We start from the raw sequence: 72,089 nt of genomic DNA on the forward strand, positions 1-72,089 counted from the left end.
GCTCTCAGGTGCACTGCAGTGAGTGTATTAGCCGAGTAGATTGCTGCTGGATGTGGTCTGCCTAGTGTGAATTGTGATTTAAAGCAGCTGGTGCTGAGAAGGTGGTGCTCTAGTTTTCTATAGTTTAACTTTAACTTGCTCATTTTGTCCTATTTAGGTTAAAGCAGACAAGGTTTATTTTATCTATTTTGCGTAAATTTATCAGAAAAAAAATGTTGCAATTATTTTGCTGCTGTGATTGTTTAGTTAGCCAGAGAGCAGTGTAGAGATTGGCGAGACACCACCGCAAAATCATGATGTAATTGGTAGATTGCTGACAGAGCCGCATTGGGATTGGTTGTTGTTTTCTAGTTCATTTCGTATGGTTCTAAACTATTTTTGAACCAATCTTAGCAAAAATAATGGGAGCTGAGTTGAAAAAGCCTAAAGTTTCTATTATATCTTCTACTGATGATCCAATATTATCTACCCAGGAAATGTTTGCATATGAAATGATGACGGACATTGGGTTTTACAAGTGTACCTGGATTTCTAAATTGTATGAATGTATAACTTCTGAAAAAGAATTAGGGGCAGATATATACTCCATTTGTGCCGAATGTGAGTCATTTTTTGGCAAAAATGCAGCGCAAAACTAACTCCATATGTATATGTTGATGTTAGACATGCCTATCGTCAAAATATTGGAGTTTGCACAATTTTTTAGATGTGTGAACCTACCTTGCATCAATGAGATGCAAGGTAAGCGTTCCCATCTAAAAAATGGTGCTAACTCCATAGTCCCAGATTTATTCTCCTGTGCTAAAATGACGCACGGGTTGGAGGAGGGGCTGAATAATGGTGCAAAGCTTACTTTGCACCATTATTTAAAACCTACGTAAGACCAGGCGTCAGGGGACCTGTGGACCCATCTCCATGGTTAAACACCATGGAATGGGCCCACAGCCACCCTCTCCAAGCCCCAGGAATACCCCCACCCACACCAGAGGGACCCCAGAGGGTAGGGGACCCCATCCGAGGTAAGTAGGTTACGTAGGTTGGTAAGTATTTGTTTTTTAAAATAAAGTGCCATCTGGGGCCCAACTTGGGCCCCCCGCATGCCACAGAGTACAGTAGCCATGCCCAGGGGACATGGTCCCCTGTGCTGACCATTGGGGAGGTGAGCATGGCTCCTGTCTTTTCTAAGACAGGAGTCATGTGGTATGGATGGTTTTGCATCTGAAAATGACGCTAGGCTGGTAAGAGGCATTGTTTTTGCCACTAACCAGCCAAACGTCATTTTTTTGGTGCAATTTTTTTTTTTTAAGCTAGCCCACCCTTTGCACTGGCTTGCACCATTCCAAAAATATGGCGCCCGGCTGGTGCTCAGGAATGGTGCAAGCCGGTGCTAAACTTTTTGATGCAAAACTGCGTCAGTGCAGTTTTGCATCAAAAAGTATAAATATGCTCCTTAGATTTTCTTTTAGAGGGTTGATTTAACTTTAGAAATTTGGAATTATTGAGACACATGAGGAATGACAGAGAGCCGTTATCTAGACCTACAGTTTGAGGCATAGAGGATATGGAAATGAATGGGAACAGAGAAAGGATGAAGAAAAAAGAAAGAAAATGTCAAAGCAAGTGAAGAGTTCCTTTAAACAATGGACTGGGAGTATTTGGTACCTACTGGAAAGAATTTGGAGGGAAGATATCATGAAAGGAGAATTGTCCTGAAATAGTTTAAGAAGCATCAAACAAAAAGGAAACTGATGACAGAAAGAAAAACAGAAATAAGATTCAGATTAGGAGGTTAATTTTTCAAGTGACCTTTCGAATTCTAGACCTCCTGCATATACTGATGGGGTGCACAGTGGTGTAACACCCGACCACACAGCCCCCATGGTGCAGGGGACCCTGAGCTCCAGGGGGGCCCCTCAACACAGTACACAGTGCATGGCGGGCAGGACCATGTCTGGGTTCATGGGAGAGAGGGCCCCCTACAGGTACTTTGCGGGGGGCTGAAGTTTTTTTGCACCACTGGGGGACAAGGATCTTGTCTTAATGCTGTTGTTGTACCAGATAATGGTGCAGCAAGAATTAGTGCAGAGGTTCAAATTGAAGGACTAACTATATGCATTGGTGGGAGCACAAAAGTGATTACCCCACCTGAGACTGCAATGACAGCATTGCCAAGTGCTACCAAAGATACAAATATCTCAAATTCCAATTGATCCACCTGGTACCACAGCTGTGGTGAAGAATTATTAATTTTGGTCTTTAAAGATTGAATTTAGATACATGTTGCAATGGACAATTTATTTGAATAGACTGTTGTCATACAGTGTTGATGAAATGCGATACTTGATCAAGGAATCAGCTAAATGTGGAAATGAGCACATAACAAACTAAAAGAATTGGCTGATGAGTATGAGATCAATATCAGTAAAATGAAGTCTGTGAGATAAAATTACAAAATGGATTTGACTCATGATGAAATAAAGGTCTTGGATTTGATGACTTTAAGGGCTCACAATAAAGAATGAAATAAAAAAAAACAAGAGAGTTCAGTGACTTAAAGAAATACAGAGAAAGATGGAAGACAGGGACATCAAGGAAAAAACATCTACAGACAAATTGAAGAAGGTGAAGGAGATCCAGGAATGAATCAGAAATAGGAACTGGTACAGAAATTCTATTAAGGGAAGTACACAGAGGAAACTATGTGCATGTGCCCTGGTCAACACGAGAGCTGATCTTTATGCATTCACAACCCATTTTCTAAGGTTGTAAGAGGAACCTGAGGAGTGCTACAAGGACGTTCATGGGTTGACAAGCATTTTTAAAAATGTTGTGAGCTGGTTTGAATTTGCGGTTTGAGATTTTATTTTCTAATGACTTTTGGGCTGAGTGTAAGGTTGCCTTTGCTTGGCTGACTGAAGAAACAGCTATGGATCTGCCTAATAATCTTCCTTCTGTTGAGGTAGCAGAAAATATAAGCAGATAATTGAGCTTTTGAAGCCAAAAAGCATGGAAGAGATATATTAATTGGGCTTAAATGTTGAGGACTTCACAAGAGCTGAAACAGTCAGTACCTGCATGAGAGACTTATTGTAAGAAGTTGAGTGGGTTGTGTGAGAACTGGCATTCTTGGCAGGGCTTCCCTCTAACTTTTTGTCTTCATTCCTCATGTTTTTGTTGACTCCACTTTTCTGGTCGTAGGTATATGCACATTGTAACACTGCTAACCAGTGCTTTTGCATATTTAATTTACTTATGATTCCCTAGTAAAGGGCACTGTATGTATCCAGGGCCTGTAAATGAAATGCTACTAGTAAGCATGTAGCACTAATTGTGCCACTCACTTAAGTAGCCCTTTAAGCCTACCTCAAGCCTGCCATTGCGGAGCCTGTGTGTGCTGTAATTTCAAACTGCCATTTCGACCTGGCAAAAGATTTATTTTGCCAGGATCAAATCTTCCTTTTTAACACATATGATTCACCCCTAGGGTAGGCCTTTGATATCCCAGAGGCCAGGGTGCAATGTATTTAGAAGGTTTGACATGTACTTTTAAGTCCTGTCCTGATAATGAAAAACTCTTAAATTCAGTCCTGTCCTGATAATGAAAAACTCTTAAATTCAGTTTTCAATACTTCAAGACCCATTTCTCACATAGGATAACATTAGAGTTACTGCATTACAGTTTATAAGTATAATTTCCAATTTCCCTGTTGGGCATCTCTGGAATCCGTATTTAAAATCATAACTAATAGCGAAGTCAGAATTTAAATTACTATCCTGAAAATGCCAATTTTAGAAAGTTGGCATTTCATGCCTTAGCCATTTGGTGCCTTCATCCTGTCTCTGATCACATGACCAGGTGAAGTTGGCAGTTGGGCTTTGCATGTTCCCCCTAGACAGCCACACACAATGGGAGCTTAAGTGTGGCTGGATGGGCCGTCGGTAGCAGGATAGGAGGGAGGAGCTGGGCTTAGTCTCACTTCCACCTGAATAGACTATGGCCCTCATTACAACCCTGGCGGTCGGTGATAAAGAGGTGGTAACACCGCCAACAGGCCAGCTGTAAAAAAATTGGTATCATGACCATGGCGGAAACCGCCAACACAAACAGCCACTTTAACACACTGACAACCATGGCGGTAGCAACAAACACTGCGACGGTAACCGCCAACAGCCAGGCGGAAGACAATGTACCGCCCACTGCATCACAACACGCCTATCCTCCACCTTTTCCGGGGCGGTTCCAACACCATCAAAAGCACGCTGGAAACAGTACTCTGACGGGAAACGACTCACCTCTCGACACTCAAGGAAGAACCACAATGCCATGGAGCCCGAGCTGCACTTTTTCCCAATGCTGGTGTACCTTCTCATGCACCAGGAACACGAACGCCAGCAAAGATGACCATGGTGAGTACTGCACCTAGCACACAAGGGAGGGGCGGAGGAAAACGAGAGTGACACACACACGCAACACGCAACACCCCCACCTCCAACACCATACATACAAACAGATGCAACAACATTACATATACACCCCGTAACCCTCAGGAATAACGCAAGGACAAAAGAAATGGATTAAAATGTGTGTAATTGTACAGTGTTAGAAAAATACGTACCTAAATCAAGAAACAGTATGTACAATATATACAATATATACAAAAGGAGGGAGAATGCCCACTCCAAAATGTACGTGGACCACTGGGCCAAAACACATAGGCCGAGGCCACACTTGACTCCTGCCTCAATACATAGAGAACACTGCAGGTGCATCAGGTCGAAAACACACAGGCACCTCAGGGGGACGTGGAATGGGGAGGCATCTCAGCTGGAAGATGGTACAACACCACTGGCCTGGAGGGGGCTCCATGCCCACTGCTTGGTCCTGGGGAGTGCAAGGCCACAGTCTCTCAAGTGGGTGGTTTGCCCACTGCTTGGTCTTGGGGAGTGCAAAGCCACAGTCTATCAAGTGGGTGGTTTGCCCACTGCTTGGTCCTGGGGAGTGCAAAGCCACAGTCTCTCAAGTGGGTGGTTTGCCCACTGCTTGGTCGTGGGGAGTGCAAAGCCACGGTCTCTCAAGTTGGTGGTTTGCTTACTGCTTGGTCCTGGAGAGTGCAAAGCCACGGTCTCTCTAGTGGGTGGTTTGCCCACTGCTTGGTCCTGAGGTGTGCAAAGCCACAGTCTCTCAAGTGGGTGGTTTACCCACTGATTGGTTCTGGAGAGTGCACAGCCACAGTCTCTCAAGTGGGTGATTTGCCCACTGCTTGGCCTTGGAGAGTGCAAAGCCACAGTCTCTCAAGTGGGTGGTTTGCCCACTGCTTGGTCCTGGAGAGTGCAAAGCCACAGTCTCTCTAGTAGGTGGTTTGCCCACTGCTTGGTCCTGGGGAGTGCAAAGCCATAGTCTCTCAAGTGGGTGGTTTGCCCACTACTTGGTCCTGGGGAGTGCAAGGCTACAGTCTCTCTAGTGGATGGCTTCTTCCACTGGTTCTGGAGGGGGCTTTGTGCCCAGTGTGCTTCATCCTGGCAAGGAGGGGCTCTAGTGGATGGCTTCTTCCACTGGATCTGGAGGGGGCCTTGTGCCCATTGTGCTTCATCCTGGCAAGGAGGGGCTAAGTGGATGGCTTCTTCCACTGGTTCTGGAGGGGGCCTTGTGCCCAGTGTGGTTCATCCTGGCAAGGAGGGGCTCCAGTGGATGGCTTCTTCCACTGGTTCTGGAGGGGGCCTTGTGCCCAGTGTGCTTCATCCTGGCAAGGAGGGGCTCCAGTGGATGGCTTCTTCCACTGGTTCTGGAGGGGGCCTTGTGCCCAGTGTGCTTCATCCTGGCAAGGAGGGGCTCCAGTGGATGGCTTCTTCCACTGGATCTGGAGGGGGCCTTGTGCCCATTGTGCTTCATCCTGGCAAGGAGGGGCTAAGTGGATGGCTTCTTCCACTGGTTCTGGAGGGGGCCTTGTGCCCAGTGTGCTTCATCCTGGCAAGGAGGGGCTCCAGTGGATGGCTTCTTCCACTGATTCTGGAGGGGGCCTTCTGCCCAGTGTGCTTCTTCCTGACAAGGAGGGGCTGAGTGGATGGCTTCTTCCACTGGTTCTGGAGGGGTCCTTGTCCCCAGTCTGCTTCATCCTGGATGGGGCAAGGTCACAGTCTCTCACCTGTGTGTCACACTAACAGGTGTTGCAGGGGTCAGGAAGCACCGCAGCCCATGTAGTCACCACAACACACTGCTCGCCGGCAGTGACAGCTGCTCAGTGGATGCCAGTTGCGCTGCAGGTGGCGGTGCTGGCAGTGGTGGTGGTAGCCTCCAGGCCTTCACCTGCAGCCTCGGACGGCTGCCCACTGGGGCTGCTGCAGCTGGCATTGGTGCTGCTGGTGGCGGTGCATGTGGCGGTGCTGGACGTGGTGCAGGTGGCGGTGCTGGCCGCAGTGCAGGTGGCGGTGCTGGCAGTGGTGGTGGTAGCCTCCAGGCCTTCACCTGCAGCCTTGGAAGGCTGCCCACTGGGGCTGCTGCTGCTGGCAGTGGTGCTGCTGGCGGCAGGGCATGTGGCGTTGCTGGACGCGGTGCAGGTAGCGGTGCTATCCGCGGTGCAGGTGGCGGTGCTGGCAGTGGTGCTGGTAGCCTCCAGGCCTTCACCAGCAACCTCAGATGGCTCAAGTGCCATGGCTGGTGTTTGTGCCCCTTCCTGCCCTTGGCAGATGGTGATGCAACCTTGCTTCTGCCAGCTGGTTTCTTTATCTTGCTGGCTGGTGGTGCCTGCTTCCCCTTGCTGGCTGGTGTCCCCTTCTTGCCTTTGCTAGGTTGTGGACCCTTCTTGGCCTTGGCAGGTGGTGCTGGCAAACTGGCTGGCCTGACGGGTGCCTCCTTGAAGCCTCTCACACCTGCAGTAGCTGCAGAAACCATAGTAGCCATGGACTGGGTGGCTGGGGTGCTGGGCTGGGTTCTGGCCACCCTGGTCCGAAGTGAAGGACGGGGGGAGGGGTAGGGAATAGGTCAAGGGTGGCGAGGAAAAGCTTCTTAGGGACACTGGGGCGGGAAGAGTGTGAAGATTTGGGAGTGGAGGAAGAGGGAGTGATTGTAGGAGGTGTCAGTCTGCTGTGTTTGGGTGCAGGTGCATGGGCTGGATGCTGTTGTGAGGTGGATGGCTGTTTCGTGTCTGTGTGCTTGAGTTTGTGTACTTTGGGAGGAGAGGTTACAGGCACAGTGGGAGAGGACACAGGGGATGTGTGCATGGATGTGGGGTTGGTGACTGCCAGTGAGGGACGTATAGTGATAGGCGTGCTGGTGATTCAGGTAGTGGATGAGGATGTAGTGCATGCAGGTGTGAGTGGAGACACTACTGGGAGGGAGGTGGACGATGAGGAGGAGGGGGACACAGTGGAGGCAGTGGATGTTGATGTGTCTGCATGTGGATGGTGCTTGTGTGAGTGCTAGTGAGATGAAATGTGGTGCTTGTGTTTGCCTGAGCCACTTCTGTGTGTTGATTTGGGTCATTGCTCGTCTGAAGGTGTGCTTGGGATAGGCTAGGTTTGAGGGGATTGGGACTGGGTAGAGGAAGTTGGAGGGGGAGGCTGGAGACAGGGACAATGGCTGCCATCAGTGCATTGGCCAGAGCCTGGATGGCTATCTGTTGGGCCGCCATGCCAGAGTGAATGCCCTCCAGGTATGCATTTGTTTGTTGCAAATGCCCTGCTACACCCTGGATGGCATTCAGTATGGTTGACTGCCCAACAGAGAGGGATCTCAGGAGGTCATTAGCCTCCTCGCTGAGGGCAGCAGGGCTGACTGGGGCAGGGCCTGAGGTGCCTGGGGCGAAGGAGATGCCCACCCTCCTGGGTGAGCGGGCACGGAAAACTTGCTGAGGGGCTGCTGGGAGGGGGGTGCTGGTACGGGGGGTGGCAGCTGTACCTGTGTAGAAGTGTCCACCACCGCCGGGGATGTGCTATCGAAGGAGGCGTCACTGTCAGTAGTGTCCCCTCCTGTCTCCGTCGTGGTGCTCCCCTCGCCCTCTGTCTCACTGGTGCTCTCACCGTCGGTGGAATTGGCCTCCAGGCCCATGTGGGATGCAGCTCCCTCCGTTGTTGATGCCTCTCCTCCTCCGCCAGATGATGCAAATGCACACAAGGACAAGGTGACAAAACAAAAAGGGGGGGGAGAGACAGAGTATACACTTAGTTAATGCCTGCAACAACACTACCATTGGCGTACACAACTCACAGGGAACATTCCTATGCACCAGGCCATGCACTACCAGTTACAATGGTAGTCACCAGCCCATGGGGTACAATGCCTAACCCCATCAGCTGCACACCTGAAAACCACAGGACCCTGTCCAGTAGTAGAGGGCCACTAACGTTATTGGGGTTGGAGTGCATCTGAGCTTGCCCATCATTGAACATACCCTGCCATGTTCACCCTGGCCTAGGGGCATCCACAGCCCACATCCACCACCCAGGTAATACTTTAATATGCGCAAAGTCATGATTCAGAATCTGTATGCACCCGCTTGTGGCTGCTGTGATGCCTTCAAGCGCCCATCCAACTTTGGATAGGCCACCGCCAGGATGTGGAACATCAGGGGGCTCAGGGTACGATGGGCACCCCTTCCTCGTTGGGAGGCCAGCCCCAGCTGGACCTCCGCCGTCTTCCTTGCCCAGCGGCGCAGGTCCTCCTACCGTTTGCGGCACTGGGTGCTCCATCTGTCAAAGACCCCCAGGGTCCGCACCTCATTGGCGATCGCACCCCAAATACCCTTTCTCGGATAGACGCTGACCTGCAGAAAAAATACAGCAGAAAAGGCATTAGTCATACCGTCCGGACTGTTATACTCATGGCTCAATATATCCCCCCATCCCCTTACGCACATACATTGACCACCATAAATGCAGCACTCTGCCCAGCACCCCTCAGACCCCACCCTACATGAGGCTTACACACACACAGCAATCCATACATTCATGGCCCACGCATCATGCTCACAGTATACTCACCTATTTGTCTGGAGGATCATAGAATAATCTAAGACCCCATCCTCCAGTCTCTCCAACTCCTCTGAATCGAAGGCAAGGGCCCTTTCCCGAGACACAGGTCACAGCAGCACTTGCAGTGTAGGTCCTCTCCTGTTGAAGGTCAGGTAGCAAGTGAGTGCACAGATAGAAAATGGCAGTCACGTCCGCGGCGATGAGTACCGTCACTGCAGGCGTACATCACCATTGGCTCCTGGAACCCATAGGGCCCAATGATAACCAATGCGGTGTTGCGCGGCAGTCGTCTGCAGCTGACTGCAACAACGCACAACGCCAGCGGATTTATCTAATTTCCACCTGTCCCTCCTCACAGGTCAGGCAGACGCGATTTCAGGGGGGCACAGGCCATGGCACCTAACTGTGGACATTGGCACATCAACTGACTTTTGAGTTCACATACTGTTTCTGTGAAGGAAAAAATGCATATTACGAATGAAATATGTGGGAATATGACCGTCTGCTCACCGTTTTTCACCCTAGAGTTCAACCACTGAGGATGAATACGAGATGGAGACATTCCCCTGTGTACAGACCCCTGGTGGACCTTGCGACAATGGAGGACAGGCACATTATCCTGACCTACAGAACTGTGTGCCCAATTAGAGCTAGACCTGATCTCAGCTATCCGCCACCCCACAGGTATCCTCCCTCTAGTGCAGGTCCTGTCAGTGTTCCTTCCAAGTGACAGTGGCCATGGCATCAGGGATATCACATCCTATGTTCTCAAACGTGCTGACCAGAATGTTGTCTGCCCTGCTGAAACAAATGCGCAGCTACATCGTATTCCCCCAGGTGGAGGATTTGGCCACAGTGAAGGCTGACTTCTATGCACTGGGACATATCCCCAACATTATTGGTGCCATTGATGGTACACATATTGCATTTGTCCCCCCCCCAAAGAAATGAACAAGTGTTCAGAAATAGAAAAAGCTTTCACTCTCTGAATGTGCAGATGGTGTGTTTGGCGGACCAGTACATCTCCCATGTCAATGCCAAGTATCCTGGCTCGGTGCATGATGCCTTTATCTTCAGGAATAGCATCATCCCATTTGTGATGTCTCAACTCCAGAGGCACCGGGTGTGGCTAGTAGGTGAGCCCATGGTCCCTACCCAGCTGATGTAGGTATATAGGTGTGGGGTTGGCCCTAAGGATGAGTGTGTGGCTAACAGGTATCCCTCGATATTTGCAGGTGACTCTGGTTACCCCAACCTGTCATGGCTACTGACCCCAGTGAAGAATGCCAGGACAAGGGGAGAGGAACATTACAATGAGGCACATGGGCGAACAAGGAGGATCATTGAGCGCACCTTTGGCCTCCTGAAGGCCATATTCCAGAGCCTCCATCTGAGTGATGGATCCCTGTACTTCTCACCCAAGAAGGTGTGCCAGATCATCGTTGCATGTTGATTGTTGCACAACCTGGCCTTGAGATGCCAGGTGCCTTTTCTTCAGGAAGATGAGCCAGGGGATGGTCGTGTGGCAGCGGTGGAGCCTGTGGACAGTGAGGAAGAGGAGGCAAAGGAAGAAGATGTGGGCAACAGAGCCCCACTAATTCAACAGTACTTCCAGTGACACACAGGTAAGACACTGTAACTTCACTTTCCATTGCAGTTTTGTGTTGGACATTGAACATGGCAGCCTGAATTCCCTATTTCTATGGCCACTTACTGTACCCTTGGCATCTCTGTTTTCAGATCTCTGTGCCCCACTCTGGCTCCTGGTGTGTTTACTGCTGCCCACTACATGTCATACCTATGTAAATATTACAGTACATTTGAATTGCAATGTTTACAGTTTGTGTAACTAATACATTTGTCAAACAATTGACAGACTTCATATTTGATTTTGTTCCGAATGTGTTTATTTAGGTGCTAAAAAGTGGAGGGGGTATTGCAATGGGCTAGGTTGATGATGGAGGAAAGTCCAGGGTAGAGTCAAGTCTATTTTTATCACAGGTGCATTGTCCAAGGGGGCGTAGGAAGGGGAGCAATGTCAGTTGAAGGTGGACAGGTTGACAGAGTGGGACACAAGCGTGACAATCAGGAGAGTCTTATTTCCTGGCGTGGTCTTGGCAATGTTCTCTGGCTTCTGCCTGGATCTCAGGGACCGTTTGCGTGGTGGTTCTCCTTCTGCAGGGGGTGGGGTGCTGGTGGCCTGTTGTTTATGTGGCGGGGCCTCCTGTCCACTAGAGTCGGTGGAGGGCTGTTCTTTGGTTTGGCTAGTGTCAGGGGCAAGTTGGTGTGCCACTGTCTCACTCATGGTGTTGGTCATGTCTGCCAGCACCCATGCAGTGGTGACCAGAGTGGTGTGGATGTTCCTCAGGTACTCCCTGATCCCCTGTTACTGTCCTTCCTGCAGCCGCTGGGTCTCCTGCAACTTGGCCAGTATCTGGCCCATGGTTTCCTGGGAATGGTGGTATGCTCCCAGAATGTTGGTGAGTGCCTCATGGAGAATAGGTTCTCTGGGCCTGTCCTCCCCCTGTCGCACAGCAGTCCTCCCAGCTTCCCTGTTGTCCTGTGCCTCTGTCCCCTGAACTGTGTGCCCACAGCCACTGACCCCAGCTCCCAGATTGTCCTGTGTTTGTGGGGTTGCCTGGGGTCCCTATAGTGGTGGACACACTGCTGATTGACATGTCTTGGGGACAGAGGGATGGGCCTGCTGGGTGGGTGCTGTGTTGGTGTTTCCTGAGGGGGAGGTTCTGTGGTGGTTTGGGACTGTGGCTGGGTTACTGACTGTCCAGAGGTCCCTGATGGGCCAGGTTGGTCATCGTGATCCAGGCGTGCAGAGCTGCTGTCATCACTGTGGGCCTCTTCGAGGGGGGGACTGGATGTGGCTGGCACCTCCTCTCCGGTGACGTTGAGTGGGGGTCCTGTGGGGATGTAAATGCAGTGTTGTTGTTTCTGCCTGTGCCATCTTGTGCATGGATATGTTTCCCTCTATGGTTGTTATTAGCAGGGCACCTTTGAGTTGTGTGAGTTGTGATTGGTTTGGCTAAGTGATTGTCACTAGTGTGCATGCTGTGGTGATGGGTGTTGATGAAGGTCTGTGATGGGGGTCCATGCATTGGTGTTGCATGCAGGGCTTGGTATTGGGATGGGTGGGTTGTGATGGTGGGGTATATGTGAGGTGTGGAGTGATGAGGGTGAGGGTATGGGTAGTAGTATGTGATGGCATGCAGGTGGTGGGGTGATAATAATAGAGAGTTGACTTACCAGAGTCCAGTTCTCCTGCTACTCCTGCCAGGCCCTCAGGATGCATGATCACCAAGACTTGCTCCTCCCATGTTGTTAGTTGTGGGAGAGGAGGTGGGGATCCACCACCAGTCCTCTGTACAGGTATCTGGTGTCTTGCAACCATGGAACGCACCTTCCCCCGAGGTCGTTCCACCTCTTCCTGATGTCATCCCTTGTTCTGGGGTGCTGTCCCACAGTGTTGACCCTGTCCACTACTCTCCGCCATAGCTCCATCTTCCTAGCAATGGACGTCTGCTGCACCTGTGATCCAAATAGCTGTGGCTCTACCCGGATGATTCCCTCCACCATGACCCTTAGCTCCTCCTCTGAGAACCTGGGGTGTCTTTGTGGTGCCATGGGTGTAGTGTGAATGGTATGTGTGAGGGTGTGTGGGTGATGTTTTGGGGTGTGTGCTGTGAGGTGCATGGATAGTCTATGGATGATGGTGTTTTGTGGCTCAGATTCAGTGGGTACTCCTGGCTTGTATCTCCCTCACTTGCCAAAATCTTTGGGTTGTAAAGGGTTGTGGGTAGTGTGTGTGTTTTATATTGGTGTGGGTGTGTGGGTGTGGTGTGTGTATGAGTGTCAGGTGTATGTATTTTGAATTGTCCAATGTGGTGTTGTTTTGTTAGTGTGTGTGTATTTTGATTGCGGCGGTGTGTACCGCCAATGGTTTACCACGGTTGAATGACCGTTGTGGTGATTCGTGGGTCATGATGCTGTGGGCGTATTTCTGTTGGCGTAATGATATGGGTTTTGGCACCGCCGGTGTATCACTGTCTTTTGGTGTGGCGGACTTGTGTGTGTGTCTGTATAGTGACGGATTTCTATGTGTTGGTCATAATATGGGTAGCGTTATACCACCGTGGTCGCAGTGTGTTGGCGGCAGTCAGCATGGCGGTAAGCGCCACTTACCGCCAATGTTGTAATGAGGGCCTATGTCTTGCCTTCACACATAGGGCTGCATATCCCCATGTAGTGAGTCTGGAGCCAGGCCCAGGAAGGCAGGGCATCTGTGTACTTCAAAGGTATTCCTCTAGAAGCTTCTCTCCACTTCAAAGGCACAACTGTGCATTATAAAAGGATCTCAGACACAATCACTTCAGTACCCTTCTGGACCTGTGGATACTCTGCCAGGAAGAGGGACTGCTGTGCTACTGAAAGGTCTGTCACTGTGCTGGACTGCTACTCGGGAGGTATGCAGCCTTGCTGTGCTGATCTGCTGCCTTCTGACCTCTTGCTGGGGAAAGAAGAACTGGATCTGCAACTTCATCTTGAACCCAGGACCCCAGAGTGACTCAAATGTTTTGTCTGCTGGTGTCCTGATCTTAGCCTCAGGGACATAAAGGCTCCCCAACAGCTCCTTGTAGGAGGCTGGCCTGGTTTGTAGTGGGTACCTACGGTACTTACACCTTATAACAGGTCCTGGTATCCCTTATTAGTGAAATGTAGGCAGTTTCTAGAAGCCAGGCTCTCTAGGGGTAGCTGTAGCTGAGTGGCCAAGGCTTATCTAGGAGACATGCAAAGCTAATGCAATGCCACTGTAGTCAGTACCCACTCACATGAAAGAAAATGCTCAGCGTTACAAAAATAAAGGTACTTTATTTTGGTGACACAAATGCCAATAATACCAGAGGCTATACTGCCTTAGGAGGTCAGTACAACCCAAAATATATACACTAGTATGCAGAAACAGATGTGAAAACAGTGAGAAAACAGTGCAAATAGTGAAAATCACAATAGTTAGAAATGGGCCTGGAGGAACACAAACCATATACTAGAAAGGGGAATGTGAATGTCTGTTTCCCACCTAGGCAAGTGTAGTGTGTAGAGGGGCACTGGGAGTATTAGAAAACACCAAAGATAAGTAATAGAACCCACCTAGAGCCCAGGAAAGCAGAAGTAAATCACAGTAACTTTCCTTCAACACACAGGAATATGAGAACAAAGACAATGCAAGAACCGGAAGAGACTGCAAGACACCAACAGTGGATTCCTGGACCTCAAGACCTGTGGAAGAAGGGGACCAAGTCCAAGAAGCACAGAAGAATCCAGGGAGAACAGGAGCCCCTGCTAATCCGAATGAAGGTGCAAAAGAAGAACCACCCGTGAAGAACAACAATCATCTGCGGGCACTGGCTGCTCAGATACTCCCAGAGTTCCCTGCCAACTTGGAATCCAAGATGGAAACACCCAGGGATCCTCTGGAGGAGCACTGAGCACCACCCCTGGGGTGGTGATGGACAGGGGAGTGGTCAATCCCCTTTCCTTCATCCAGTTTTGTGCCAGAGCAGGGACTGGGGGTTCCTCAACTGGTGTAGACTGGATTATGCAAGGAGGGCACCAAATGTGCCCTTCAAAGCACTTCCAGTGGCCTGGGAGGCTACCCCTCCCAAGCCTGTAACACCTATTTCCAAAGGGAGAGAGTGTAACACCCCTCTTCCAAAGGAAATCCTTTGTTCTGCCTTCCTGGGCTTGAGCTTCTCAAGCAACAGGAGGGCAGAAACCCGTCTGAGAGGTGGCAGCAGCTGGGGCTGCCTGGAAACCTCAGAAGGTTGAAATGGTAATACTGGGGGTCCTCTAAGGAGCCACCAGAGTGCATGGAATCATACAGCCAATGCTTGAAAAAGTCTTGGGGTATGATTCCAACATGTTAGATGCCAAACATGCCTATGTTTGGAGTTACCATTATGTAGCTGGACATAGCTGGTGACCCATGTCCAGTACACGTATAAAATGGCGTCCCCACACTCAAGAAGTCTGGGAAAATGGTCCTGGAGTTCGTTGGTCTCTATGGGTGGCAAAAGATATGCTGCAGCCCATAGGGATCCCCTAAAACCCCAATGCTCTGGGTACCTAGGTACTATATACTAGGAACTAATAAGGAGGCACCAGTATGCCAATCGTGGGTGAAAAACTGTGTTAAATGTATCCAGTGACCACTTTTAGAAGGAGAGAGCATAACTACTGGGGTCCGGATTAGCAGGATCCCATTAGACACAGTCAAACACACAGACAAAAAGGCAAAAAGTGGGGCAACCAAACTAGAAAGAGGCTACTTTCCTGCACAACCCCACCCCTAAACGAAGGACAATGCGGATAACCTTGACTAGTTGAGACTTTATTGTCTAAGTGGTGATAAGTGGAGAGTAGCTCTGCAATAGAGTGGTTACTCTGTTTATCATCCACTATGTGCTCCCTTCCCTGTGGGAGGTGAACCACCCTCTTTGGTTGTTTTTTAGCTAGAGAACAGTGAAACTGTGGACTCTGAGATTCCCTATATTTAAGGTTTTGAAAAAGTTCCAAAGTGGGGCAGGATGACTGTCCCTGGGAAGCTCTGTTAAGACAGGGATGGTGTCTTGACAATGCTAGAGCAGGGCAAAAATGTTGACCCCCTGGCTCTAAAAGAGGACATGGATGCTGTCCTATGACTTTAGAGGTGGTGCAGGAGTGCTGCACAAAAGTTTCTCTGGAAGGGCTGGAGGGTTGCTCCAACTTTTCTAAGGCAGGACAGGGATGCTTCTCTCCCTTAGGTTCCTCACAGAGAGGTGCTTTTGCCTCTGGGAGTCCAGCTGGGGTAGCTTTTGACTCCTTTGATACAGGCTCCACCCTAGGAGGGGTGTCTCCCACCACAAGAATGATATCCTTTGTGGTAGGTGAGTAGGGGATACTTTGAAACCCTTTTTACCTGTGGTTTGAGGAGGATCCTGAGGCTTCAGGACTCCTTCTCTCCTTTGCATTTTCATCTCACTTGAGATTAAAGGAAACAATTCCTTGGGTATACCCTGCATGGATGCATGGGCCATAAACTCTATGTTAGAAATGGGGTCTTTGGTTGGCAGTCAGGTTACCCCCTGTCCAAGCAAGGACCCTCACTCCAGTCAGGGTAAGTCACACACAATCCAAAATATCCCGTGCCCACCCTCTGGTAGCTTGGCACTGAGCAGTCAGGCTTAACTTAGAAGGCAATGTGTAAAGCATTTGTGCAAATAAATCATACAATAACACCATATAGCACCACAAAAACACACCACACAGTGTTTTAAAAAATATCTAATATTTATCTGGATAAATGCACATCAAAACGATTAAAATGCAATAAGTAGATGTTGAGATATCACTGTAAAAGTGATATAAAGGCCCTCATTCTGACCCTGGCGGTCTTTGACCGCCAGGGCGGAGGACCGCGGGAGCACCGCCGACAAGCCGGCGGTGCTTCAATGGGGATTCCGACCGCGGCGGTAAAGCCGCGGTCGGACCGGCACCACTGGCGGGGTCCCGCCAGTGTACCGCGGCCCCATTGAATCCTCCGCGGCGGCGCAGCTTGCTGCACCGCCGCGGGGATTCTGACCCCCCCTACCGCCATCCAGATCCCGGCGGTCGGACCGCCGAGATCCGGATGGCGGTAGGGGGGGTCGCGGGGCCCCTGGGGGCCCCTGCAGTGCCCATGCCACTGGCATGGGCATTGCAGGGGCCCCCGTAAGAGGGCCCCTAAATGTATTTCACTGTCTGCGGCGCAGACAGTGAAATACGCGACGGGTGCAACTGCACCCGTCGCACAGCTTCCACTCCGCCGGCTCGATTCCGAGCCGGCTTCATCGTGGAAGCCTCTTTCCCGCTGGGCTGGCTGGCGGTCTGAAGGAGACCGCCCGCCAGCCCAGCGGGAAAGTCAGAATTACTGCCGCGGTCTTTCGACCGCGGAACGGTAACCTGACGGCGGGACTTTGGCGGGCGGCCTCCGCCGCCCGCCAAGGTCAGAATGAGGGCCAAAGTGTCTTAAGTCTTTTAAAAACAAGCAAATGTCTCTTAAAAACAATAAAGGTCTCTTGCAAACACAAAGTACCTGGTTTGCGTTCAAAATCTCCACTAGGGACCGCAGAGGAGGCGATGCATGGAAAACGGGGAGGTGTATGTCGGTTTCACCCCTTTGCACACCGACTTCTGTTGTTATTTTAAACTCATGGGAAGGCTTTGTGTCGATTTCTCGCGCGTGGACTTGGTTCCTCTTCGGGTTGTGGGGCTTTCTGGTGCCCCGGGGACTGTGCGTGGAATCGTGTTCTTGGGGAGCAAAGTCACAAGCGCTGGTCGATCCAGTGGGCATTGCGTGGAATTTTCTCCCGCATGGCAGGAGCTGCGTCGATTCCTCTCCGGAAGTTGCAGTGCGTCGTCCCGGGTCGGCTGTGCGTCACTCTGGTGGGCCGTGTGTCGGAGTTCCAGTCACAACGCAGGCGTCGCTTCGATCTTCTCCTTGCGACGTCACACTGCGTCATTCCCGTTCGGCGTGCAGTGAATTTCTCACCGCGGGGCAGGCTGTGTGTCGTTTTTAGCAGGCTGTGCGTCAAATTTTCACCGCACAAGGAGTCCAGTGCAGGAGTGAAGTCTTTTTGGTCCTGAGACTTCAGGGAACAGGGGGCAAGCTCTATCCAAGCCCTTGGAGAGCACCTCTCAGCACAGCCAGAAGACAGCAAGGCAGCAGGGCAACAGCAAGGCAGCAGTACTTGTCATCAGTCCCAGTGAGTCCTTTGGGCAGCCAGGCAGTTCCTCTTGGCAGGTCTGGTTCAGGGATTCTTCACCAGCAAGTTTCTTGTCCAGAAGTGTCTGTGAGGAACAGTGTCTACCCCAAGAAGTGTCTAAAGTCTGTGGTTTTGGGTCCCCTTCTTATACCCATTTTGGCCTTTGAAGCAGGCTTACTTCAAAGAAAAAGTCTCACTTGTTTGTGAAATCCTGCCTTGCCCGTGCAAGGCCTCAGACACACACCAGGGGGTTGGAGTCTGCATTGTGTGAGGGCAGGCACAGCCCTTTCTGGTGACCACTCCTCTCCTCCCTCCTAGCACAGATGGCTCATCAGGATATGCAGACTACACCCCAGCCCCCTTTATTTCACTGTCTGGAGAGAGGTGCAAAAAGCCCAACTGTCAAACTAACCCAGACAGGGAATCCACAAACAGGCAGAGTCACACAAATGGTTCTAGCAAGAAAATGCCCACTTTCTAAAAGTGGCATTTTCAAACACACAATCTCAAAATCAACTTTATTAAAAGATTTTTTTTAAATTATAAGTTCAGAGGTCCCAAACTCCACATTTCTATCTGCTCCCAAGGGGAAGCTACGCGTTAATCAGGTTTAAAGGCAGCCCCCAGGTTAACCTATGAGAGAGATAGGCCTTGCAACAGTGAAAAACAAATTTGGCAGTATTTCACTGTCAGGACATATAAAACACATTACTATATGTCCTACCTTAACCATACACTGCACCCGGCCCATGGGGTTACCCCCTGTTCAAGCAAGGACACACACTCTAGTCAGAGTAAAAGAGAATCATCCTCAGCTAACCCCCGCTCACCCCATTGGTAGCTTGGCACGAGTGGAATCCAGCGACACAAACCAGACTGCAATCTTCCATTCGGTGTGGGATGCACCAACCAGGAACCCGACTCTGTCTTCTTGGGTGCAGTACTGACTGTTGTTATTCGCCAGTGGTTTTTCTTTGGCACATTTGTCCAGCTTAGCTTGGGCTCCTGTTCTCCCTGGACTCTTCTTTGCTTCTTGGACTTGGTCACCTTCTTCCACAGGTCTTCTGGTCCAGAAATCCACTGTTGGTGTCTTGCAGTCTCTCCTAGTTCTTGCATTATCTTCGTTCTTGTGTTCTTGTGTGCTCTAGGAAAGTTACTGTGATTTACTCCTGCTTTTCTTGGGTCTGTAGTGGGATCTATTACTTACCTTTGGTGTTTTCTAATACTCCCAGTGCCCCTCTACACACTACACTTGCCTAGGTGGGAAACCGACATTTGCATTCCACTTTCTTAGTATATGGTTTGTGTTCCCCAAAGCCCATTTCTAACTATTGTGATTTTCACTATTTGCACTGTTTTCTAACTGTTTTTACACCTGTTTCTGCATACTAGTGTATATATTTTGTGTATTACTTACCTCCTAAGGGAGTATAGTCTCTATGGTATTTTTGACATTCGTGTCACCAAAATAAAGTACCTTTGTAACACTGAGTATTTTCTTTCATGTGTGTGAGCACTGTGAGACCTCAGTGATATTGCATGAGCTTTACATGTCTCCTTGATAAGTCTTGGCTGCTCAGCTACAGCTAATCCTAGAGAGCCTCGCTTCTAGACACTGCCTACATTTCACTAATAAGGGATAATTGGACCTGGTATAATGTGTAAGTACCCACTACAAACCGGGCCAGCCTCCTGCTTTGGTGGTGCAGCAGTGGGATAAGTACTTGCAATTGCCTTATCACTCTGTCACCGGCTATACATATATACCTAGTACAGGGTTCTACTCTCCTACTTTCCTTTCCAAGAGACTAGAGGTTAGGTAGGTTAGGTTTTCCCTACACTTCTCTAACACACACATCATGTCTACTGCTGGGCCTACCTCTGAGGTAATGAGGTCACGCATACTCCCTATGAGGGCATGACCTTCAAGGAATTGAAGGGGCTTTGTACAAACAGAAAGCTAGATGTGGGGAAGAACCCCAACAAGAATTTCCTGTTGAGCTTCCTTCTCCAGGATGACCAGGAGCATGCTGGTAGCCAGGAGGAGGAGGAGGTGGAGGGAGATTCTGACCCCATAGAATCAAATAATGACCATTCAGATTCAGGGGAGGGCTCTTCCAAAGATTTAGTACCTAGCAGACCCACCTGTTTTTGTTGGCTTTAGAACTCTGAGCACTTTACCAATGCTAAAGGGCATCTGCTCTCTGTGTAAATTGTATTGTTGATTGGTGTCTCCATGACTGACATATTTGATTTACTAGTAAATCCCTAGTAAAGTGCACTAGAGGTGCCCAGGATCTGTAAATCAAATGCTACTAGTGGGCCTGCAGCACTGGTTGTGTCACCCATATTAGTAGCCCTGTAATCAAGTCTCAGACCTGCCACTTCAGTGTCTGTGTGTTCAGCTTTATACTGTAAATTCGACTTGGCAAGTGTACCCACTTGCCAGGCCCAAACCTTCCCTTTTCTTACATATCAGACACCTTACGGTAGCCCCAAGGGTAGGATGCGGTGTAAGGTTAAGCTATGACATATAGCAATGTGTTTTATGTATCCTGAGAGTGAAATACTGATAAATTACTTTTTTACTGTTGCAACGCCTGTCCCTCTCATAGGTTAACATAGGGGCTACCTTTAAATATGATTAAAGTGTAGATTCCTTTTTGGAGCGGATAGACAGAGTTTGGGGTCTCTGAGCTCAAAATTTTATAATACATCTTTTAGTATAGTTGATTTTAAGATTGTGTGTTTGAAAGTGTCACTTTTAGAAAGTGAGCATTTTCTTCCTCAAACCATTTCTGTGACTCTGCCTGTTTGTGGATTTCCTGTCTGGATCAGTTTGACAGTTGGGCTGTTGCACGTCTCTCTAGACAGTGACACAAAAGGAGCTGGGGTGTCGCCTGCATTTCCTGATGAGCCATCGATGCTAGGAGAGGAGGGAGGGGAGGAGTGGTCACTCGCACCTGAAAGGGCTGTGCCTGCCCTCACACAATGCAGTCTCCAACCCCCTGGTGTGTGTCTGGGGCCTTGCCTGGGCAAGGCAGGATTTCACAAACAAGAGAGACATTCCTTTGAAGTAAGCCTCCTTCAAAGGGCAAAATAGGTATAAGAAGAGCACCCAAAACCACAGACTTTAGAACACTTCTGGAAACCAAGAGGAACCTCTGCCTGGAGAAGAGCTGAAGAGCTGAAGAAGAAGAGCTGCCCTGCCTGTGACTGTGCTTTGTGGGGCCCTCCTGCAGTTGCTGCTTCTGCCTGTGCTAGAGGATAAAGACTGGACTTTGTGTTGCCTTCCTTCTTGTGAAGAACTCTCCAAGGACTTGATTTAGAGCTTGCCTCCTGTTGTTTGAAGTCTCAGGGACAGCAAAGACTTCTCTCTGCCAGCAGCTGGAGCCTCTGCTGAGACTCCTCCTCTGTAAAGTGGTGCCCATCAAGTTCCTGGGACCCTGAAAGGAGAAGCTGGCAGGCCAAGAGTGAGAAATCCATGCACCGACGCCGTGCAGGGAAAAGATCAACGCGACTCCAATCTGCGGCTGAAAAATCGACGAGCTGCCGGCTTTGAGGCTGAAAATCGACGCTCGCCTGCAACGCGACCGGAAGATCGACACACGCAGTTGGAGAAACAACGCGCAGCATCACTGATGGAGGCTGGTGAGATCGCAACCCGCTCTGCGCGGTTTTCGGATCACCGTGCGGCAAGATTTCTGACGCAAACATCGCTGGGGGGTGTAAAAACGACTCAAGACATGCCCGGATCCGAGAGTGAGGTTCAAATCGATTCATCGCTCTCCTGCGGAGAGAAGAAATGACACATGCCGACTCGACTGAAGCTGTGCATCACAGGATAGAGTGCTAGGGGCTGGAGCTGAACGGTGCATGAAGAACTTCGTGGAAGGATGCCAACACGCCTTGGCAACTGCAAAACATGTGGTGCATGGGGGTACTGTTTTGCATGGGGAGGCAAGCTCTTACCTCCACCAAAGTTGGACAGTAGGATGTCAGGACCGTTCGGAGCACTTCCGACCACCACCTGTAATGCAGGATCCACGCAACTCATCAGGAGAGGGGACCCACACAGCCGGTCACTGATGCAGAGAAGTGCATGCTGAAGTAGGTGAGTGACTTCTTCACTCCAAGGGAGATTCCTTTGTTCTTCTGGTGCAGGCTGGATACAGGCTGTCCTCTGAGGACGCACAACCGGAAAACAGTTGCAGTTGCTGGCAGGAGCTGAAGATACAATGTTGCAGAAGTCGTCTTTGCTTCTTTGTTGCAGTTTGTAGAGTTCCTGGAGGGTCCAGATGCAGTTTCTTCAGTGAGAAGGTGAAGTAAAGGATGCAGGGGATTCCTTCTGGGGTCTGGCAATCCGAATCTGAAGAACCACCCAAGAGAGAGACCCTAAATAGCCCTGAAAGGGGGATTGGTCAGCTAAACAGGTAAGCACCTAACAGGAGAGGGCTCTGACATCACCTGCTGGGACTGGCCACTCAGATGCTCCCAGAGTTCCCTGCCAACTTGGAATCCAAGATGGAAAAACCCAGGGACCCTATGGAGGAGCTCTGAGCACTACCCTTGGGGTGGTGATGGACAGGGGAGTAGTCATTCCCCTTTCCTTTGTTCAGTTTCGCGCCAGAGCAGGGACTGGTGGTTCCTCAACCAGTGTAGACTGGATTATGCAAGGAGGGGACCAAATGTGCCCTTCAAAGCACTTCCAGTGGCCTAGGAAGGCTACCCCTCCCAAGCCTGTAACACCTATTTCCAAAGGGAGAGGGTGTAACACCCCTCTCCCAAAGGAAATCCTTTGTTCTGCCTTCCGGGCTTGAGCTTCTCAAGCAACAGGCGGGTAGAAACCTGTCTGAGAGGTGGCAGCAGCTGGGGCTGCCCGGAAAACCTCAGAAGGGTGAAATGGTAATACTGGGGGTCCTCTAAGGAGCCACCAGAGTGCATGGAATCATACAGCCAATGCTTGGAAAAGCCTTGGGGTGTGATTCCAACATGTTGGATACCAAACATGCCTGTGTTTGGAGTTACCATTATGTAGCTGGACATAGGTGATGACCCATGTCCAGTACAAGCATAAAATGGCGTTCCTGCACTCACAAAGTCCGGGAAAATGGTCCTGGAGGTTGTGGGGGCACCTCTGCTTGTGCAGGGGTGCCCTCACATACAGGTACTCTGCACCCTGCCTTCAGGGCTTGAGGGCCTGCTATAGGAGTGACTCATAAGTGACCTGGTGCAGTGTAAATGACAGTGAACGGGTGCATGACCTTTTCACACAGGCTGCCAAGGCAGTACTGTCGAAGCCTTTGCATGGGCTCCCTATGGGTGGCAAAAGATATGCTGCAGCCCATAGGGATCCCCTGGAACCACAATGCCCTGGGTACCTAGGTCCCATATACTAGGAACTTATAAGGGGCACCAGGATGCCAATTGTGGGTGAAATACTGTGTTAACAGTATTCAGTGACCAAGTTTAGAAGGAGAGAGCATTACTACTGGAGTCCTGATTAGAAGGATCCCAATAGACACACTCAAACACACTGACAAACCTGCCAAAAGTGGGGGTAACCAAGCTAGAAAGAGGCTACTTTCCCACACTCCTTGACACATTTTCAGTGAGTTCCTGAAGTCAAGAGGTGCCTCTCAGGTCCTGAAGGTTTGGTGTGCCTCTTGACGTCTGAAAGTCAACCAGGACCATGCCACTTAATACCGAAGATCAGCACGAGCCGCCACAATTCCTTCTCTGTGCACAGCAAGCATGGTCCCCCTACATTGACTGCCACTGAAAAGCTCCAGTCCACTGATCTGCAATGACCGGCCTGCTGTACATGCTTCATTGACCACCGCCAGCAATGCTCTCCTCGCTCCCGGTGACATTCTTGGATAAGAACGGGACTCTTGGCACAAAACCTGAGAAGGTAAACCTTCAGCAGTACTAAGCTGGGACTGTATCTAAACCGCGATCCATTGTTGTTGACTTGAACATTTAACTTTAGCCCGGTCTAGCACAACCAGATAGCCACACTTGGCGATTTATGCTTTTAGGTGCTATGCTGCAGTTTATTCTTTAAAAATTCATAACTCTGATTCTACTGATTGGATTTTTGGCATTTTGGTCTTGTTTGATATGAAATTTCCCTCTGTTTTCTAACGTGGTTTGTTCTTTTTGTGTGGTGAGTTTGAGTAGTTACAAAAATACTTAGCAAGATTCTATGTAACTCTTTGAAAGGTTAGAAAAAACACTAGTTACCCTCTTTGCACTACTTTTTTCACACCAGTAACACACTTCACTCTGAAATTCAGCTTGAAATGGCACCACACGGTGTGCATGGGCGTGGCCATTTTGATTTACCTGATTTCTCTGCTGTTCTGGGCCTACTTTTATTTCTCTTTTAATCTGAGTCAATCCTCCTAAATCCCACTCATCCACTCCTCATTTGCTTATTTTTTATCAGTCTGTGGCCCATTTTATACTTTTTGTGCCGCATTTGTGTCATTTTTTGATGCAAAAACGGCACAAACTTGCAAAATATAATTGTATTTTGTAAGTTTGTGCCGCTTTTGTGTAAAACACTTACGCAAATGGGGCACTGAAAAAATTTAAATATGGGCCTGTGTCTTTCTGTATTTTATGTTTTTTTTAAAAACTTTTTTTGTGACTTTTGTACTGTTTTTTGTTTTTCCTTTCCTTGTGTTTCACTTCCTTCAGTTTTTCTTTTCTGCTTTGTGTTGTCCTTTTTTTCACCTGGCCCCATGGTAGAGCAGCAAGCAGCAGCAAGCAGCAACACCACTAGTCACACACAGGGGCGCAAAAAAATCTCACTTTTACTGAGACAGAGGTGGTGGCATTGGTTGTTGGGGTCCAGTGCCACCTCCCCTCCACGCTGGCAGCAGGGGACAGGCCTGGGATTGGGTACACACTGCAGGAGCATTGGCTGCTGTGGGGAAGAGTGCGACGGTGCATGCTCCACAGCACAGGGTTGCAGCACACCACACAGCAGCTGACACACTGCTGTGCAAACATCATTGACCCCAAACAGGACCTGTTAGAGCTGCTAGGTGTCTAGGTTGTGGGGCTCGGTAAGTAATTATGATTTTTTGTTTTCTAAAAGTATGAATATTTCTTCAAATATCACGCTGCTCACACTAAGTCAAGTTTATGTTATGTATAATATTTGATCCAGCTTCATCTAGCCAGGTGCTCAGTGCTACTTACTCGGTTCTCGCTTGTGTTGATTATTTAAGAACTTTGGGGCTTATTTACAAGGATCTTGCACCACCAATGCATCAAAATGTTTGACGCATTGGTGGGGCAGTCAGTACTCCATATTTACAAGGTGACACATCTAGGCCGATCCATCACTTTTAGTCATCCTGCATCAAATGTTTCCTGCACCTGTTCCTGCAGCGTCATGTAAGTATTAATGTATACAAATTAGACATTCCTGCGTAAGTTTTACCGCAAATCCAACACATGGATATTTACAAGGAAAATCAAAAGTGATGCATCACATTGAGGCTCACTGCAAGTGTACAAATGAGACAAAATTCCTGCTCATCAGTAAACCAGGTGTTGGAAATGATGCATTGGCATTGTAACATAAAGAGAACACAGACAGCACAGTCTGGTAAGCTCAACAACATCATGAAGCTCCTCATATTGCAGCTGGGAGTAGCACGGAGAAAGCCACAACTCCCCCGCCCCAGTCACATGCAACTCCAACCACCCCCTCATCCCAAAGGCAGTGTAGAAGAAAGGAGCACATATCTGCAGTGGGATAGCCTCCTTGACCTAAGACAGGATGAGGTCATTTCCCACTAATGGTTAAAGAGGCAGTCAATCATCCAACTGCTGCATCCAATGGCACCTAGGGCTGGAACAACAACTGGCTGGGTTACTAACATCCTGCCAAATGTAAACCTCATGGCTGTGCTCCACACGTTGGCATCGGGGTCCTTTTAGATCACCACAGCCAGAGTGGTTTGTGTGTCCCAGTCATCATTCTCAGCTTTCCTCAACAGTGTCCTGGACGCCATCATCTCCTCAGCACCGCAGTACCTCCTGTTTCCCAACACATAACAAATGTAGCTGGATACAAAACAAGGATTCTACATCATTGCTGGCTTCCCACATGTGGTGAGTGCCATTGACTGCACACATGTGCAACTTGTTCCTTCAGCAGTTACAGCACACATATACCAGAACAGGAAACACACGCATTCCATGAGCGTCCAAGCCATCTTGGATCATTGTGGCCTTTTTACAAAAATCTTGGCTAAATATCCTGGGAGCGTGTATGATGTATGCATCTTTTGCACTCCATCATCAATGAGAGCTTCCACAATGGCTAATATTGGAATGACCCACTGGTTGGTAAGTACAGATAAACTACTGGACCGACCCAACAACAGCACATTTGGAATGACCCAATGGACACATCTTAGTGTGCTAACTCACACAGGGCCTCATTTCTAACATTTTTTAGTAGGGCAGCACGGCAGGACCTTTTGCTGCACTACCCTGCATACAAAAAAGGGCAGGAATACGCTACATCAATGACATGGCGCATTCCTGTCCTTTCTGCATGTGTTGGTGCACAAATTGGTGCCCAGAGCCAACACAGGCACATGTGCCCCATGGTGCAAGGGTGCCTGTGTTGTTTTAATGATTGTCTTCTTGCAGGAAGGAACACCTTTCTGCACCAAAACATTTAATAGAGGTGTCCTCCTTCTTATGTGTACTGCAGAAACAGGAAAAAAGAGGAGAAATAAAGGTATTTCTCCCTTTAACGCCTCACTTACGCCTCCCCTGGGAGGCATAGGCCTTTGTCGCAGTCCCGGGTTTACAAAATTATGTAAATCAGGGAATGCGTCAAAATCCATGGGTCTTGCGTGGAAACACCTACCGCAAAAGTCATGGGATACCTCTAAGATGTAAAGTAAGGCAATGCATTGACTTGCACTGCATTACGTTACTCCACATCTGCAAGGCCAAGAAAAGCCACAAAAAGTGACTTTGCATGGCCTTGTAGACATGGGCCTGCAGCCTGCAATACTGGTGTGGCACAAAAAAGTGATGCACCTGTGACACAAGCCACTTGTAAATATTCCTCGGTTGCTGTAAACATTCCATACATCAATATCTCACTTTTGTGAAATTAGACAATCATAAATGTAGGAACTCATGTGTATGTCACACAGCAGATCAAAATTATGTGGTCACAAACGTGGGTATATCAACATGTGCCAAATGCATTTGTGTGGGAGAAACAAAGCAAACTAAGATGACAATGCACCATACTATGCATATGTCCTGAGTACATGTTCTGCAAATATGCACTGACTGCCAGAGCCCCATCACAATCCAGATGAAGTGGACATGGCAACAGTGTGTAAAAATGGTGGGGCTTATGTACAAGCCCCTGTGTGCCACCTGAATGTCACCTTTAGTGACAGTCTGGCGGCACACACTGCCGGGACATATCTACAAGGATATGTAAAGCCACCCTGTGTGCATAGCTTTATATGGCCTTGTAGCTATGGAGAAAGGCAACTCAACACCCATGTTTTTGGACACTGCCACAGGTTTACAAAATAGAGTAATTCTGGGGCAGCGTCAAAACCTAGGCCTCCTCAGAGCAGGAATGACCTCTTTCCACGTGTGCTGCATTCTGCAGCACACATAGAATGAGGAAATGCCTCTCCTGATTGTTGTTGTGCAAGAAAGTGCCATTCCTTGCACAAAAACAATTGTGGCAATGTTAGAAATGGGGTCTTTGGTTGGCAGTCAGGTTACCCCCTGTCCAAGCAAGGACCTTCACTCTAGTCAGGGTAAAGGAGAATCATACTCAGTTAACCCTCGCTCACCCCTTTGGTAGCTTGGCATGATCAGGCAGCAATGTGTAGAGTATTTGTACCAACACACACAGTAATACAGTGAAAACACTACAAAATGACACAACACAGATTTAGAAAAATAGATAATATTTATCTAAACAAAACAAGACCAAAATGACAAAAATCCAACATACACAAGTCAAGTTATGAATTTTCAAAAGAATAAAAAGTCTTGGGCCTTCATAATGAACACGGTGGTGTTTACCGCCGTGTTCAGGCTGGTGGTCATTTAATTGTCCGCCAGCCCCCCTGGGACCTCTCCGGCCGCATAAAGAACATTCTGCTAGGCCCGTGGGCAGAAACATTGTTTCCGCCTGCCGGCCCAGCAGAATGCATGGCCGGGACATTGCAGGTGGCTCCACATGGAGCCGCCGTCAATGCCTCTGTGCGGCGGGTGCAGCTGCACCTGTCACGCAGATCACTACCCGTAAATCGGGCAGTGACCTGCGCGATGGTGCACTGCACAGGGACCCCTGCACTGCCCCATGGGGGCCCCGGAGCACCCCTTCCACCAGCCTTTCCCTGGCTGGTGGCACTAGGGATCATTATCCGAGGGGCAGCAGCACTGCCCTGTTGGATAATGATTCCCTCCACCGTCAGGCTGCCTGTCGGAGGCAGCCTGGTGGTGGAGGAGGGCCGCCTATGGCACCCCTCCATCTGTTCATTATATGGTGGTTCAGCCTGCCACACCGGTGGCGGTCTTTTCACCTGCCGCCGGCATGGCGGGCTGAACCACCGGGGCTCATAATGACCCCCTTAATCCTTAGAAAACCGTGAGAATGCTGTTATTTCACAAAAGTACCTGGGTAACGTCAAAATCAAACCACACTGGGGAGTGTGCTTCAAAAAAGGCAAGCGATGCGTCGATTTCTCACTCGCAGGCGAGACCGTGCATTGTTCCTCCTCTGGTTGGGTCGATGTGCATCGTTTCTTCTCTCCTGCGAGAGAGCGATGCGTTGATCTGGACAGGCACCTCGGGTCCGGGCAAGCTTTATGTTGATTTTCTGCACCCAGTGATGTTGCCTTGAAAATCCGGTCGCATGGTATCACAAAATCGCGCTGTGTGGGGTTTATGTCATTATCAGCCCCCGTTAGCAGGTGTTGCATGTCGTTTCTCCAGCTGCGTTGCGTCGATCTTCCAGCCGCGATGGTGCAAGGGGCGCCTGCGTTGACGCTCGGCTACAATTTCTGTTCCAGATACGATGCATTCTTGCCCTTTCCATTTGGCATAGGGCAGCACAACTAAAAGGCTTGCTGTGCTGCCCTACACAAAATATTTGTAAATAATGCCCTATGAACGCAAGGAGTCACACATATGCCCAAAGTCAAAATATGCATACAACACAGGCCAGAAAAGTGTAATTAACAGATAGGCTTATTCCCAAGCAATGCATCAGAAAATCAACGCTTTTGTAGGAAAAGTGACGCATTTCGATCGGAAGTGACACTTTTGATGCCAGAGTATGAATTGTGAGGCTTTATCATTAAACATAGACGTGACGCTTCAGTAGAAAAAGTTACGCTTCTTCAAAAAAAAGTGATGCTTCAGTAGTAAAAAGTGACTCATCCATAGAAAACGTGACACATCTTCCCAGAAAGTGATGTACTGGCTCAGCCATACTACAAACTAGGAAGCATGAAGTATGAAGTCTCTTTAACTTTAGAGTCTTTGTCTCTATGCTGGCCATTGGAGGTGTTTGGTGCGTGCTCTGTGAAAGTGTTTTATTGGTCCTGTTGTGCTTTCTGCTGCCCTTGTTTAAGTCTACTGTCATTTGTGTCTTGTAATTGTATATTGCCCAATATTGTCCATTATATTGCTGGGTATCCGCCAATTTAGGAGTTTTGCAGTTGTTGGGTTAGGGGAAAGGGTAAGTTTGTTGCTTGTTGTGGGTTTAGGGTGGGTTTTTTATTTTTGAATATGTCGGGAAGGGTCAGAGCCAAAGACATGTCTGAGGAGTGGTTTGGGGGCATGCTCTGGTTGCTAGTCCACTACTTGTCTAACATGATGGGCCCTGGACCCAATCCAGCAAAGGATACCCAACTCAGGAGAGGCAGAAACGTTGAGCAATGGTCTAGTTCAAGATGGCCAGGATCTTCTACATACAGCAAAGCATCTATCAACTTAAACATCGTTGGGCAGACTTTGGCCCTCATTACGACCTTGGCGGGCTCTGACCGCCGGGCGGCCGCCAATGTGGCGCACTCCAGCCGCGGCCATCAGGATTCCAGGTTCCGCCCGCCGGCCCAGCGGGGATCTCGGCCGCAACACAGGAGCCGGCTCTAAATGAAGCCGGCAGTGTTGTGGCCGTGCGACGGGTGCAGTTGCACCCGTCGCGCTTTACACTGTCTGCATAGCCCACAACTCCCCGTACCGCCAGCCTTTTCCTGGCGGTTCAAACCGCCAGGAAACGGCTGGCGGTGGGGGGACTCGTAACCCCCTGGGCAGCGTGCCCTGGCGGATTAAAACCGCCGGGACCGGTGGTTTTGGTCCCGGCGGTGCGACCGCGGCGCTTATGCCGCGGTCATAATTCCCTGTGAAGCACCGCCAGCCTGTTGGCGGTGCTTCCTCCGAAACAGCCCTGGCGGTCTTGGAACGCCAGGGTTGTAATGACCCCCTTTGTCAGGCAAGATGGGGATCTCCTTGTTCACCTGGGAATCGAAGTTGGTAGACCTACCGGTAAGTTCATGAATCTCCTGATTTAGCAGCTGCGTGCTTCTATGAAACATGCATAGATTTAAGGAGTATATGTCCAGTTTCTGTTGCAGGCCACAGCAGCAAGCATACGTGCTGCACAGCCCTGCATCTAAAGAAAATACCAGGACTGTTCCTCATATGTTGGATTTGGCACTCTAGGGGTTTAGTAACAAGTGGCTTGTGCCGCCAGTGCGTCATTTTTTGTGACACGCCAGTGGCGCAGGCTGTAGACCCATATCTTCATGGCCTTGTAGATATGGCTCAGCAGTGTGCTTAACAGAACTGGTATTAAGAGTATAATTCCTGTGCCGCACAGGTGCTTACAAACAATCCACAAATTATGTACCAGGAAGGTTGAGATATAAATTTTGGTTAGGATGCCATGATACACTAATTGACTGATGAATAACGATAACATGCCACAGGGCTCTGTTCACAGTGGCATTACATTTGCAAAAACACATCATGCTGTGAGGGCTAGGCTCATAGGTGCTATGTGAGACATCCAGCATTATTTAGGGAGCATGGTCACCCACTCTCCTGCACCTGATATGTGAGGTGACAGGTACTGTCCCAATACCCTGCAACATGTGAAACATACGTCCATTATCTGGATCTTCAAAATTAATCCTATGCTACATCTACAATGTACTGGTAGTACCAGGCATTAGTGACGACAATGTAATGTGCAATACATGCACACCGTGTAGATGTTCAGCATTCACAGAGCATTGTACCTTGTCTTTCAGGCAGACCTGAACACTACACCTGTGGTGAGGTGGTCACCTTCCAGGTGCTTAATGCTACCAGTGAGTATCTCCTGATTGTTCGGGTACACTAAAGAACGTCTGAGTTCGTATATGTTGTTTTGCATGCGATGTGTAAGGTGTACCTCAGCTGCAACAAGCTTTTGCATACATGTTGATACCCAACAGTAGTAGGCCAAAGTGGCATGTACAATTAAAAATGTCACTTTGCATTGTAGTTCAACATCCTGTGTAGACAGGCACATATGCCAGAACCTGAGGTGCTACTGTTGTGCCAGCTATGTTGCAGATGCTTTGCGCACATTTACCACAACCTGCCCCAGATATCAACAGGTGTGCATTAGTTCAAAAGTATATCACACAAAATGTGGACAGGAGGTGACAACATGTTACCCAGTGTAGTGGGCTAGTCTGTTAAAAACCTCCCCTTTCTCTAAATTAGTCCATTCACAAGGTTTCATCGGTAAAGAATGTGGATCACAGTTTATACTTTGGCACTTCTCTTTATTAGTTTTAATTTTAGGTTACTGTCTTTCTGATACTCGGTTTAAAGAGTTCAAAAAATGTTTTTCTTTGTATCTCTGCTTTACTAGTCTCTTCTGTTTTTCTCGTTTTTCTTCTTTTTCTTCGTTCTCTTATTCTTTCTTCTTTTATGTACTGTCTCTTTTCCCTTGTCTTTCACTTTTAATGATCTCTAATTTGTTTTCTTCCAGGTATTTTTCGGGATCGTTGGGGTGTCACTCCGGAGCTTGAGGAGGAAAATACAGGATATAGAAACAGGAGGTAAGTCTGGGATTGTTATCATTTATATACATCTGGTAGGGTTAGGGTGTGTGAGGGGGAAGTGAAATAACTGTACACTCTCCGTGACATGCCCCTTCTCTCTATGGATGGTTCTTCCCCAGTGAATTGGTGTGCGTGCATATAAAAAAAAACAATTCCAAGAAGAAGTGTTTCAACATGCAGGTTTCGATTCACAGGCAAGGTTTTAGAATATTTCCCTTGCCTTTCACTAAACTTAATATCATACTTTCTCCCTGCCTTCTTGTCTTCGTTTGGCTCTTCCCCCGTCCCACTTGGATTTACCCAAAAAGTGCTCGAAGCCCGAATACGGACACGTACCTGCTCTAGCCACGTCTCTCCAGGGACATGGCAGGTTATCGGGTTCCAAAGGTGAACTCGGCCGCTGCCGTCCTTCCTCGATTCCGTCAGTGTGCGGCTTTCCCTGGTCTCTTCTCCATTTTCTCTTGCCGTCCTTGTCCTCCCTGTCACCTCCGTGCAGTCGTCTCCCTCCTTCTGGTTGTCTGCGTCCTCTTTTTCCCCGTGCTCTTCTTTGGGCCCCCGCGCATCCTCTTCAGATTGCCTTTCTACATCGCACCATATCAGCGCAACGCTCTCCGAAGTGCCCCGGGACACTTCCCCATCGGCCCCACTTGTGCAGGAGCATCCAGGGCTCCAAAAACTGTGTTACACTCAGAAACTGTGACATAAATGTTGTATGGCACAGTCTGATTGATTGAAGGCTTGTTAGACATTCATGCAACTCAAAATGCTATTTGTTCTGAGATCCTTACATGTACCAGAAATTTGGGGCCTGTAAGTAGCCTTTTGCGCCTCGCAAACGGCAAAAAACGTCGTTTGCGAGGCGCAAAAGGCCTAACGCGATGCAGAAACACATTTTGCGAGTCGGTACCGACTCGCAAAATGTGTTTCAGACTCGCAAATAGGAAGGGGTGTTCCCTTCCTATTTGCGAGTCGCACCGCGATGTAGAGTTGATTAGTGACCGCGAAAGCAGTCGCAAATCAACTTGCAGTTACCATCCACTTGAAGTGGATGGTAACTCATTCGCAAACGGGAAGGGGTCCCACTTTGTGAATGCTCATAAAAATATTTTTTCAGAGCAGGCAGTGACCCTATGGACCACTGCCTACTCTGAAAAAAAACCGAAACAAAAAGGTTTCGGTATTTTTTCTATTTGCAGCTCGTTTTCCTTTAAGGAAAACGGGCTGCAAAGAGAAAACAAAAAACTGCTTTATTGAAAAGCATCACGGACATGGTGGCCTGCTGTCTCCAGCAGGCCACCATCCGCGTGTATGCCTAGACTCGCCATGGGGTCGCAAACTGCGACCCACCTCATAAATATTTATGAGGTGGGTCTTAGCGACCCCATAGAGAGCCGCAGAAGGTGTCTGAGACACCTTTCTGCATCGCGAATTGCAAGTTGCAATTTGCGAGTCGCTCTGACTCGCAAATTGCAAGTCGCAATTTGGCACGTACCTACATCTGGCCCTTGGTGCCTAAATATCATTTGTGCTACAATGGACCTAGAAGACCATGTAAGCAGGCTCAGCATTCCTAAACATGACTCCATACTAGTGTAGATGCTGCTGAAGTACTTCGGGGCATATTTATACACCGTTTGCGCCGAATTTGCGTCGTTTTTTTCGACGCAAATTCGACACAAAACTAACTCCATATTTATACTTTGGCGTTAGATGCGTCTAGCGCCAAAGTTCATGGAGTTAGCGTCATTTTTTTGCGTGAACACCTTCCTTGCGTTAATGATATGCAAGGTAGGCGTTCCCGTCTTAAAAAATGACTCCGATGCATATGCGTCGTATTTATACTCCCGGGCAAAAATGACGCCCGGGAGTGGGCGGGTCTAAAAAACCTGCATTAGCGCCGGATTTTAGCGCCTGGGTCAGGGCAGGCGTTAAGGGACCTGTGGGCTCAGAATGAGCCCAGAGGTGCCCTCCCCTGCCCCCAGGGACACCCCCTGCCACCCTTGCCCACCCCAGGAGGACACCCAAGGATGGAGGGACCCACCCTAGGGACATTAAGGTAAGTCCAGGTAAGTATTTTTTTTTTTTTTTTTTTTGTGGCATAGGTGGGCCTGATATGTGCCCCCCTACATGCCACTATGCCCAATGACCATGCCCAGGGGACAGAAGTCCCCTGGGCATGGCCATTGGGCAAGGGGGCATGACTCCTGTCTTTGCTAAGACAGGAGTCATTTCAATGGGGGATGGGCGTCGTAAAAGAAATGGCGCAAATCGGGTTGTGGCGATTTTTTTGCCTCAGCCTGACTTGCACCATTTTCCCCCTACGCCGGCGCTGCCTGGTGTACGTCGTTTTTTTTAACGCACACCAAACAGCGCCGGCGGCTAACGCCGGATAACGTCATTGAATAAATACGGCACCCACATGGCGCTTTAGAATGGCGTTAGCCGGCGCTAATTTTTTTGGCGCAAAACTGCGTTAGCGCAGTTTTGCGTCAAAAAGTATAAATATGGCCCTTCATGTGCAATCATGATTGAAAAAACAATGTACACATCACATACCCAATTTGTTGCAGTGAATGGGTAAGTCCATTGTCCATAACAATAACAAACGTGGCTTCACCCCTTAGTACACAACTAATTAAATGTTGCAATTGCCCTCCCAACATATTGGGTACCTGTCCATCCCTTTAGGTACTGCATATCAGTGACATGTGAGATAGGGTGACTGAGAAGCAATATCCAAAATGGTATTTCTGAACAAAGGATGTTGTTATGGAATCTGAGGTGACCTTGAATTTTGTGGGATGAACTTCTATCGGCATGGTGCACATTGCTAGTGTTGTTGTCCACATGGCAATGTAAGATACATTTTGGGTGGCAGCTCTACACAGTCTGTGTTTATTAATCAACCACTGAAGACAGAATATAATTGAGCAAATGTTCCACATGTCAGCAGTTCACACATGCCAATGCAGTTAAATGCCTAACTCATGGCCACATATACACAATGCCCAATAACAGAAACATCTTCTTATCTATGTAGTGTTTTGAGAGGTATTAGGCCAATGTGTTCATTCCTATAGGCATTTATGAACATTGTGGTCTGCATGCAGGCCATTTCACATTCCACCTACTGCTGTAGTTCTACATACTAGGCCGGATTATGACCTTGGCGGAGGGGAATACTCATTAGCAACCATTATGTATATCCTGTCATCTTTCTTTCAATCCCATTTTATCTTCTTGGGATACATCCTTACATGGTCATGATATTAGCTGTTTAACTTCAGGAGATTAACATGCTTCTTCTGGCATGTATTCATTATTCCTTATAGGGAAATCCTTTTTTGAGATGGATATGCCACTTGTGCTGCCAATCTGTGTTTTTGCATGTAAATAATGACAACATGGACTACTTCATCTTGGTCTGATACATATGTCCGTTCTCAAAAACAGACAACACACCCAGAGCAGCAAAGAGCTTTTAAGAACCATTGGAGAGATCACGCCACATGTGTGAGCAAGGCCTAGACAGAGTCCAATGGGGGATACACTGCATTGTACATATGTGGGAGAAGATTCTTTCAGTAAGGAAGAGAATGATTGAATTGCCAATTGGGAAGTTCAGCCATATTGACCAAGCAAAAGTGGTTAATGTTAACAGGTGGGGAAGCAAAATGAGGGCCACAGCACTTATCAGGTACACTGGAATGGATCAGGAGTGGGCAAATTGGTACAGAGAGATGTACTGTGCAGTTTTAATTTGGAAATAGCTAAAGTCCACATCTTCCTCCTCTGATGTAGGTGCTGCATCCTGTGAGGGGGTGTTGTAGGTTCTGGAGGTGGCAGAGGCACAACTACACATCAGGAACAGAAAATGTGAATCCCCGGTCTGCAGCAGCATTTCTTTGTGCCAGCAAGTGAGGCAGCAGTGCACTGAGAAGGGCCTGCTGGTTTGCCAACACAGCACCCAGGTTGCGGTGGTAGGCACCCATAGTGGCGATATACGTATCCTGCTTCCACTCCATCAATTCCAGGATGTTGTGTATTTCCCCCAGCTTTCCCATGAACAACTGTCGCAGGGCAGTTGCTCATGCCTCTGCCTCATGACACCAGCGACACCAGCCAGGGACTATTGAAGTCCACAGAGCAGAGTGTAGGTACCTCGTATAGCGGCTGGGGTGTCCTTATTTGGACTGAGGCAACTATTGACTGCCTCTAAGGTACCCGCCCTGGTCTCCATCCCCATCTGTACTACAACTAGCATCTCCCACTGGACTCCTACCGCACAACTCTGAAAATGTAATTGTGGGTCCTCGGGGACCAGAGCTAGGGGTGCTGTAGCAGGTGTTGTTTGTTGTAGGCTGGGTGCATCTTCTGGAGACCCTGCTATGCTATTGGCCCTTCCTGCAGCCAGAGATGGCATGTAGAAGGAGCCCAGGATTTCCCAGTTGTTAGCTCAATCAAGGGTTGTCAGGCTGTCATCCTCATCCATACCGTCATCCTGGACAGGCAGCTGCTCAGGGGTTGTAGGTACATCCTCTGCAATGTGAGAGCACACTGTTAATGGAGTCTTAGATTAAATGTTGACATTAGTAAACTGTTTGTCATTTAGACTTGCTAATGTTTACATTTCTATACAACACCGAGGCATAGGATGTTCGTAACTCAGAGGTATAGAGTTGTAATTGCACAGGAGTTGCCTTTTAGATGGCATTATCTCTACATTCTTAATTTGATAACTTTGTGAGTGACAAGGCAGACGTTTTGTGTCATGACACATATTGAAACACAATTACAAAGGTCGCAAGGCCTACCATTCCTGCAGTTATGAGATGAAATATTGTCCACTTGAGCTAAGGTTATACGTATTCTTTGTCATGAAGCCTATGGTTATTGTGCCTTAACATGTTGACACTGTTAATGTTCTGATTACACCTAATCCCCAGCGTGGCTGCATTCCCCAGGGCCATTATTCTACCCACTGCTCCTACACAGGTAAAATAGCTTTTGTCCAAAATTTGTAAGAAGTCTGCCATCTGAGTTTTATAATGTCCACGGTGGCACTGTGCCTTGTTGTGCTGTCTTGCATGCACAATGTGCATTACTGTGTCCAAGGGTTGATTTGGGAACACTTATCTTGCCTAACTATACGCACCAAATAATCCTTGATAAACTGCAGGAATGTGTGAGGCCATGGACTTCCCATGTAATTACAATATCTGTCTCATTAGATTACATGATTGGATTCCATTTTGGCACCATCAATTAGGACAGTGGGCACTGTGTATCAGATCTGAGGCTTTGGTCTATGTCACACTAGGCAATTTGCTGGCACTGACACTCACCTAAGTTAATGATTGCCATATTTGGATGTCTGCATAGTATGACACATCCTTTGACTTAGGGCCACTCACTTGTACTTGTACATGTCTCCTCTGCCGCTCCTCATTTATGACCAGGGACTCAACTGACTGCCACACAGCGAGGTAACCCAGATCATACATTGAGTCTTGTGTGCCTACAGCATCCACAATATGTGTGACCATGTCCAGAGTACTGACGGGCCACATCCGTCTCAGTCTCCACACATTGCTGACTGCTGCCCTTTGTGGTAGTAGACTAGTTTTTCATGTCTCTTGACAGATCCATATTTCACATCCTCCAACTGAGACATATGTGGCATGGTAAGATATTTTCCCTTCAAACTCTCCTGCTAAATACCACATCTTCACCCATAACCACATCACATGTAGGATGTAGTACCCAAATTGGATGTTCTATGTCATCCCTTCAAAGTTGCAACACAAGTGCGACACTGTCAGACAAAGCAGTGTATTTGTACAGGTCTGGCTACCGTGCATGACACATATTCATTCAAACCTCCTTGCTATGTGATGTCTTTCCATTTAGACACAATGGTAGTTCCAAATACTCAGCCGCACTTACTATACACTGCGCACGCATGGGCCCACCAGGGCATCACACCATCTTTGCTTTCAACACATTTGGCCCTCTGATGTGCATCACTAGCATTGCCCCTGACCCAATCAAATTTAGTACATGACATGGGTTCTGGTGGTCCCTACCATACGATATTACACTTCTGTGGTCTCATCAGGTACATCAGGGCAGCTTAGTGCTATGTATTGGTATATCTAATATTCTACATGTGGCTTTTGGCATTTTTTATGTGTTGGTACTTCACATCCCCTACACCTGACCCCCCTACTCAGGTGAACTGTTTCTCATTTGACAGACACATTCCCTTGGCTTTCATAAGAGTGCATGTTTATGGGGCCTTGGTAGACACAGTGGTATCATGGTACAAGGGGGCCCGCATTGTTCCCATCAGCGTGTATAGGTTTCAGGTGTCCAGGCATGATGTGCTGTTGCAGTCCATGGGGCATATGGTCATGCAGCTTCTGCCACTGGGACTTCACTATTTGTGACACACAAGCAGGGCATGCTGCAGACCCATTTCAACAAGGCCACAATGGTCAATGTTGCTTGTTTTTTTCTGGTCTTGGAGATATCAAGAGAGGCAAGGTTGGACAAGTGGCTTCATTGGCTTACTCTGCATCAAGGGCCAATACAACATCCTTTACGTTGTGTTTAAGAGGCCAAAGCATGGTTTTTGTTGCATTCCCTGATTTACACAATTCAGTGAACTGGGGAATGTGACAATTTTTTACACCTCCACAGAGAAGCTGTAACAAGGAGTGTTGTCTTCTGCATTTTGCATCACACGTAGGAAGTGAACAAAGACAGACACCATTGTTTTTGTGCACTAGTGTGTCCTTTCCTGCACAGGGACAATTCTGTCTACCACGGAGGCATCCTTACTAAATGGTGCAAGGGTGCTGGCAAGTTGGCACTGTTCTGCCCAGTGTGCATCAGAGCAAGGGCATAGGACAGGATTGCACATAATCAAGGGCGAGATGGATCATGTGTTTTTGCGATCGCAAACGGTACAATCGGGCTGTTTATGATCGTAAAAATGCATTTTGGTATGTGTGAATTCCAATTTGCGATTTGGTAACTTGTTACCAAATCATAAATTGGAATTACAACTACATACCGATTCGGTATTAGGAAGGGGCGTGTCAGGACATCCCTTCCTAATTCCAAATCGCAGTGGTATGTAGGAGTGTTTTGTGACCGAAATATGGTCGCAAACATTAACATTTTACCACCTACTTGAAGTAGGTGGTAAGCTATTCTCAAACAGGAAGGTGTCCCCAAGGGACCCCTTCCCCTTTGTGAATGCATGCGAAAAAAAAATTTAAGATCAGGCAGTGGTCCAACGGACCACCTCCTACTCTTACAAAAATGAAAAGAAAACATTTCATTTTTCTTTTTGAAACGCATCTCATTTTCCTTTAAGGAAAAAGGGCTGCACTTAAAAAAAAAAGACTGCTTTAATTAAAAGCAATCACAGACATGGTGGCCTGCTGAGCTCAGCAGGTCACCATCCCTGTGATTATAGCCATTCACAATGGGTCCCAAATTGTGATCTACCTCATGAATATTAATGAGGTAACTCAATTAGCGAGCCATTGGGAATCTCTAAATGAGTTTCATAATTCAAATAGCGACTATGCAATTGTGATTCGCAGATAATCACAATTAGGTAATCAATATTTGGAAAAATGATACATCTGGCCCCTAGTCATTACAGGCCATTGTTCCCATTTCCATGTAGCACATGACAACACAGCAAGGTGTCTTGCATTGCTGCCTTGCGCGCTTTACTTGTGATTGTGCCTCCATGCTTTTGACTTATGGTTCTAGTGACCAGTGTTGTGTAGTGCGCTACACATGCCAGTACACAAAGGTTGAAATAAAATGGTGCTGCATCTCACACATGTAATGGACAAACGTGTTGAAGCCTGACTGAGCTGCGCAGTATATTACTGGGTAGTGTAGGTTCCATTTCAGTGCTATTTAATGGGACATGGTCCTCATTTGAGCCCTGTTAGACCTGACATGCCTTAGGGTGGTCACCCCTAACTTTTTGCCTGCCTCCCTCCACTTTTTGGACCCTGTTTTGCTGGCTTTTAGACTCTGCGCACTTTACCACTGCTAACCAGTGCTAAAGTGCATATGCTCTCTTCCTCTTTAAACATGGTAACTTTGGATCATACCTGATTAGACTATTTAATCTACTTATAAGTCCCTAGTAATGTGCACTACATGTGCCTAGGGCCTGTAGATTAAATGCTACTAGTGGACCTGCAGCACTGGTTGTGCCACCCACTTAAGTAGCCCCCTTAACCTTGTCTCAGGCTTGCCATTGCAAGGCCTGTGTGTGCAGTTTCACTGCCACCTCGACTTGGCATTTAAAAGTACTTGCCAAGCCTAGAACTCCCCTTTATCTACATATAAGTCACCCTTAATGTGTGCCCTAGGTAACCCCTAGAGCCGGGTGCTGTGTAGGTAAAAGGCAGGACATGTACCTGTGTAATTATATGTCCTGGTAGTGTAAAACTCCTAAATTCGTTTTTACACTACTGTGAGGCCTGCTCCCTTCATAGGCTAACATTGGGGCTGCCCTCCTACACTGTTGAAGTGGCAGCTGCTGATCTGAAAGGAGCAGGAAGGTCATATTTAGTATGGCCAGAATGGTAATACAAAATCCTGCTGACTGGTGAAGTCGGATTGAATATTACTATTCTAGAAATGCCACTTTTAGAAAGTGAGCATTTCTTTGCACTTAAATCTTTCTGTGCCTTACAATCCACGTCTGGCTGGGCTTGGTTGACAGCTCCTTGTGCATTCACTCAGACACACCCCAAACACAGGGTACTCAGCCTCACTTGCATACATCTGCATTTTGAATGGGCTGGGAGGGTGGAGGGCCTGCTCTCACACAAAGGACTGCCACACCCCCTACTGGGACCCTGGCAGACAGGATTGAACTGAAAGGGGACCTGGTGCACTTCTTAGCCACTCTTTGAAGTCTCCCCCACTTCAAAGGCACATTTGGGTATAAAACAGGGCCTCTGCCCTACCTCATCAGACACTTGCTGGAGAAGAAACCTGAACCAGAAACTACATCCTGCCAAGAAGAACTGCCTGGCTGCTCAAAGGACTCACCTGTCTGCTTTCTACAAAGGACTGCTGCCTTGCTGTTGGCCTGCTGCCTAGCTGAACTCTTGTCTGGCTGTGAAAGTGCTCTCCAAGGGCTTGGATAGAGCTTGCCTCCTGTTCCCTGAAGTCTCAGGACCAAAAAGACTTCCCTCCTTCACTTGGACGCTCCGTGCGTCGAAAATTTCGACGAACAGCTTGTTCTGCGGCGAGAAAAATGCCGCACACCGACGCTGATCGACGCAACGCTCTTGGGACGACCGAAAATCCGACACACGGCTTCGCAAGGACAACGCCGCCCGACCTCTAGAGGAGAAATCGACGCAACGCCTGCCGTGAGATCGTAATTTCGACACGCAGCCTCGCAGAACGACGCGCAGCCGGAGAACAAGCAGGAAAATCCACGCACAGACCCGGGACATCTGGTAATCCCCGCGATCCACGAAAAGAGACTGTCCGCGCGCCGGAAAACGACGCACGACTTCCCCGCGTGGAAAATAACGACGCAAGTCCGTGTGTGCTGGGGAGAAATCGACGCACACACCCTTTTTCCACGCACCTCTTCTTTTGTGGCCCTCTGAGGAGATTTTTCCACTCTAAACCAGGTACTTGTGCTTGAAAGAGACTTTGTTTATATTCTAAAGACTTAAGACACTTTGGCCCTGATTCTGACCTTGGCGGACTTACCGCCGCCAAATGGGCGGCCATTCAAACATTTCCTCTGGGCCGGCGGGCGCTCTCCAAAAGAGCGCCCGCCGGCCCAGAGGAAATGCCCCTGCAACGAGGACGCCGGCTCAGAATTGAGCCGGCGTAGTTGCAGGGGTGCGACGGGTGTAGTTGCACCCGTCGCGTATTTCAGTGTCTGCAAAGCAGACACTGAAATACTTTGCGGGGCCCTCTTATGGGGGCCCCTGCAGTGCCCATGCCATTGGCATGGGCACTGCAGGGGCCGCCAGGGGCCCCGCAGCACCCCCTACCGCCATCCTGTTCATGGCAGGTTTCCCGCCATGAACAGGATGGCGGTAGGGGGTGTCTGAATCCCCATGGCGGTAACCTGACTGACAAACAAAAACCCCATTTCTAACATGCCCTATTCCCTGCAGACAGAGCAGTGGAGTGCTGGGACATGGCTAGCTGCACTGCACAACATGACTTTGTTGCCCCCATTGCCATTTGTTGATATTTGCCCTGTCTCTGCTATTGATCCTCATGTGCTGCACTGCCGGGTTCAGGAACTCCAGCCACCAGCCCGTCTGGGAGGACAGCTGCCACCTGCTCCTCCAAGGCATTCAGCTCCTCCTGGGGAGCAGGGCTCCCTCCTGTGGTCTGCATTGCTGCCTTCAGTTTTTTGCCAGTTTCTAAATTGTTCGATGCTTTTAATCGTGCCACCACTTCTTGCAGTCAGTGACAGTCCTTTTTGATTGTTCCACTCCCTTGACTTTCTCCATGATGTCCTGCCAAATGGCCTCTTTCCTCCCTAGTGTCAATTTTGAGATGACACAAAGCTTGTGTTGGTGCTCTTTCACCTCAGAGATAAAGATATAATTATGCTCCTCACTAAACTTGGACTTCCTCTTCCTCTCCCCAGTGAGTCAGTCTGGACATCCTGGCTGATGCCAGGGTTGTTGTCCTTGTGTCTCCTGCCTGCTGTATGCTTCAGGGCTGTGTTCTGTGAAGTCTGCCATGTTTTTCTCTACAGATTATTTTTGTGTTTTTTTTTTATGCATTCTGCACACAAAAGTGACACAGGGCTGATTAGCTTCAATTTACGTGCCACACTTCAGCCCTGTGTCACGTTTGTGTAGTAGCATTGTGTCGTGCGTGTGGAGGGTAGGTTTTATTTGTAAAAAAAAGTAAATGCGTAGTTTGTTGATATGACGGCATGTGCTGCTTTTAGGGCAGCCTGTTTGTTTAATTGACTAAAAGCTTCACTCTGAAAACTGAAAAATCACATACTGTACATCACTTTTTCCCCTTAGTCTTTCCCTAGCTGAATCTGAATTCCGCTGATATATAGTTATGTGCTAGGTTACTTATTTTAGTTATACCCAAACAATGCCCTGCTGCCAAAGTGGGACCAGCAAAATGCAGACTAGGTCTGTCTTATTTCTTGAGGATGTTAACTTTTGCTACTTTAGCAGCATCCAGCCACGTATCAAGGTGTTTAGCAGTGAGTTATACCTCACTCAAGCTTCCTAAATCTAGTTGCAGGGTTTCTATAGGTGCCTTCTTAATGGTGATGGTAGTAGTAGCAGGCTAGCATGCTAATAGAGAAGACATAACAGATTAGGTCCCACTCCCACCTAGATGAACTCCAACTGTAGCATTATTTAGAAGGATTATCCATCACAGACAAACAGATTGAAAGAAAACACACAGTTAGTGGGTTATTTATATCATAACTTATCGAAGACTGAGTTAAGACTATGGCCATGACTTACAGAACTTATTCCAAAAACTAGAAGTAGTAACTTCTGAACAATTGGGAGCTAGCATTTAATTAATTTATTAAAACAATTAAAATAAACTTATGAAATCCTCGATTCAGGAGGAGTGGACTCAGGATAGGAGAATGTTAAGTGTTTGAACAACACAAGGCCTCAGTGACGAAGTTGACAAATGATGTTACATTATACATATCCCTTTTATGTGTGGGTTTGTAATTAGGACATCTATGGACCATCGCTCAGGTAAGAGGATATCCTGCAGTGAGTTGCTGTCACTTTCACCAAATCTGCCCCACCAAGTGTGTGATCCATTTATGGTGTCAATTCACTAGTCACACCTCAAATATATCACACAGCCTGGGGAAATAGGGTTAGGGGTTTGATGCATGTATGAGAACGAGTGTTTGGGGAATGGTTTGTCAAAACTAAACACAACAAAACAACAATATTTATCAAGTCGATGAGCAGCACATCATCATAATCAACTCTGTTGTGGCAGGAAATGAGGGAGTGACAGTTCAATTAAATGCATTGAAAAAACAGTCCTTCAGCCCCAAAAACCCAAATCATTACACATCTAAATGTTCTGTCATCTAGGTTTCAAAAATACAAATTATGGAGGAGTGAACCCACAGTTCTAAACATTATGATTGAGAAAAGAAAAATGATACTTTATATAAATGCCAAATTGAGCGGTGCATCTGCATTCTTCTTGAAATTCCCTTCTTGGGGGCCTGACTGAACCGGTCTGGTAAGGTAAGCAGGAGTGCTGTGGAGATTTCACATTTCATGCAGGAGACGGAAAGGCCAGTGGATTGTAGATCAGTAATGGTATTTTAGAGTCAAGAGGAAGGAAAGAAGATACACTTCATGATGGGTGGACCAAGAGGCAGTGCAAGAGCATAGGCTGCTGCAATCATTAATGATGATTCATGTGTGATTAGGTGAGAAGTGAGAGCAATTTTACAATCAATCCCAGACAAGTAGCGGCATGCATCTGGCTACTCAATTTTACAACTGTCATAACATTTAGCCAAGTCTACCCATCATGTGATGATATGACTGCATCACTGTTTCCAGTTACAGTTCCCCATGACCACAACCACATAATACAGAAGATTGACATTTATTTGAGCCAGAACACTACTTGGCATTTCCCAAATCAATGCACTTCTCCCCAGTCCACAGGGCTGAGTGGGCCTCTTCGAGTCATCATCATGTTGGTTTCCTTTGAAGTAAACCAAAGTAGTTCCACACTAAAGCCCTCATTATGACATTAGTGATAAATCTTACTCACCGCCACGCTGACTACCGCCAAAATACCGCCGCCGCAGCGGATATCCGTTCACCATATTATGACACACACACCAATCCTTCACTATTCAGCCACAAACACAAGTCTGCCAAAGGTCAGTGATAAACTGGCGGGATCCAAACCCAAACCGTTACGCCAACAGAACTACACCCACCACATTATGACCCACGAATCACCATAGCAGACATTCAATGGTGGTAAACCATTGGCAGTACACATCGCCACCCTCAAAATACACATACTCAAACAAAACAACACCTCATTGGACAAATAAAACTACACAAACCTGACACACATACAGACACCATACCCACACACCCACACCACTATAAAACACACACCCACATTACCCACAACCCCTTACAACTACAAACCATTGGCACGAGACAGACATCACGACCACAGTCAAGACCAGACCCACACGAACCACCCAGCACCTATACACCACCCACCCACCCTACATCACACACCCCAACATATCACCTTACACAACCTCACCCACACCACTCACACAACACCCCTGGCACCACAAAGACACCCCAGATTCTCTGAGGAGGAGCTAAGGGTCCTGGTGGAGGAAATCGTCAGGGTAGAACCACAGCTATTTGAAGCACAGGGGCAGCAGATATCCATTGCAAGGAAGATGGAGCTATGGCGGAGGATCGTGGACAGGGTCAATGCTGTGGGACAGCACCAAGAACCAGGGATGACATCAGGAAGAGGTTGAACGACCTACGGGGGAAGGTACGTTCCATTGCAGCAAGACACCAACTCACTGTGCAGAGGACTGGCGGTGACTCCCACCTCCTCCCCCACAACTAACAACATGGGAGGAGCAAGTCTTGGCAATCATGCATCCTGAGGGCCTGGCCAGTTTTGCAGGTGGACTAGACCCTGGTAAGTCAACTCTCTATTCCTGTCACCCATCTACCTGCATGCCATCACATACCCCCACCCTCACCCTCACTCCCATCACATCACCACGTCCCCCAACCCCCACCATCACATCTCACTCATCCCAATGCCAAACCATGCATGCCATACCAATGCATGGACACCACTCACAGACCTGCATGGACACCTATCACTAAAGCATGCACACCAGACAGAATCAGCCAGCCACCACATAACAACTCACACAAGTGAAAGCTGCCAGGGCAAATACAACCAAACAGGGCAAGCCAAACCATGCACCATATGTTACACACAGGAACAATAACACTGCATGGACATCCCCACAGGTGTCCCAGCCAATGTCAGTGGAGAAGAGGTGTCAGCAACTTCCAGCCCCGCCACTGAAGAGACCCACAGTGATGATAGCAACTTTGGTCGCCTGAATCTGGATGACCAACCTGGCGCATCAGGGACCTCTGGACAGTCGGTTACCCATCCACAGTCACACACCACCACAGAGCCTCCCCCATCTGGAAACACCACCACAGCACCCACCCAGCGTACCCATACCTCTGTCCCCAGGACACATCAATCAGCAGTGTGTCCACCACTACAGGGACCCCAGGGCACACCTCATACCCAAGCAAATCAGGGACCTGGGGTCAGTGGCAGTGGGCACACGGTTCAGGGGACAGAGGCACAGGACAACAGGGAAGCTGGGAGGAGTGCTGTGCGCCAGGGGGAGGACAGACCCAGGGAACCGACTCTCCAGGAGGCACTCACCGAGATCCTAGGAGCATCCCAACATTCCCAGGATACGCTGGGCCAGATCCTGGACAACGGCCAGGAGAACAGATCGGTGCAGGAGGGACAGTACCAGGGGATCAGGGAGGGTTTGCAGGCCATTACCACCACCCTGGTCTCCAGTGCAGGGGTACTGGCAGACATGGCCAACATTATGAGAGAGGCAGCCTCACAACAGCGGGCCCCTGCCACTAACCAGACATCTGAACTGCCTTCCACCTCTGCTGCCGCTAGTGTGCAGGAGGCCCTGCCACAGGACCAACAGGCCACCATCACCCCTCCCCTGCAGTAGGAGAACCACCCCGCAAATGTTCCCCGCGATCCAGGGAGAAGCCAGAGACTATTGCCAAGACCCCCGCCAGGAAATAAGACTTTCCTGATTGTCACCACTGTGTCCCACTCTGTCACCCTGTCCACCTTGGACTGCCATTGCTCCCCTTCCTATGTCCCCATGGACAGTGCACCTGTGATACAAATAGACTGGAACTATACCCTGGACTTTCCTCCATCATCACCGCAGCCCAATGCACTTGCCCCCCTACTCCTTAGCACTTAAATAAACACCCTTTGATGGAGTATGGAAAATGATTTCAGTATGTATTCATTTAACCAGATTCAAACATTGCATTTTAAATATACAATAATGTTTACATTGGAAAGACCTGTAGTTGGCTGCAGTGATCACACCAGGAGTGATAGTGGGGCACCAACATCTACAAAATGAGATTCCAAGGGGGAGAGTGAGTGGGCATGGAAGTGGGAAATAACAGCATGCCACTGCCAAAGATGATCTAAATAATGACAATGAAATGTGAAGTAACACTGTCCTACCTGTGTGTCATTGGAAGTATTGTCTGATCACTGCAGTTCTTTTGTCCTCATCTTCATCTTCATCCTCTGCCTCCTCATCCTCACTGTCTATAGGGTCCACTGCTGCCCGCCTGCCATCTCCAGCCTCCTCCTCCTGCAGAAAAGGAACATGGCATCTCAAGGCAAGGTTGTGCAACATAAAACATGCCACAATGATTTGGCAGACTTTCTTGGGTGAGTAGGACAGGGATCCACCTGTTAGATGGAGGCACTGAAACCTGGCCTTCAGGAGGCCAAAGGTATGTTCTATAATCCTTATTGTACGCCCATGTGCCTCATTGTAACGTTCTTCTGCCCTTGTCCTGGGATTTTCTCACAGGGGTCAGTAGCCATGATAGGTTGGAGTAACCTGAGTCACCTGCAAATATGGAGGGACAATATTTAGCCACACACCATCCCATATGGCCTACTCATCACTCACACTCACTCAATAATGTATCACACATTGGTGTAATAGTTATCTGTTCCAATCCAAGCACTGTGGTACAAAATTGTTGTATTGTATCTTCTCTTTTCCCATGGAAGCAGCACAGTGCCAGTCTTACAAAAAATTATCTGTAAAGGGGCTGCCTGCTAGGGAATAAAAAAAGAAGGATAGGCATGGGATTGTTTCCAATGTCCTTGAAGGGAATGTAGAGCTTCTTCACTGCACACTGGTCCAAAATCAATCCGGCCATGCATGTGAATAAAAGGTGAGGCTACATACGTCAGACCCAAAATAATGCTCCTCTAGCTTTATCCATTTTTTTGGTAAACTAGTTCAACACGATAATCTGAAAGTTCATGGTGACCTTCTCAGTCAGGGAAGTAGAATGTGTCCTCAAACTCAGGGAGCTCACCCAGATGTTGTTCAGCTAACGCACTTGAGTCTGACTCATCCTCCGCATGTGGTGATTCAGGAACAGTGTAATCATGTGGTATGTAGTGTTGGTTTATTTTTTATCATGGTAAATCTCTCCACGTTTTGAGGCAAGAGACTCATTCTTGTAACTGTGACAACGGCACCAGCTGCACCGAACACATGCTTAGCAGACACACTGGCTACTAGACAAGCCAGATGACAATTGGTGAATATTCCCATAACAATAGACTGATGGGTTGTGGACTACCTAGACCTTGTTTGAGCCATCTAGCTAGTCTTGGACCATCCTCTGAATGGTCATTGGTGCTTTTACTTGGTCGACCTCCATTGCACTCCGTGATTGTGGCCCTGTCAAGTCTGTAGGTGAGGATAATGTGCCTGTCCTCCATTGTTGCCAAGTCCACCAGGGGTCTGTACACTGGGGTATGTCTTCATCCCCTATTTATCCACAGCGGTTGCAGTCTAAGGGACAAAGGAGTGAGGAGCCAGTCAAAAACTGAACAATGTAGCCACAACAGTACAATGCATGATGTCAATTTTAAATGTATAAGTGGCATTTTTCCTCTATGTCCAATTGTGAGATGTGATACAGTTATGATCCAGGGCCTGCTGACCCACCCCCCCTGAAATGGCATCTGTCTGTCCTGTGTGGAGGGACAGGTGGAATTGAGGTAATTCCGCTAATGCCATGTAACTCCTCATTGGATAACATTGGGCCCTATGGGATACAGTGGCCAATGGTGATGTACGCCGGCCTTGACAGTATGCACTGCCGTGGACGTCACCACCATTTTCTATCTGTTCTCACACTTGCTACCTGACCTTCAACAGGAGAGGACCTACACTGCATGTGCTGTTGTGACCAGTGTCTGGGACCTACCATGACACGCGTAACTGGGAAAAGGGCCCCTGACTTCACCTAGGCAGAGTTGGAGCGACTGGTGGATGGGGTCCTATCCCAGCACGGACTGCTGTATGGGCCTCTAGACCAACAGGTGAGTACAGTGTGGCCACGATGCACGGGGCATGAATGAATGGAGTGGTGTTTGTGAAGGCCTCTTATGGGGGGGTTGGTGGATATCCCCTGGGTGGCGTGCTGCTTGTGTGCTGGGCCAGGTCTGTGCAAGTGGGGATGGGAAGGGGTGTGGTGGGCCATGAGTGAAACCGTCAGGATGATCTGACTAATACCTTTCCCTGTGTGTATTTCCTCTGCAGGTCAGCGCCCATCAAAAGAAGGGTAGATGACGTGCCATGGCCAAGGATGTGCGGACCGTGAGGGTCTACGGCAGGCGGAGCACCCACTGTCAGAAATGGTGGGAGGACCTGAGATGCTGGGCACGGAAGATGCCAGAGGCCCAGCGGGGGATGGCCTCCCAACAAGGAAGGGGTGCCCATTCAACCCTGACCCCCCGATGGCCTGCATACTGGCGGTGGCCTATCCGGAGCTGAATGGGCACTTCAGGGCATCACAGCAGCCACAAGGGGGTGAGTACAGTGCCCATCATTGCTACTTACGCCTGGTGGGGTGGTACCCAGGTAGGGGATGTGTGTTTGTGGGTGCCCCTAGGCAAGGCCTAACAGTGCAGCGTAGGTCCCCTGGTAGCTAGGGTTCTGATGTGATAGTCCTCCTACCTTGCTTGTAGGCATCGATTACTGGGCAGGGCTGTGTGGGTCCTAGATATACTGCAGTTGGCAGTATGTGTCCCTCCCCATGCCCTGGTGACTAGCAGTGTTACTGGTAGTGCATTGCATAGTGCGTAGGCCTGTTCCCTGTGTGTGAGGGTGCTGTGCACGTCAACGGTAGTTTTGGTGCAGCCATTTACCAAGTGTATCCTTTGTCTCCCCCCTTTTTGTTTTGTCATCCTTTCCTTATGTGCGTTAGCATCATCTGGCGGTGGAGCAGCAGCACCGGCGACGGAGGGAGCTGCATCCCACAGGACCCAGGAGGCAGAGTCCACCTACGCTGAGGGCACCAGCGAGACGGACGGCGAGGGGAGGACCATGGTGGAGACTGGGGTGGACAGTTCGGACGCAGGTACCTCCTCCGATGGAAGCTCCCTGGTGGTGGCAGACACCTCCGTGACCACCCCAGCTACAGGTACAACTGCCACCCCGGTGCCAGCACCACCCTCCCAGCAGCCCCTCATCAAGTTGCCCATGCCCGCTCACCCAGGAGGGTGGGCATCTCCTTCCCTCCAGACACCTCAGGCCCTGTCCCAGTTAGCCCTGCTGCCCTGAGTGAGGAGGCTATTGACCTCCTGTGATCCATCTCTGTTGGGTAGTCAACCAGTGTGAATGCCATCCAGGGACTGGCATCCTAAATGCAACAGACCAATACATTTCTGGAGGACATTCACACTGGCTTGGTGGCCCAACGGAGATCAATCCAAGCTCTGGCCTCCTCTCTGATGGCAGCCATTGTCCCTGTTTCCACCCTCCCCCCTCCAACTACCTCTTCCCAATCCCATTCCCCTCAAACCCAACCCATTCCAAGCACACAGGCAGACAAGCATGCACACAAGACAACACACAAGAGTGGCACAGGCAAACACAAGCACCACACATCATCCCTCAGGCACTCACACAAACATCATCCAGATGCAGAAATACCAACATCCACTGCCTCCACTGTTTCCCCGTCCTCCTCCTCCTCCACCTCCCTCCCAGTTGCATCTACACTCACACCTGCATGCACTACATCCACATCCACCATCACCATCACACCTATCAGAACAAACACCTCACTGGCAGACACCACCACAACAGCCATACACATGTCCCCTGTGTCCTCTCCCACTGTGTCTGTCCCAAGGTACACAAACTCAAGCACTCAGACACCCAACAGCCATCCACCTCACAACAGCATCCAGCCCATGCACCTGCACCCAAACACAGCAGACAGACACCTCCGACAACCACACCCTCTTCCTCCACTCCCAAACCTTCTCCCTCTCCCTGCCCCAATGTCCCTAAGCAGCTTTTCCTCTCCACCAATGACATCTTCCCTAACCCTCCCCTGTCCTTCACGTCTGGCCAGGGTGCCAAAAACCCAGGCAAGCACCTCAGCCACCCAGTCCATGGGCCCAGTAGTGTCCACACCCACTTGTGGTGGGAAAGGATCCAGGGCACCAGGCTGCCTCACGGAAAGGGTGCTTGCCCCAAGTGCTGCCAGGAAGGACAAGGAACCATCCCCAGCTGCTGCAAGGAAGGGCAAGGAGCCATCCCCAGCTGCTGCAAGGAAGGGCAAGGAGCAATCCTCAGCTGCTGCCCGGAAGGGCAAGGAGCCATCCCCAGCTGCTGCCCGGAAGGGCAAGGAGCCATCCCCAGCTGCTGCCAGGAAGGGCAAGAAGCCATCCCCAGCTGTGGCAAGGAAGGGCAAGGGGCCTGCACCAGCAGGCAGGAAGGACAGGGGGCCTGGTTCAGGGACTCAGTCCCAGCCCCCACTACCAACCATGGTTGTGCAGCCGTCCAAGGCTGCAGGGGATGGGCTGGAGCTTCCCCCCACAACCACCACCAGCACCACCACCACCACCAGTAAGCAGCCGTCTGAGGCTGCAGGGGATGGGCTGAATCTTCCCCCTACAACCACCAGCAGCAGCATCACCACCACCACCAGTGGGCAGTCGTCTGAGGCTGCAGAGGATGGGCTGGAGCTTCCCCCCACAACCACCTCCAGCAGCAGCAGCAGCAACACCACTGCCACCACTGAGCAGACGTCACCACCGGCGGACATTTTGTAGACCTGCCTCCATGGGCTGTTGTGCGGCCTGCCCCCTGCAAATCCTGTGACACTCACTTGGTAGACTATGACCTTGCCCTCCCCAGGATGTGCATCACAAGGCACGATGCCCCCTCCAGAACCAGTGGGTATGGCACCCACTCACCCCATCCTCCCCAGGATGAAGATCACAAGGCACAATGCCCCCTCCAGAACCCGTGGGTATGGCACCCACTCATCCTATCCTCCCAGGATGAAGCTCACAAGGCACGATGCCCCCTCCGGAACCAGTGGGGAAGCCACCCACTCACCCCATCCTCCCCAGGAAGAAGATCACAGGACATGTTGTCCTATCCAGAGCATGTGGGCAAGTCACCCACTTGAGAGACTGTGGCCTTGCACTCACCTGGACAGAGCACAGGGCATGTTGCCCCCTCCAGAACCAGTGGTGTTGTTCCATCTTCCGGCTGAGGTAGCCCCGTTCCCCGTCCTCCTGAGGTGCCTGCCTATTTTCCAATTGATGCCCCTGCAGTGTTCTCCCCGTGGTGGTGCAGGAGACAAGTGGGGACTTGGACATTGTTATATGGCCCTGTGGCCCACGCTCATTGAGGACTGGGCAGTGTCCCTTGAATTGTACATATGTATATACTTTTAGATTGGATGTACGTATTTCTACTGTATTTATAATATTACACTCACTTTCATCTATTTGTGTTATCCTTGCATTATTCCTGAGGGGTACGGGGTCAATATGTTTTCTTACTGCATCTGATTGTGTGTATGGTGTTGGGGGTGTGGGGGTGTGTTGTGCATGTGTGTGTCACTCTCTTTCCCCCCCCTCCCCTGTGTGCTAGGCAGCTATACTCACCATGGCCGTCTTCGCCGTCGTTAGTGTTCGTGGTGGAGCAGGACGTAAAAAATAATCTGAAATATTTGTAGCTTGGGCTCCATGGTGGCATGGTTCTTGCCTGTGTCTCCAATGGTGATTCCTTTCCCTTCTGTGCAGTGCTTCCGCCAGGCTTTTGATGTCATTGGTACCGCCCAGGAAAAGGTCACGGATAGGGCTGTCATAATACGGTGGGCAGAACATTGACTTCCACCTGGCTGTTGGCGGCTACCGCCGTGGTGGCTGTTCTTTCCGCCCTGCCAGTCGGTGTGGTAAAGTGGCTATCTATCTGAGCTCTTTCCGCCATGGTCATAATTTGGCGGTAATTACTGCCAGCTTGTTGGCAGTATTACTGCCACTTTATCACCGACCGCCAGGGTTGTAATGAGGCCCTAAGTTCTGACTGACTCTAAGTAGCAAATCAGTCTATCTCCTGCCTCAAATGAGATTGAGAGAGATAGACACTGCTATGATGAACGTGAAGAGCAAAAGAATTTAAGTATTTTGTTTAGATTTGTATTTATTAACTAAACTGACTGGTCTGGTCACTGAAGAACCAGAAACAAAGTACAGCAAGCAGAGGACCATTTATGTAAACCTGGCTAATTGTGAAAGGAACAATCACCTTCAGGTAAAATCACCCATCAGCCCACAAAATTGCAAATCATCAGAATCAAGTTTGCAAATTAGTTGAACACTCTCACTGTCTGCCACGACATGAATCATCATCACTCACACTCACTCAATAATGTATCACACATTGGTGTAATAGTTATCTGTTCCAATCCAAGCACTGTGGTACAAAATTGTTGTATTGTATCTTCTCTTTTCCCATGGAAGCAGCACAGTGCCAGTCTTACAAACAAATTATCTGTAAAGGGGCTGCCTGCTAGGGAATAAAAAAAGAAGGATAGGCATGGGATTGTTTCCAATGTCCTTGAAGGGAATGTAGAGCTTCTTCACTGCACACTGGTCCAAAATCAATCCGGCCATGCATGTGAATAAAAGGTGAGGCTACATACGTCAGACCCAAAATAATGCTCCTCTAGCTTTATCCATTTTTTTGGTAAACTAGTTCAACACGATAATCTGAAAGTTCATGGTGACCTTCTCAGTCAGGGAAGTAGAATGTGTCCTCAAACTCAGGGAGCTCACCCAGATGTTGTTCAGCTAACGCACTTGAGTCTGACTCATCCTCCGCATGTGGTGATTCAGGAACAGTGTAATCATGTGGTATGTAGTGTTGGTTTATTTTTTATCATGGTAAATCTCTCCACGTTTTGAGGCAAGAGACTCATTCTTGTAACTGTGACAACGGCACCTGCTGCACCGAACACATGCTTAGCAGACACACTGGCTACTAGACAAGCCAGATGACAATTGGTGAATATTCCCATAACAATAGACTGATGGGTTGTGGACTACCTAGACCTTGTTTGAGCCATCTAGCTAGTCTTGGACCATCCTCTGAATGGTCATTGGTGCTTTTACTTGGTCGACCTCCATTGCTTTCACCTCTGGATTAGACTTAAACACTGCCACTTGAAACCAAACCATTGCAGAGGTTGGGTCCTATTCTTCTTTTGTTAGTGTTGTCCTGGTGCTGTTGCTTGTGCTGCTGGTGTTGGCTGCTGTGAGACAACAGCATTGCCCTCACTGGAGGTTGAAGGGTTCACATCAGAATATCTGCCCAGGACTATAAATTCCAGCCCTTGCACTTCCAGGTCTCTTGCTTGCTCAACCAACCACATCTTGTATAGTGAAACATTCCTTTCTGAAAAAAAGAATGAAAGTGGGCTGTATTTTATTGTACTGTGGATCAAGTATTGTGACACAGATGTACTATTTGGAGGACATGATCTCTCTTTGCAGCCTTTGATTAACAGCCAAGCCAAGATTTAAGCTCTCAACCAATTCATGTGCTTCTACATTGCCGTGTACAGCAGCAAACCTTTGCAATACCATTTTTAATTGGTTTTGTAGCAGATAAAACACCAGGATTGCTTGATTCATCGTACTGTCCTCCTTGCTGACTTCCCATTTGAAAACATCAAAAGGGAGCAGCATTTGTGTCAGGCATTTGACTAAGGTCCATTAGTTGATCTCTGTGTTCATGCTTTTTCTAGTCTCACCTCTCCTCTTTGAAGGACACAGTCAGTGATCTGTGTGTACTGCTCAAACAGACGTTATAACATGTAGTAGGTAGAGTTCCAACATTTTGGCACCTCCTGTATAAGAGCTTTAAATGGTGCTGTCTTAGCATGCTGAATGATCCTCAACTGCTATCAGGCTTTAAAAGAATGGCTGGAATAAATGCAGAATCTTCTGCAGGTTGCCAGAAGGTTGCTGACCATGTCTTCTTTTCTGAGAAAGTCCTGCACAATCAGGTTGATGCAATATGCCAAACACAGGACCCTGAAATATTCACAATCTGTCATGGCCTTGACTATATTACTGGCATTTGTCCATCGCAAGAAGTCTAATTCTGAGACCTAAAAACACACATCCATTCAAATACCTTGCTGTTAAAGTCTTCCAAGATGTTTGCAGTTGTATGGGATTTATCTATGGGTAATGTTGCTACTGTGGCATGCCACCAAAAGCCCTTAAAAGTTTCCTCGGTGCTGAAACCTGTAGATAGCTGTTGTCTTACCCCCACAAAAGAGACCTAGGTGGTCATTACAACCCTGGCGGACGGTGTTAAAGCGGCGGTAAGACCGCCAACAGGCCGGCGTTAAAAAAATAGCAATTACGATTGTGGCGGAAACCGCCAACAAAAACAGCCACTTTAACACATCGACCGCCACGGCGGTACAAACAAACAGTGCGGCAGACACCTCCAACAGACAGGGGGAGACAATGTACTGCCCACACTATTATGACAGGCCAATCCACCATCTTTTCCGGGGCGGATTCACCGGGGATAAAAACACGGCGGAAACAGGAATTTCGAAGGGAAAACACTCACCTCATCACACTCCACGAGGAACGAGGACACCATGGAACCGGAACTACAAATCCTACCTGTGATAGTCTTCCTGCTCCTCTACCAGGAGTACAAACGCCGACGGCGAAGACCACGGTGAGTACTGCACCTACGACACAGGGGAGGGGAGGGAAAAAACAGGGACACACAAATGCAACACCCCCACCCTCACCCCCACCCTCACCCACTACAACACACACACTAATGCATATCAATACATCACAGTAACACCCCCCAATACCCCCCGGAAGAATGCAAAGACCAAAGAAAATGAGTGTTACCATCGGAATATATTACAAACAAGTAGGCAGAAATATATATATATATATATACATATATATATATATATATATACACCATGTACAAAATATATACCAGGCATAGTAGTCCAGATACTGCACAAAGAAAGTCTGTGGAACACTGGGACCACACGGTATGGGCGAGGCCCACACAAGATCCCCAACCATGACAGAGAGAACACTGCAGGGGCATCAGACAGCAAGAAAACAGGCACCTCAGGGGGAGGGAAAGGGGGGGCACCTCAGCCGCTTGAGTGCACGACGCCAAATCCACAAGGGGGCAACATGCCCACTGTTACATCCTGGGGAGTGCAAAGCCACAGTCTCTCAAGTCTCCCAAGTGGGTGGTTTGCCCACTGTTCAATCCTGGGGAGTGCAAAGCCACAGTCTCTCAAGTCTCTACAGTGGGTGTGTTGCCCACTGTTCAATCCTGGGGAGTGCAAAGTCACAGTCTCTCAAGTCTCTACAGTGGGTGGGTTGCCCACTGTTCAATCATGGGGAGTGCAAAGCCACAGTCTCACAAGTCTCTACAGTGGGTGGATTGCCCACTGTTCAATCGTGTGGAGTGCAAAACCTCAGTCTCTCAAGTCTCTACAGTGGGTGGGTTGCCCACTGTTCAATCCTGGGGAGTGCAAAGCCACAGTCTCTCAAGTGGATAACAGTCTCCACTGGTTCTGGAGGGGGCATGGTGCCCAGAGTGCTTCTTCCTGTGAAGGACAGAGGTAGTGGATGACAGTCTCCACTGGTTCTAGAGGGGGACTGGTGGCCAGAGTGCTTCATTCTATGAAGGACAGAGGTAGTGGATGGATCTCTCCACTGGGTCTGGAGGGGGACTGGTGCCCAGAGTGCTTCATCCTGTTTAGGACAGAGGTAGTGGATGGATGTCTCCACTGGTTCTGAAGGGGGACTGGTGCCCAGAGTGCTTTATCCTGTGAAGGACAGAGGTAGTGGATGGATGTCTCCACTGGTTCTGGAGGGGGACTGGTGCCCAGAGTGCTTCATCCTGTTTAGGACAGAGGTAGTGGATGGATGTCTCCACTGGTTCTGAAGGGGGACTGGTGCCCAGAGTGCTTTATCCTGTGAAGGACAGAGGTAGTGGATGGATGTCTCCACTGGTTCTGGAGGGGGACTGGTGCCCAGAGTGCTTCGTCCTGTTTAGGACAGAGGTAGTGGATGGATGTCTCCACTGGTTCTGGAGGGGGACTGGTGCCCAGAGTGCTTCATCCTGTGAAGGACAGAGGTAGTGGATGGATCTCTCCACTGGTTCTGGAGGGGGACTGGTGCCCAGAGTGCATCACTCACCCTGTGACGGACCCAGTTGCTTCAGTGTCCCTGCCGCTCATGGGCTAGCGGTGCTTGAGTTGGCGGTGCCCTGTTCAGCGGTGCTTGATTTGGTGGTGCCCTGTTCAGCGGTGCTTGAGTTGGCGGTGCCCTGTTCAGCGGTGCTGGAGTTGGCGGTGCCCTGTTCAGCGGTGCTTGAGACGGCGGTCCTTCATGGCCCAGCAGGGCTTTTGCTGGCAGTCCTTTATGGCCCAGCGGGGCTTTTAATGGCGGTCCTTCATGGCACAACGGGGCTTTTGCTGACGGTCCTTCATGGCCCAGCGGGGCTGGTGCTGGCGGTGGCCTCCTGGGCAGCTGGGCTGGGGCTGGCGGTGGCCTCCTGGGCAGCTGTGCTGGGGCTGGCAGTGGCCTCCTGGGCAGCTGGGCTGGGGCTGGCGGTGGCCTCCTGGGCAGCTGTGCTGGGGCTGGCGGTGGCCTCCTGGGCAGCTGGGCTGGGGCTGGCGGTGGCCTCCTGGGCAGCTGGGCTGGCGGTGGCCTCCTGGGCATCTGGGCTGGGGCTGGCGGTGGCCTCCTGGGCAGCTGGGATGGGGCTGGCGGTGGCATCCTGGGCAGCGGGGATGATAGCGGTCTTCTCTGCCGTGCAGCTCTTCCCAGACTTGCCGGGTTTCTTGTGGCCCTTCCCCACCTTGGAAGGTGTCACAGCTGACTCCACACTCCCAACGGGACCCCTGGGAGCGGCTTTGGTGGCTGGAGTCTTCCCCCTCTTTCACCGGGCACTGGCTAACTTCTGATGCTTCACAGGTGGGGGACTGTCAGTGCTGTGGCTCCGTGCCACATTGGCTGTCCTGGTAGCCGGTGCACTCCACATACCGGTGACTACAGGCACCACTGGTCCCAGAGATGTTTTGGCTGAGGTGCTACTTCGGGACCTATGAGATGGACAGGGTGGGGGAGGTGTTGGAAAAAGGTCAAGGGTGGACAGGAAAAGTTTTTTGGACACACTTGGACGGGTAGCTGGAGGCGGTTTGGGAGTGGAGGAAGAGGTGGTGGTTGTAGGAGGTGTTCGTTTGCTGACTTTGGGTGAAGGTGCATGCGCTGGAGGCTGTTGTGAGGTGGATGGCTGTTGGGTGGGTGTGTGCCTGTGTTTGTGTATCATGGGAGGGGGCGTCACAGACACACAGGGAGAGGACACAGGGGACGTGTGAATGGTAGTGGGGGTGGTGACTGCACGTGAGTGGGGTGTGGTGGTGGGTGTGCTGGAGAGGGACGTAGTGGCTGTAGAGGTAGTGCATGCAGGTGTGAGTGTAGATGAGACTGGGAGGGAGGAGGGAGACGACGAGGGGGGGACACAGTGGAGGCAGTGGATGTTGGTGTGTCTGCATGTGTGTGTTGTTTGCGTGAGTGCCTGTGGGATGTGTGGTGCTTATGTTTGCCTGAGCCTCCCTTGCGTATTGAGGTGTGTGCAGGCTAGTCTGATGGTGTGCTTGGGATAGGCAGAGGTACAGGGGATTGGGTTGGGGTGGAGGAAGTTGGAGGTGGGAGGCTAGAGACAGGGACAATGGCTGCCATCAGTGCTGAGGTCAGAGTTTGAAAAGCTCGGTGAAGGGCCGTCTGACCAGAATGAATGCCCTCCAGGAATGCATTAGTTTGTTGCAACTGCCTTTCTACACCCTGGATGGCATTCAAAATGGTAGACTGCCCGACAGTGAGGGACCTGAGGAGGTCAATGACCTCCTCACTGAGGGCAGCAGGGGTGACTGTGGCAGGGCCTGAGGTGCCTGGGGCGAAGGTGATGCCCACCCTCCTGGGTGAGCGGGCACGGGGCGAAGGCTGAGGGGCTGCTGGGAGGGCGGTGCTGGTAGGGGGGGTGGCGGCTTTACCTGTAGATGCGGGGGGCACAGATGTTGCCACCACCACAAGGGAGCTCCCATCAGAGGTGTCAGCTCCTGTCCCCGCCGTGGCGCTCCCCTCGCCCTCCATCCCACTGGTGAATTCCAAGTCCATAGTCTCGCCCTCCAGGGCCATGTGTGATGCAGCTCCCTCCTGCTCCGGTGCCACTGCTCCTCCTCCTGATGATGCTAATGCACACAAGAACAGGGAGACCACAAAAAGGGGGGGAACGACAGAAGAAAGACATGTTGAGTGCATGGATTACCGCTACCGTTGGCGGACACGACAGACACAGAAGCCCCCTGCACTATGCCGCGCTCTTAGGCTCCACTGTTCAATTCCTGGGAAACGGCCTAAAAGGCTATGGATGACATCTGCACACATAGATGACACAGGGGCATGAATAGCTGTACTTGGCACTCTACAGAGGTGGGGTTGGGTGCCACATGGCCTGCCTTACGGAGGGGCCTTGCCTACGGAACTCGCCCTGGCCTAGGGAAACCCACAGCCCTCCTCCCCCACCCAGACACCTCCACTGCACGCAAAGTCAGCAGAATGAGAGTATACGCAGCCCCTTGTGTCTGCTGTGATGCCCTCAAGCGCCCATCCAACTCCGGGTAGGCCACCGCCAGGATCCTGAACATCAGGGGGGTCTTGGTGCGATGGGCACCCCTTCCACGTTGGGAGGCCATCCCCAGCTGAGCCTCCGCCGTCTTCTTGCTCCAGCAGCGAATGTCCTCCCATCTTTTCCGGCAGTGGGTGCTCCGTCTCTGGTAGACCCCCAGGGTCCGGACGTCCTTGGCGATGGCACGCCAAATATCTTTCTTCTGGTGGGCTCTGACCTACATGAAATGTACAGGGGAAGAAGAGAAGTCATTACCAACTGCACAGTCAAAGTGATTGGCCCCCATCCCTACCCAGCCATGTGGCACATGCATTCACCATCTTTCATGCACGCAGCACTCTGTCCCCTTCCTTGTTACATCCAGCCCTCTCCACACAGGCATAGCCCATACAACATGCTCCCTGTATACTTACCTGTTTGTCTGGAGGACCGTAGAGTAGCGTGCACTGGGGGAGGACCCCATCCACGAGCTTCTCCAACTCCTCCGATGTGAAGGCAGGGGCCCTTTCCCCAGACGCACAAGCCATTGTCTCTTCCAGACCGAGGTCACAGCAGCACTTGCAGTGTAGGTCCTCTCCTGTCGAAGATCAGGTATCGAGTGATTGAACGGATAGAAAATGGCGGTCACGTCCGCGGCGGTGCGTACAGTCACTGCCAGCGTACATCGTCATTGGCTCCTGGGACCCATAGGGTCCAATGTTAACCAATGCAGAATTGCACCGCGGTCTTCCACCGCCTACCGCAACGGTGTACAATGGCAGCGCAGTTACCTCACATCCCATTGTCCCACTTTAGAGGTCAGGCAGCCACCATTTCAGGGGCCCACATGCCTTCATTTTCAACTGTGTCACACATACCTAGGCCTAGATTCACCACACATACAGGCCACCTTTTGTGTATGATTGGTGTCTGGGTAAACTGTGGGTACATACCTCTGAGTTGTTTGACTCTGTGCTCGCTGTTGTCCTTCGTAGGCACCGTCTGCTGGGACATGTGAGGAGATGGCGGCATCCTCCGGTGTACCGACCGTTGGTGGACCTGTCGACAATGGAGGAGCGACATTTGATAATCACCTACAGGCTTGACCGTACCACAATCCAGGAACTGTGTACCCAGTTGGAGCCAGACCTGATGTCAGCAATCCGCCATCCCACAGGAATCCCCCCTCAAGTGCAGGTGCTGTCAGTGCTCCAGTTCCTTGCAAGTGGGTCATTTCAAACAACTGTGGCCATGGCATCAGGGATGTCCCAGCCTATGTTTTCCAACGTATTGTCCAGAGTGTTGTCTGCCCTTCTGAAACACATGCGGAGCTACATCATTTTCCCTCAGGTGGAGGATTTGCCTACAGTGAAAGGTGATTTCTATGCCCAGGGACATATTCCCAACATCATAGGTGCCATTGATGGGACCCATGGGGCTTTGATCCCCCCCACAGGAGTAAACAGGTGTACAGAAACCAGAAGAGTTATCATTCTATGAATGTACAGATGGTATGTTTGACAGACCAGTACATCACCCATGTGAATGCCATGTTCCCTGGCTCAGTGCATGACGCCTACATCCTGCGGAATAGCAGCATCCCTTATGTGATGGGTCAACTCCAGAGGCACTGTGTGTGGCTATTAGGTGAGCACCTGGAAGCAAGTCATTGGGAATAGTTGACTGGGTCTGGGGTTATCCCTCCAGGTTAGTGTGTGTCTAACAGTTGCCCCTCGCCATTTGCAGGTGACTCTGGTTACCCCAACCTGTCATGGTTACTGACCCCAGTGAGGAATCCCAGGACAAGGGCAGAGGAAAGCTACAATGCGGCCCATGGATGAACTAGGAGGGTGATCGAGCGGACCTTCGGCCTCTTGAAGGCCAGGTTCAGGTGCCTCCATATGACAGGTGGATCCCTATTCTACTCACCAAAGAAGGTGTGCCAGATCATCGTGGCCTGCTGTATGCTTCACAACTTGGCTTTGCGACGACAGGTGCCTTTTCTGCAGGAGGATGGTCCAGATGGCTCTGTTGTTGCAGCTGTGGAGCCTGTGGACAGTGATGAGGAGGAAGCAGAGGAAGAAGACATGGACAAAAGGGACTCAGTGATCCTGCAATATTTCCAGTGAGACACAGATAGGAATACAAACCTGCCTACTACATGTACTTTGACACTACTCACTGAGTTGTCACTTTCCCTTACGATTTCACAGATGTGGGTCCCACTGTGTGACATCTGCTTACATTCCTCATGGACTAGAGCTGTGTGACATAGGTATGTTGACATTGCTATTTAAAAAACATTTTGGCACTGTAATTGCTAATACACTATTTCAAAATCACAGACAGACTCCAGATCATTTTGTGCTTTAGGTGTGTTTATTTAAATGCTCAATATTGGAGGGGGTAGTGAAATGGTGAGGGGTGATGGCGGAGGAGTGTCCATGGCAGAGTCCGGTCTATTAGTCTCACAGGTGCATTGTCCATATGGGCATAGGAAGTGGAGCTGGGGAAGTTTAATTATGGACAGGGTGACAAAGTGGGACAGTAGGATGACAATCAGGGTGGTCTCATTTCTTGGTGGGGGTCTTGGCATTGTGCTCTGTCTTTGTCCTGGATCTCAGGGATCGTTTGCGGGGTGGTTCTCCCTCTGCAGGGGTTGGGGTGCTGGTGTGGTGGTCCTGTGGCGGGGCGTCCTGTCCACTAGCGCCGGCGGAGGTGGTGGGCAGTTCATCGTCCATGCTAGTGTCAGGGGCCCCTTGTAGTGCCACAGTGTCCCTCCTGGTGTTGAGTAGTTCCTTCAGCACCCCTACGATGGTGCCCAGGTTGGAGCTGATGGTTCTGAGTTCCTCCCTGAAGCCCATATTCTGTTCCTCCTGCATGCGCTGGGTCTCCGCTGAACCGCCAGGTGGTGTCTTGAGACCACGGAACGCACCTTCCCCCGTAGGTCGTTCCACCTCTTCCTGATGTCCTCCCGATTTCTTGGATGTTGTCCCACTGCGTTGACCCTGTACACTATTCTTTGCCATAGCTCCATCTTCCTAGCTATGGAGGTGGGCTGCACCTGTGATCCGAATAGCTGTGGCTCTACCTGGACGATTTCCTCCACCATGACCCTCAGCTCCTCCTCCGAGAACCTGGGGTGTCTTTCCCGTGCCATGGGGTGGTGTAGGTGATGTGTGGGGTGGAGTGTGTGGTGATAAGTGTGGTGATATGTAATGGTGTGTTGTGTGAGGTGCGTGGAAGTTGTGTGGGTGATGGTGTTGTGTGCCTGTGGATGCTGTTGTTCTTGCTGGTGCTGTCTCTCTCTGGCCTTCCTTCTGAATTTTTGGTCGTAGGGGTTTGTGGGTGATGGGAGTGTGTGTTTTATATTGTATTGGATGTGTGGGAGTGGTGTGTGTATGTGTATCAGGTGTGTGTATTTTGAATTGTCCAATGTGGCTGTGTTTTGTAAGAGTGTGTGTATTTTGAGCGTGGCGGTGTGTACCGCCAATGGAATACCGCGGTTGAAAGACCGCCGCATGGATTCGTGTGTCGTGATAGTGTGGGCGTATTTCTGTTGGCATGACGGTGGAGGATTTGTTTTCGCCAGTTTATCACTGACCTTTGGTGTGGCAGACTTGTGTGGGTGTCTGACTTTTGGCGGATTCCGAGATGTGGGTCATAATAGCTGTGGCGGAATTCCGCGGCCACAGCGGTGTGTTGGCAGTCGTCTCCACGGCGGTAAGCACCTTTCACTGCCAATGTTGCAATGACCGCCCTGGTGTGCAGTGATACACATGTATTCACTGATCGGTTGCTTGACAACTGGCCCACATGTCTGTGGTCAGGTAGATAGTGTGAATAGCACTCTGCTGCAAAACTTGTCCAACCAATTGCAGCTCATTGTGATGGAGCACTGGAACAGCAATCTGGCAAAATAGGTCCAGCTGGGAACCTTCCATTTCATGCAGATAGCCCCGACAAATTCTACAAATGCCACTCCTTCCACAAAAGAAAAAGGGAGGAGGTCCAGCACAAACATTTTATCCATCTTCCCATTGTACAAATGTGGCATTGGGTGGTTACATTCATAGGCCCCCTCCTGTCTAAACATGCCCATATTAGTTGCTTTTATTTTTTGCACTTTTGTAGTGCCACTGACGCAGGTGTCTTTCTTAAAAAATGAATGCTGGTGTGCTCCTATGGCAGGCCTGGGGTGCAGGGAAAATTGAATAATCCTTAATAAATGAATGCTGGTGTGCACCTATGGCAGGCGGGGGGTGCAGGTAAAATGAACTAATCTTTAGAAAATGAATGCTGGTGTGTGCCTATGGCAAGCAGGTGGTGCAGGGAAAATTGAATAATCCTTAAAATGAATGCTGGTGTGCACCAATGGCAGGTAGGGGTTGTACGGAAAATTAAATAATCCTTAAAAAGTTAGTGCTGGTGAACTTCTATGGCAGGCAGGGGGTGCGGAAAATTGAATAATCCTTAAAAAATTAATGTTGGTGTGCACTTATGGCTGGTAGGGAGTGTGTGGAAAATAGAATCATTGTTAAAAAAATAATGTTAATATGCATCTATGGCCTAAGAGAAAAAGACGTATGAGGCAGGGGGTGGAGGGAAAACATAAAAAAGTAATTGCTGGTATACCACTAGGGACTATGAGAAATCCATTGGGAAGCAAGGAGGTGCAGGGAAATATGGGCAAAGTTCATACAGTTATCCTCCAGCTCATCAAACTGACATCAGGGAAAAAGCTAAAAAAAATTCAAAAAATGGCGTAGACCTCTTTTATCAATGTCCCTAGAAAATTATTTTGAAAACTGGAAAAAAGGGATTAATACACTAAGTGACTGGCTAAAAATAGGCAAGGTCCCATGGAAGAACAGCAACAGCAAGCAAGGAGGCATGGAGAACAACGAGCACATACAGGGGGTCATTCCAACCCTGGCGGTCGGTGATAAAGCGGCGGCCAACCCGCCAACAGGCAGGTGGTAAAAAAAATGGAATTCTGACCCTGGCGGGAACCGCCAACACAGCCCGCCACTTTAACACTCCGACCGCCACGGCGGGACAAACAAACAGCGCAGCGGTCACCGCCAACAGGCAGGCGACAGACAATGTACCGCCCACCCTATCACAACTCATCAATCCGCCACCTTTTCCGGGGCGGGAGCCCCGCCAATAAAAACACGGCGGAAACAGACTACGAACGGGAAAACGCTCACCTCTATACACTCCACGAGGAAGGAGGACAGCATGGAACCCGAATTAAACATCCTACCAGCTATTGTCTACCTGCTCACCTACCAGGAGTACGAACGCCGGCGCAGACGACAACGGTGAGTACTGCACCTACGACACAGGGGAGGGGGGAGGAGGAAAGGTTACAGGCACACACATACGCGATACACCCACCACTCCACCCCAAATACCTACACACCAATGCAGAGCAACAAGTCAGAGTGACACCCCCCAAACCCCACGGAATAATGCAAAGACAAAATTAAAATGATCTTTAAAATTTAAGTATATTATAACTCAATTGAAGTTATGGGAAATATGCAATATGAAATATACATATTAAAGAATGAACATAGTGAAAAATATATACATAGGCAATAAGTCCTGCACATTTTGGCAAAGTTCCATAGTCCGTGGGCCAATGTGCACAAACACATGGGCAAAGCCCACACACGAGACCAGATACCATTGGAGAGAACACTGCTGGGGCATCAGATGATAAAACTACAGGCACCTCAGGGGGAAGGGAAGGGGGGGCACCTCAGCCACATGAGTCCACGACGCCAGATCCACGAGGGGCCTCCATGCCCACTGTTCCATCCTGGGGAGTGCAAAGCCACAGTCTCTCAAGTCTCTACAGTGGGTGGGTTGCCCACTGTTCCATTCTGGGGAGTGCAAAGCCACAGTCTCTCAAGTCTCTACAGTGGGTGGGTTGCCCACTGTTCCATTCTGGGGAGTGCAAAGCCACAGGCCATCAGATGGATTACCGACTCCACTGGTAATGGAGGAGGCATGGTGGCCACAGTGCTTCGTGAAGCCCTGCTCGACACAGAACCAGCACTGCCAATGGGCCAACGGTGCTTGAGACGGCGGTGCCCAGCGGAGCGGTGCTTGACAGGAAGGGCCCAGCGGAGCGGTGCTTGAGACGGCGGTGCCCAGCGGAGCGGTGCTTGACAGGAAGGGCCCAGTGGAGCGGTGCTTGACAGGAAGGGCCCAGCAGAGCGGTGCTTGAGACGGCGGTGCTCCGCGGAGCGGTGCTTGACAGGAAGGGCCCAGCGGAGCGGTGCTTGACAGGAAGGGCTCAGCGGAGCGGTGCTTGACAGGAAGAGCCCAGCGGAGCGGTGCTTGAGACGGCGGTCCCTGTTCAGCGGTGCTTGTCTTGGCGGGGCCCTGTTCAGCGGTGCTTGTCACGGCGGCCCCTGTTCAGCGGTGCTTGTCTTGGCGGGGCCCTGTTCAGCGGGGCTTGTCTTGGCGGGGCCCTGTTCAGCGGTGCTTGTCACGGCGGTCCCTGTTCAGCGGGGCTTGTCTTGGCGGGGCCCTGTTCAGCGGTGCTTGTCACGGCGGTCCCTGTTCAGCGGTGCTTGTCCTTTGTTTCTAGGGAACCAGACCGGGCCAATACTTCCCGCTCAGTCGCCATCCGACCTTTCGGTTGCGGGGCTCTCCTGTGATGGAGTCCTGGGCCCGTGGGTGTCGTCCGTCACACCCGGAATGGAGCTGGTGGGGCCCTCCTGGTCAGCTCGCCTGCTGCCTGACTTGTCCGCCCTGCTGCCCTTGCCCTCCTTCGCTGAAGCTCTGTGTCCCTTGCCTCCCTTTGTTGATGTGGCAGGTGACGGGGCAAGGCTACTGTCCTTGGTGGCAGCCGTCTCAGGCTTGTCGCGCCGGCCCTTCGTTTTTTTGGTCCTCTTCCCAGTGGGTGGGCTGGCTGTCCCCTTGCTGCTGGCCGATGTTCCTGCCCTAGGAGCTGGTGGACTCCAATAGCCCTGAACTATGGTCCTAGTAGATGCAGGGCTTGTGGTGGCTGACGTGCTGTTTGGACTCTTACCAGATGGCGGGGGTGGGTCAGGTGATGCAAAGAGGTTAATTTTGGAGAGGAAAAGTTTTTTAGGAGCAATGGGAAGGGTAGGTGCAGTGGGTATGGGAGTGGAGGAAGAGGATGTGGTTGTAGGAGAGTCAAGTGTGCTGTCTTTGGGTGCGGGTGCTTGTGACGGAGGCTGTTGTGAGGTGGATGGCTGTTGGGTGGATGGCTGCCTGCGTTTGTGTGGTTTGGAAGAGGGGGTGACAGACACAGTGGGAGAGGACACAGGGGACGTGTAAATGGCAGTGGGGGTGGTAACTGCATTTGTGCGGACTGTACTGGAGGGTGTGCTGGTGATGGAAGTACTGGCTGATGGTGGTGTGCATGCATGTGTGAGTGGAGACGTCACAGGGAGGGAGGAGGGAGGCGAGGAGGTGGGGGACACAGAGGTGGTAGTGACTGTTGGCATGTCTGCATGTGGATGTTGCTTGGGTGAATGCTTGTGTGATCTGTGGTGCTTATGTCTGGATGAGCTGCCCTTGGGTGTTGAGGTATGTGCAGGCTGGTCTGATGTTGTGGATGGGATAGGCAGAGGAACAGGAGACTGGGACTGGGTGGAGGGAGTTTGAAGAGGGAGGCTGGAGACAGGGACAATGGCTGCCGTCAGTGCTGAGGCCAGAGCGTTGAACGATCGCTGATGGGCAGCCTGACCCGAATGAATGCCCTCCAGGTATGCATTGCTCCGATGCACCTCCCTTTCTACCCCCTGGATGGCATTCAAAAGGGTAGACTGCCCAACAATGAGCGTCTGGAGGAGGTCAATGACCTCCTCACTGAGGGCAGCAGGGGTAACTGGGGCAGGGCCTGAGGTGCCTGGGGCGAAGGAGATGGCCGGCTTCCTGGCCGAGCGGGCAAGGGGCGAACGCTGAGGGGCTGCTGGGAGGGCGGAGCTGGTGCGCTGGGTGGCGGCTGTACCTGTTGTGGCGGTGGGCACGGATGTTGCCGCCACCGCAAGGGAGCTCCCTTCCGAGGACGTGTCTGTGTCGCTGACGTCTCCACGGGTCCCTGTTGTGGAGCCCCCCTCGCCCTCCGTCTCACTGGTGTACTCGGAGTCGGTTGCATGGCCCTCCGGGGCCATGTGAGATGCAGCTCCCTCGTCCGCCGATGCCACTTCTCCTCCGCCTGATGATGCTAATGCACACATGAACAGGAAGACAAAGAAAATGGGGGGGGGGAGAAATGAAGACAGGTTGAGTGCATGCATTGGCAACACCGTTGTCGGAGAGGACAGACACAGAAGCCCCCAGCACTAGGCCGCGCAATCGGGGTACACTACTCAGTTATTGTGACTAGGCCTACAGGTCTATGGACGACAAATGCCCACATAGGTGAGGCCGGACCATGGATAGCTGTACTTGGCACCCTACAGAGGTGGGGGGCGGGGGCACAGGGCCATGCCTAACAGAGGGGCCTAGCCTACAGAAAGCGCCCTGGCCTAGAGATAGCCACAGCCCTCCTCCCCCACCCAGACACCTCCACTGCGCGCAAAGATAGCAGAATGTGCTGATACTCACCCCCTTGTGTCTGCTGTGATGTCCTCACGCGCCCATCCAAATCGGGGTAGGCCACCGCCAGGATCCGGAACATCAGGGGGGTCAATTGGCGGCTGGCACCCCTCCTACGTTGGGAGGCCATCCCCAGCAGAGCCTCGGCGGTATTTCTGGTCCCGCGGCGGATATCCTCCCACCTCTTTCGGCAGTGGGTGCCCCGTCTGTTGTGGACCCCCAGGGCCCGGACGTCCTTGGCGATGGCACGCCAAATTTCGATCTTCTGATGGGCGCTGACCTATGTGACATGTACAGGGTGGGAAAGGAAATATCATCACTTTTCTGCATGGTCAATGTGAGTGCCCCCCCCTCCCCAACCTTGCCATGTGGCACATGCTCTCATCTGTTGTGCGTTGCACTCCTCATTGGCTCACCTCCCCACCATCTTACATCCACCCCACTCAACACAGGCATAGCCCATACAACGTGCACCCTGTGTACTAACCTGTTGGTCTGGAGGACCGTAGAGTAGCGCATACTGGGGGAGGACCCCATCAACAAGTTTCTCCAATTCTTCTGAAGTGAAGGCAGGGGACCTTTCCCCAGTCGCAGCAGCCATTGTATCTTCCAGACCGAGGTCACAACAGCACTTGCAGTATAGGTCCTCTCCTGTGGATGATCAGGTCTCGAGTGATTAATCAGATAGAAAATGGCGGTCACGCCCGCGGCGGTGCGTACCGCCAGCGGTGCGTACCGCGACCGCCGGCGCACATCGTCATTGGCTCCTGAAACCCATAGGGTGCAATGTTAACCAATGCGGCTTTGCACCACGGTCTTCGACCGCCTACCGCCACGGTGTGCCACCCCAGCGCATTGACCTCACATCCCATTGTCACACTTCACAGGTCAGGCAGCCGCCATTTCAAGGGCCCACATGGCATAATTTCTACTGCGTCACACAGGCCTAGGCCTTGCATTGCCACTCATACAAGCCTTTCAATGCATAGCGAATCGTGTACTGTGCAAGCTGTGGTTACGTACCTGTGGGTTGCTTGACTCTGTGCTCCATGTTGTCCTTCCTAGGCACCGTCTGCTGGGACTTGCGAGGAGAAGGATGAATCCTCCCGTGTACCGACCGCTGGTGGACCTGTCGACAATGGAAGAACGACATATCATACTTAGATACAGGCTTGACAGAGCCACTATACATGAACTGTGTGCCCAACTGGAGCCAGACCTGGTGTCCCCCATCCGCCAACCCACAGGGATTCCCCCTCTGGTGCAGGTTCTGTCAGTACTCCATTTTTTGGCAAGTGGGTCTTTTCAGACAACAGTGGCCATGTCATCAGGGATGTCTCAGCCTATGTTTTCTAAGGTTTTGTCCAGAGTGTTGTCTGCCCTGATGAAATACATGCGGAGCTACATTGTGTTCCCTGACGTGGGAGATTTGGCTACAGTGAAGGGTGATTTCTATGCCCTTGGACATATTCCCAACATCATTGGTGCCATTGATGGGACCCATGTGGCTTTGGTTCCCCCCAAAGAAAGTGAGCAGGTGTACAGAAACAGAAAAAGTTATCATTCGATGAATGTCCAGGTGGTCTGTTTGGCTGACCAGTACATCTCCCATGTAAATGCCAAGTTCCCTGGGTCTGTGCATGACGCGTACATCATGCGAAATAGCAGCATCCCTTATGTGATGGAACAGCTACAGAGACACCGTGTGTGGCTAATAGGTGACTCTGGTTATCCCAACCTGTCGTGGCTACTGACCCCAGTGAGGAATCCCCGGACCAGGGCAGAGGAACGGTACAATGAGGCCCATGGGCGAACTAGGAGGATCATAGAAAGGACCTTCGGGCTCCTGAAGGCCAGGTTTAGGTGCCTGCATATGACAGGTGGATCCCTAATTTACTCACCAAAGAAGGTGTGCCATATCATCGTGGCCTGCTGTATGCTTCACAATCTTGCTTTGCGACGCCAGGTGCCTTTTCTGCAGGAGGATGGTCCAGATGGTGGTGTTGTAGCAGCTGTGGAGCCTGTGGAGAGTGAAGAGGAGGAAGACGACGGGGACAACACGGACAACAGGGATACAGTCATACAACAATATTTTCAGTAGCACACAGGTAAGAATCACCCACGCCATTTTACATTTACTTAAGGCCTCCTGCTTCTCTACTGTCTATGTTTACCCCCAGTTCCTTTTAACTGATTTGTGACTTTCCCTTCCCTTTTCAGAGCTGTATGACCCACTGCGTGACTTCTGCTTCGTTTGCCCATGGACTAAAGCTTATTGACATTGGTATGTTGTCATCACAATGTAACTGAACATTATTGCACCAGTATGTGTAATACATTTGTTAAGAATACAAGCAGACTCCTGATTTTTTAAGTGCAATAAGTGATTTATTTCAACTGGTACATATAGGTACATGATTGTAAAACGGTGATGGGTGGGGGTGGAGTAATGTCCATGGCAGAGTCCAGTTCTCAGTCTCACCGGTGCATTGTCCATATGCCCGTGGAAGGATGGAGCAGGGGCAGTTAAAGGTTGGACAGGGTGACAATGTGGGACAGTGGGATGACATCAGGGGGTATCTTATGCTGGCGGGGGTCTTGGCATCCTACTCTGTCTTCTTGTGAGATCTCAGGTTCCGCTTGCGGGGTGGTTCTTCTTCTGCAGGAGGTGGGGTTCTGGTGGCCTGTTGTTGTGTGGGGGCCTCCTGTCCACTAGCGCCGGTGGAGGTGGTAGGCTGTTCCTGGTCTGGGTTAGTGACAGGGGCCCTTTGGGGTGCCACATGGTCCCGCAATGTGGTGACTATCTGGTTAAGGGCCACGACGATGGTCCCCATTGCGGGACCAACGTTCCTCAGTTCCTCTCTGTACCCCATGTACCGTTCCTCCTGCTGTGCCTGGATCTCCTGGAACCTGGCCAGTACCGTAGCCATCGTCTCCTGGGAGTGGTGGTATGCTCCCATGATGGAGGAGAGGGCCTCTTGGAGAGTGGGTTCCCTGGGCCTGTCCCCCCCCCTGTCGCACAGCAGCCCTCCCAGTTCCCCTGTGTTCCTGGGCCTCTGTCCCCTGGACGGTGTGCCCACTACCACTGCCCCCAGGTTCCTGTTGTTGTTGGGGTGGTGGGTCAACCTGGGTGCCCTGTAGTGGTGGACACACCGCTGATTGATGTGTCCTGGAGACAGAGGCATGGGCCCGCTGGGTGGGAGCTGTGCTGGTGCTCCCAGAGGGGGTTAGTTCTGCTGTAGCCTGTGGCTGTCTGTGGGGAACCGACTGTCCAGAGGTCCCCGATGGGCCAGGCTGGTCATCTGGGTCCAGGGAGACAGAGCTGCTGTCATCGCTGGGGGCCTCTTCTGGGGGTGGGATGGACATCTCTGTACCCTCCGTGGCGGTGTGGTGGCGTTCGGGTCCTGCAGGGGTATAAGGGTATGGTTATTGCTTCTGTGTTTGGCATTTCGTGTGATGGGTGGGTGGCCGTGTACCCAAGTGCAGGCATTCCCTTGTGGGGGCTTTTGTGAGGGTGGCTTGTGGGGGTGATGTGTGTGTGCAGTGGGCATGCTTTGGTGATGGGTGTCCATGCTTTGTGGTCGCATGCAGGGCTTGGTGTTGGGATGGGTGGGTTGTGATGGTGAGCCGTTTGCAAGGAGTTGGTGTGATGGGGGT

The sequence above is a fragment of the Pleurodeles waltl genome, chromosome 5, assembly GCF_031143425.1.
Source record: "Pleurodeles waltl isolate 20211129_DDA chromosome 5, aPleWal1.hap1.20221129, whole genome shotgun sequence".
Lineage (NCBI taxonomy): Eukaryota > Metazoa > Chordata > Amphibia > Caudata > Salamandridae > Pleurodeles > Pleurodeles waltl.